Source organism: Simochromis diagramma, unplaced genomic scaffold (assembly GCF_900408965.1).
Source record: "Simochromis diagramma unplaced genomic scaffold, fSimDia1.1 OVJJ01000440.1, whole genome shotgun sequence".
Taxonomy (NCBI): domain Eukaryota; kingdom Metazoa; phylum Chordata; class Actinopteri; order Cichliformes; family Cichlidae; genus Simochromis; species Simochromis diagramma.
In genome coordinates, this window is record NW_024387264.1 from 67153 (window position 1) to 139241 (window position 72089).

At 41.0% G+C, this 72089-nt stretch overlaps 3 protein-coding genes across 4 annotated transcripts; 1 reads left to right on the forward strand and 2 right to left on the reverse strand.

Moving 5' to 3' along the window:
- Nucleotides 1–2958: 2958 nt before the first annotated feature.
- Nucleotides 2959–5634, reverse strand: LOC120715422 (butyrophilin subfamily 1 member A1-like). The gene is made up of 3 exons (XM_040002430.1): nucleotides 5503–5634; nucleotides 4266–4586; nucleotides 2959–3436 (listed from the first exon to the last, which is right to left on the reverse strand). Exons 1-3 carry the CDS (start codon nucleotides 5570–5572, stop codon nucleotides 3288–3290), a joined length of 540 nt encoding a protein of 179 aa, XP_039858364.1. The 5' UTR covers nucleotides 5573–5634; the 3' UTR covers nucleotides 2959–3287.
- Nucleotides 5635–23029: 17395 nt separating this feature from the next.
- Nucleotides 23030–32358, reverse strand: LOC120715421. The gene is made up of 3 exons (XM_040002429.1): nucleotides 32063–32358; nucleotides 31127–31453; nucleotides 23030–23721 (listed from the first exon to the last, which is right to left on the reverse strand). Exons 1-3 carry the CDS (start codon nucleotides 32118–32120, stop codon nucleotides 23396–23398), a joined length of 711 nt encoding a protein of 236 aa, XP_039858363.1. The 5' UTR covers nucleotides 32121–32358; the 3' UTR covers nucleotides 23030–23395.
- A 941-nt stretch (nucleotides 32359–33299) lies between these two features.
- Nucleotides 33300–57053, forward strand: LOC120715420 (obscurin-like). Of its 2 annotated transcripts, XM_040002426.1 has the most exons (7): nucleotides 33301–33587; nucleotides 34198–34530; nucleotides 35066–35404; nucleotides 40999–41334; nucleotides 41870–42208; nucleotides 53399–53731; nucleotides 55650–57053. In XM_040002426.1, exons 1-7 carry the CDS (start codon nucleotides 33527–33529, stop codon nucleotides 55826–55828), a joined length of 1920 nt encoding a protein of 639 aa, XP_039858360.1. In that variant the 5' UTR covers nucleotides 33301–33526; the 3' UTR covers nucleotides 55829–57053. The 2 variants fall into 2 exon arrangements, with proteins under 2 accessions (XP_039858361.1, XP_039858360.1); XM_040002427.1 differs by lacking the exon at nucleotides 34198–34530 and having other exon boundaries at nucleotides 33300–33587.
- The last annotated feature ends 15036 nt before the right edge of the window (nucleotides 57054–72089 follow it).

Here is a 72089-nt window from a genome sequence, read left to right on the forward strand (position 1 = left end):
GCCCGTTTCACTTGAATTGTCCACTTGATGGAGCAGTAGAGCAAATGAATCATCACAATGCTTCGAACCATGAGTCGACCAGTTGGATGGAAAGCTTCAGTTCATCACGAGGCTTCATCTCACCATCACTAATTTCTAGTGATGGGCAGATGAAGCTTCATGAAGCACTGAAGCTTTCCATCCAATTGGTTCACCCCAACGCAAAGCTTCTTGAAGCTTCATTTGCTCTAGCACGACACCTACTGGACGTAAAAATAATAGCTGGCATGAATTTGAAGAGTGTGGCATTTTGCACACAGCCTGTAAATGTCAACAACAAAAGGAGTGTGTAAAACATCTATATTGTAGTGATGGCAGTATACTTTGTATATTTATAGTGGCAGTATGGAAAATGATCATTTGGAAATGCTTGAAATGGAAATGATCATTTACTGTGAGGTGAGGTGTGGTTGGGGTGTGGACAGTAGTTGTGCTTTTGTAACGTTGAGGTATGGACAGCTACACACTGAGGCTTTGAGCCTCAGTCCTGCCTGTTCACATTTTACTCTGTAAAAACTAAATTTTCACTGCTTTTATAACCTTTAGTGGGGAGAACATAGCTAGGATTTAATGATTTAACAAATCTTTTAAATCCTTTGTCCTCCACAATGCTAAATGGCTGTGAGTCCTCAATCACCATGCTAACCAGGTCATCATCTATTTGAGATTGTTCTCCTGAGGAAAGACAATAAAGACAAAGCACAAATATAAATATCACACACGTAACTTATAATAGCTGTATAATATTGTTATATCATTTAGTAACATTACTGCATGCTATATTATCATTGCATTTGATGGCTCACCTGGTCTTGCTCCACAATCGGTGTTCCCCTTATTCCCATGCAAAGCTCTGTAGTGCCTAAGCATGGATGAGGTGTTGTTGTTATATCCCAGCTCCCTGGCACATAGCAAACACTTCACCTTGTACAAAGGTACAGACAGCTTAACATAGGTTTTATTGCACCATCAGTATCATGAAAATACATCTTCTGTAGAAATTTACATACCTTGTTGGGAGGAAGCTTAGCTGGCTCCATTCTCTCCTGACTTTCTCTCCTCACTCTCATAAACCTCCAAACGGTCTCCAAACTCTCACTAACCACAACTCTCCATCAAACACCCACATTTTTGAATGAAGTCTGAGGGGTTTTGTAGGAGCCATATGAGTTGTTTCCGTCTGACTAAGTGGGTTAGTTTAAATAGACTCACTGTATTGGTGCATGGGTGTGGGGCGTGTCTCATGGGTGTGGTATAAGGTAAATGTGGTTGCACTCACTTGTACACAGCACCTGATGTGATGAGCAGAAGGTAGGGTGAGCACGAGGCAAAAACTTTCTGTTGACCGCAACATATCACAACATATCGCAACTTGAGCACAATTTGAATGATTTGATATATTTGACTGTAACTTGATGGTGTTTGTATATTTATGCATTAATTGCTGCCATAGACCAGTTTGTAATTTTGACATAGTAGCTAGTGCATTTATTCGTAAGTTGCAGTTATTTGCTTGTGCAGTCTGTGCGTTTGTTTGATAGTTGTTCCCATGTGCTGATTTGTAGTTTGGACAGTGGCATGTGTAAATAAAGAAGCAAATGATACAGAAGTGTTTTGTGCGTTAATTGTTGCGCGTCATCAGGTGTCCTCATGTTTAGCCTGCCGCGGCCATTGGTTGGAGTAGCCGCAACAGGTTTATATCGCTGTCATATCTCGCGGCAAAGTTCGAACCACTTCATCAACCAGTCACGTGGTACAGCCGGGCAGCGAGGCTTCGGTCGTCATCATTTTCAGCTCCTCCCATAAATGAAGCAAGCCTCGATACGCGCTTCGCGGAATCGCCCCCTCCATTACTCGACACACGCTCCGAAGCCTCGATACAGAACGTCACATCACTACTAATTTCCACACCCAAGTGTTTTCTGTGTGGAGCAGCTTGATGTTTGTATCTTTCCCAAAGACTTCTCAGAGTGCAGACTGGAACATTCGAGTCAAACCACCAACCTTTCAATTAATAATAATAATAACTTTATTTATAAAGCGCTTTCGAACAAAGTGCTGTACAACTATTTGAAACTAAAAAGATTTAAAAAAAAATAAAAGCAATACATAGCAATACAGGTAAAAGACACAATACAAGTCAAAAACAGTAAAAAATTTAAAAACTAAAAGCCATAGAATTAAGACATGTAGGATAGGGTGAACAAATGTGTCTTCAGCTTAGTTTTAAAAACCTCCACAGAGCATGCCTGCCTAATATCTTGAGGGAGGTTGTTCCACAGAAACAGGGCACAAAAAGAAAAAGCACGCTCTCCAATTGTCTTTTTTCTGGCTCTAGGAACCTTTAGAAGGCCAGAGTCCTGAGATCGGAGAGCACGGGATGGAACGTAAAGATGTAAAAGATCGGAGAGTTATGAAGGTGCCAGTCCGTTTAAAGCCTAGGTGAGTAGCAGGACCTTAAAATCTACTCGAACCTGACAAGGTAGCCAATGCAGAGAGCTCAATACAGGGTTAATGTGCTCAAATTTCCCAGTTCTTGTTAAAATGCGAGCAGCTGCATTTTTCACCATCTGTAGACCTCTAAAACTTTTCTTTGGTAGCCCAGCATTACAATAATCAATACGTGAGGACACAAAAGCATGGACAAGAACCTCTGCAGTATCGCTTGACAAAACTTGTCTGATTCTGGCTATGTTCCTCAAATGATAAAAGGCGGTTTTTGTTATCTCTTTTACATGAGACTCAAAAGAGAGCACCATGTCAAACCACACGCCCAAGTTTTTTACCTTGTTCCAGCAATTTATGACACTGTCATCAATTCTCAAGATGAAATTTTGGGACAAGTGCTGAAATTTGTGTGGACAACCAGCTCAACCTCTGAGCCACAGTTAGCCCAAAACATTCAACAGGACACACAGAGTAGAAAAGTCAGGAAGTGTTGTTTAATATAATATTGAAATACAGAGCTGAGGTTCAACAGGATGACTGGTGATGTTAGGATGTTTTCTCATTCATCATGTTGATCAGATTTAATCTTGATAACATCATAAGAATTAAGCATGATTAACTATTATCAAAGGAAACAAAAGTATAACTTTAAACTTTGTCTGTTTATATCATCTGAGTCGCTGTTCTGCTGTCAAGTGTGATGATGATGACATTGATTATCTGCATTTCATCATGTTTGGTGTCAGCACTGAGAGTTTAGAGCACCAGCTGAAGACTCGGTTTAGAGTTTAGCAGACAGTCTAGTCCTGATCATCGGGAGGCTGGAAGGAATCCGGACTCTGTGGCTTTTGTTTTCTGCAGAACGATAAACCAGCAGCAACAGCCACACCTGCAACTATCAGGCCAACTATCACTCCAATAGATCCAGTTCCACCCGGTCCTGATCGATCTGCAGGTGAGAAACAGGTGTGAGGTGTCACGTCTGGGCCAAAAAAACAGAGATACTGTATGTAATTCATACTAAAACACACCAGGGCCGAACAACATGTTGGTCCTGGACCAAGCTCAACACTGGAGATCAACAGAGGTCCCCCCATAAGCCTTTGAGGAAGATTCGGCCGACCGCAATCTGGGTCTACACAGCCTGTTCTCCACTGCATGTGGTGATGACCCCAGTTTTTCTCAACCATCTGTCCCAGTTGCACCTGATCCTGTTCCAGTTGTGCTTGTCCTATTATCCCCTTTGCATGTAGACCCTGGAATGGTGGGGCTGCAGTGGGCAAGCTACACCATGTGGACCAGCAGGCACAACTACTCAGTGTTGAACACTTGTTCTAATGTTTTAGGGAAAAAGGGCAGTGCTTACATTCAATCTTTGGTTTGTATTTCTTTCCTCCTGAAAACTAGGAATCAGTGAGTGGTCTAAGGAGCTTGGAAAGAAAAGCGTCAGGACTTGTTTAAGTTGTTTAAGCTCCTTAGACTACGATGACCTGGATGACTGAGAACCTTCACAGACGAATCAGTGAGTGTTATTCCCGGCCACTATACAGTGATTACCATTATTACATCTTTCCCACTGTAAAGCACTTACAATGTTTGTGTGTCCCCCAACCACTGTTAGGTGACCAAAATAGGAAAGTTTAAATGAAGTGTAACATTTTCACTTTCCAGCATGTTTTCAGTGAGATATAGATTCTCTGCTGGGGGATAGAGGAAGCTGTACCTTACTAAAAACCACTGAATGAAGTTTTACAGAAAAATTAGAGTTACTCACTCACCTGGAGGAATTCTCAGATTGATGGTGATGTTTTTCCATGAACGTGTTTCTGCTATTTTAAAAAGACACTTGTATGTTCCAGAGTCAGCAGTGGTCGCTTTCTTCACAATCAAAGACGCGTCTCCATCCTTCATCCCTCTGAGAGCCACTCGGTTCTTATATGATGGATGCTGGTTGTTTGGAACAAAACGCCCATCCTGGTACAAAAAGACATTTTTCTGTCCCAGGCCAGCTCTGCTCCACTCTACAGCTGTGATCTTATTGGTAACTCGACATGGAAGCGCGACGTCCTGTCCAGACTCGGCTGTGATGTTTATCTGGACTGAAAGAGGAAACAACACAGAGCAGAGAGGTTAAAGGTCAACATGCAATTATAAGCAGAATTATTTACTTTAAATATTTGTTTATGTCTTTTAACATTTGGATTAATTTAATTAATGTTATTGTCTTAAAGCCCAGCAGAGGCCTGAACTATAAAGCAGCTTTGGGTTCGAGGTTTTCTGTGCTAGGAAGTTGGTTCACGTCTTATAACAGTGCATTGCCATGGTAACTAATGCACCTGCTCCAGATCAGATTAAATCCAGATTAGAGATCTTGATGCATAAAAAAAAATCTATGAACCAATAATGTTTTATAAGAGTTAATATCTGGTTGAAAACAAGATGCCTGCACTTCACTTGTGGAGCTCATGTTAAATTTGTACATAAACTAAGTTTAAATCCTGTTTTTGTATTTAGTCTTAAACAGAACAGAATCAATCACCATTTTTTCATTGCCTGACTGATTATCCTGATTTCCATTATCAGAGTAAATAGATGGGACAGACATGTTGTTGATATCACTTCCCAGAACCAGGCGAAGGTCATTTTAGCCTCATGCTAAACATGCAAAGAGTGAGAAACTACAAGATGTTAGCTTCCACAGAACAACAACATGTGCTGATAATAAGTGAACATAATGTGTGAGAGAAAGCAGCCTCTCATTATAAGACACTGTGAGTCTCTGCATGCTGCCTTTATGGAGTTACAGCTGTTTGTGTACACTGAACAAAAAGCTTTGTAGCTGCATACTGACTCCTGACACACGTTACACTTCTTTGTCTCTGTCACAGCTGGATTACAGATGTTAACTCCACACAAACTCCACCCAGCCTTGTGTCTCCTCCACACACAGACAGTCTACTTTACTCCTCCTTTTCTCAGAAAGGCATTATGTTAGTTTCTAACAGTAAATCTCACCTGCAGAGACGAACACGAAGACGCTGAAAAACAGCAAAGTTGAGCCGAGCGAGACACTGACAGCAGACATTTCTTAACTCCACCCTTCAGAGTCAGAGAGAGAGAGACGTTAGACTGCGCACCGCTGGTCTGAAAGGCTCTTAGCACATAAACCGTACGTACTAATTTACTTACTCGGGTTTCATATGTGATAGTTTGTGTGCAGGACTTAGTTTAAGGGCTGAAAATGAATCTGAATAAATCCTGTTTTTCCCTCCCAAAGACTCACAAACTCCTTGCATCCCTGTTAGAAAGAAACATAAATATTTGAGAGTAAATGTTTGAGAAAATTAAATTAAAAAAATCTGCCAACATTTTAAAATTTTGTCCCTGAAATAAAAAAAAAAGGTAAGTGTGGTTGCTGAGAGAGATCTGTCCTTAAATGGACTTTGGCTGATCTGTTTGTTCTGTTAAAGTTTGATATACTTTGATTTTATATGATATAGAAAATTTAAAAAAGAAATGATTTAAAACTCTTGTAAGTCAAAACATGATGGTGGACTAAAAGTTTCAGTATTACAAAATTACTGTTATTTAAAAAAACAACAACGCTTTTAATCTGATCGGTTGAGCTAAATTATGGCATAAATGTGATGATGAAATTACAGAGCTGGCTGGAAAGTCGCCCAGTATTCATGAGAAAGCTCCTTTAACTCCAGGGTGAGAGATGGTTTCACTGTGAGGGATCAGGCCTGCTGTCACACAGAGACTGATGACAGACATGCTGAGGCCGTTAAGTTTGCTTTTCTGATTTATATGTCTAATGAGAATTAGCAGATTTATATCATAAACCATGAGGAGACACGTGAGGAGAAACTCTCATTCTCTTTATTTGGACCTTTGTTCTGAAGATCATCCAGCGACGTCGGTCATCACGTCGAGGTTTTACACTGAATCTGCTGCTCCTCTTTCTCCATGTGTTCCACCACAGAGGTGTTGAAAATACCTGTAGTCAGCAGAGGTATGTCACTCTTGATCCCCTCTGCCAGTGTCTCGGTGTCTCGGGGTGAGCCACTCAATGTGTGGAGCAGGTGAGATATGACGTCGTCTGTGGAACGATTAGTCTGGTATGCAAACTGAAGTGGGTCAATGGTGACAGGAAGTGAAGGAGTGACGTGATCTCTTACCAATCTCTCTAAACACTTCATCACCATTGGAGTCAGTGCTACTGGGCACTGTGGGAATCTGCTGTTGAAAAGATAGCAGATTAAAGCTGACTCAGTTGGCCAAGGACACACGCAAGAAAGAGTGTTTAACTTCCTGTTTAAATAAAAGTTGAATAAATCAATAATCCTTGCAGAAGTATTGTGATGATGACACAGTTATCTCACTGGATTCTGACTCTGTGTCCACAGTTCAAGAGCATAAACAATCATTTAAACCAGAAAAGGAAATAAATCCATAAAGATGCTGCACATAATGATGCCATTGATAATGAGGCATCTGGGCCAGAGCTCCCCTATAACAGTCTCCCCAGCGACTATGTTACAGGTGTACAACACTTTTTCTATGTTTGAACTTAATGTGACCACTAGAGGGAGGTGTGTGCCTGTTAGTGTCGTAAACCAGCTGTGTGCAGCAGGCAGGATTGGACCCAAAGACTGTAGACTGGCAGATGAAACTGAACTTAAATGCAGCTTTATTACTGAATCACCAAACATTTAAGATTAAGGATTAAGTAAGGAAATCTCTGAGAAACACAAAACTAAACACAAGGAGGAACTCACTGCATGAGGGAGGACACAACGCTGGGAAGAGGAAAACAGAGGGTTTAAATACATTAGGAAGGACGAGGAAACAGAAGCTGGGATGAGACAGGGAGGAAAGCAAACTGAAAACACCAACCCAGGACACAGACTGTCAAACTAAAACAGGAAACATTGTGAGATGTAGACTGTGACAACCAGACATGGAACATGCAGACATGAAACATACGAACAACTGGGGAGACTGGGTGGAACATGAGAAGAGGGACACGGGAACAGGCAAGGGACAGAACCCAGAGACCTCTATGAGGACAAAGGAGGGCGAGAGGGAGAGAGACTTGCTGGGGGAACATAGATAAACATGATAGGTGTGGAAAACAGAATGAAACTCAAGGAGGGAAACAAGACGCAAACACACATAAACAGACACACAGATCGACACAGAGGACAAAGACACAAGAGGAACCTACCAAGGAGCTAAACTGATCACAAGTAAACTCAGAGAGGTAATAACAATGAACTCAGAATTAAACAGTAAACTACAAGAACAATAATAATAATAATAATAATAATAATAATAATAAATTAGACACCAAAACACAAGAAAACTCAAAACGCTGGTCAAAAGAACCGTCACAGCTGTATGTAGAACAAGCGTGAACACCTGTGTTCTCATTATGCTACAAACCAAAACCTTATACATGAATGAATAAATCATTTAATTATAAAACAAAGGTATCATTGAAGTGACGTGTGGAGGAGCTCAGCATCTTCACTCAGCCTTCCAGGTAATGTGGTGGAGTTATTTCAGTGTAAAACAGGAAGTGGGTCAAACAGAGAACAGAGTTCTTCCTCTTCGGCTGAAAGCTCTGAATAGAAACTTCAATGACAGACAGCTGCTCTCTGGATTTGTATACTGTGGGTGCGGCCTCAATGCAAACCTGTTTGCTTAGTGTGGGCGGCACACAGCCCACAATGGGGGCTCCTCACTGGGGCACATCTGGAGCCCACAGTATGAGTAACGTATGTGTCCTGCTTTTCACATCACTACTGGGCCCACTGTGTCAGTCTGCATCTATTCACAGTGGCTCCACATGAGGCCCAAAAGTGCAGGAGGCCACACAGCAAGCTGGAACATAAACTGGTCATATAGCATAATCCAACTCAGCAGTAGAGAAATACTTTTATTTTGAAGGATTTTACACTTTTCTTTCAGATATCATCAATCCCACCTTCCAAGATTGGGTACCAAACCCCAAGAACACCTGATGTGTTGAAGGCGTGGAAGATGAGAGCAGCTGACCTGAAAGAGAAGATGATGGCTGAGCTGGAAACCTGGACCCTCTGTATAAAACTACCCAGACTACATGAAGTACCCTCTGAAAGTCTACTAGATGATGTGAATGAAGCATCACTGACAATACATGCTGTGACCATCACTGAAACCAATCAGCTGATGTACACCATGGCAGCAGTGATCAGTGAGATACTTGGCTACAGGATGAACAGCCACAAGGAGCAGTGCCCTCCATGGAGAAGGAGACTAGAGGCCAAGATCAAGGTAGAAGGGGAGTTAGCCAACTATCAGAGCTGCAGAAAGGTGTGAAGAAGTACAGCAAGTTGCCCATTCCCGAGGCCTTGGAAACTGCTACGCACAGCCTTGGCCAGTCGCCAAGAGGTATACCACAGAGACAGAAACCAGGAGAATAAACCAGCTGTTCTCCACATCCACACTGTACTCTCAGTGGCAGGGGAACAACATGGGAACAGCCCCACCAAGCTAGGAGATGGAGCCATACTGGAAGAGAATAGAGGAGGATGCACCCTATAATACTCAGTGGCTGGAGAGTATTGCAGGACATTCCTGATTCTGGACATCCTTAGGCATCAGGAATGTCTGGACAATTAGCAGCAGGGTTATTTGTGCTGCTAGACACTCATGGAGTGCTATCAGTGTGCTGTCAGAGACCAGTCCCATCCAGCTACCAACCAAAACCTGCCTCAACACAACATGGAAACTACTGTCAGGCAGCGGTAAGATGAACAGGCACATGATTCAATTCATGAGCAGGGCCCAGAAAGGATTTGGCAGAGACACAAGAGGAGCAATGGAGCAGCTACTGGTAAACAGAACAGTCACTCGAAACTACAAGACCAGACTGAGCAACCCCCTGTGACACGTGGCTTGATTACAAAAAAAGCTTATGACTCGATGCTCCACACCTGGATCCTCGAATGCCTAAAACTGTACAAGGACAACAAAACAGCCAGTAGTACAAGTCACCATCAAGTGTGGGATTTACCATCTCTGTGCCCCCTGTTGTTCTGCATAAGCCTGAACCCCTTAAGTGAGATTATTAAGAAGACGGACTATGGACACCAGATACAGAATGCAGCAAACATCATCCACCTCCTCAAATCCTAGATGCATGAAGGAGCATTTCCGCAGGTCCGTCCTCCCTGCAGCTGTCAGACAGTACAATCAAAACTACTCCCAACAATCATAGATGTTTACATCTGGGCTGTAAGTGCAATAATTTAATCAACCGATTTGCACTACAACCTGGGTTTGCCTCTTATCTGTAGTTTATTTTATTTTATTTAATAACTGTACAGTATAGTAACAATTGTCCTTGATGTAAATATGTAAGAAAAAATTGTGTATGTTTCTGCTCTGTGTCCTGTGTACTGTTTGTTTGTATATGTGTCTTTCTGGCTGCTGTTAAGACCAAATTTCCCCTTGTGGGACAATTAAATGATTATTCTATTCTATTCTATTCTATTCTAAATGAACAGGAGTCATGTCCACTAAATGGAAATAAATTAGTTCATTATCCAAACTGCAGCTCAATGAGGACGTTTGATATCTCTGATTTTTCCAGAAATGATGTTAAAGCAGCAACAGGGTTTTGATTCATATTATTTTGAGGTCAAGAGGCCTTGCAGGATTTTAAAGGTTTAATTTGAAAAAAACAACCCAACTTCCACCCAAGAGCATAAAAACCACAGACTGAGAGGAAGAGGGCGGGCTTTACTTGGTGTCAGTGAGAGAAAAAAAGCTCAAATGAGTGAGAAGGACGATGAAGGAAACATCTGTGCTGTGTCTGCTCTGTAAGTAGAATCTCTGTGTTTGTTTGAATTCTTGTACTTTGACTGTCTGCTCTCCTGATAACTGATGATGGAGGAGAAGACATGAAAAACAAATCAGGCTGAATTCAAGTTCAAACACCACGAGGACCAACTGCAGGTCTGAACTGACTCTTTATCTTTGCTCAGGAGTCGAGGAAACACAGCAGGCAGTGAAAAGATCAAATCATTCACTCATTATATCAACACAGCTGCACAGTGGACACATGACTTTACTGGGTTATTTAAATGTAGTGGATATTTTTCTGTATGTCCCCAGTTAGTGCACCTAATAGCAATGGTCCCTTTAAGTGCTGGGAATCATTAAGTGTCGTGTAAAATGTGCTTAAATCAAGTTCAGGAGACATTCAAGGTTTTGGGATTTTAAATTGCTGAGTCAAAGTATTTTTTTATTTATCTGTGTTAACTCTGCATTTACTGACGACCTGTGACATTCATACTGTGCCCACTTCCCCTCTACGTTGAGCCAAAGTTTGATGATTGGTTAAGTAGCTGGATGTTGATGTTTTTGTGTTTATTCTTTTTATGTACAAACTTTACTGAGACATGTTGCTGTCATCAAACAGAAAACGAGCAGATATAACAGAGAGATGTTTGTGTGTTTGTCAGCTGTTTGTGTTTGTGTTCTTTATGTTCACCTCAAATCAACCTGAGTGTCATTTCTCTTTAGTTCTGATCTCACTGCTGAGCTGCACAACAAACCAAGGTCAGTAACCTTCTTCTTTCACAGTTTAAACCTGAGAAATGCTCACTGATATGACCTGATTGGGTTCATGTTTCACAATGTAAAGTCTAACAGATCATCAGTTTTTCTTTTTAACCCTCACAGCTCGTCTGACTGTGAGTCCCAGCAGCTCTCAGTTCTTTGAAGGAGACTTTGTGTCTCTGAGCTGTGAGGAGGACGACAGCTCTGCTGGATGGACTCTGAGGAGAAACACAAGCAAAGAACAGAAGAGTCAGTGTGGAATCGGGTGGGGAAAAGGTGCCGGTCCTTCATGTAGCATCAGATACATTTATCCATGGCACAGTGGAGTTTACTGGTGTGAGTCCAGAGAGGGTCCCATCAGTAACATGGTTAACCTGACAGTCACTGGTAAGCTGAGTGTGTGGAGTTAGTGTTGATGAAGCTGTGTGTAAATGGATGAAATGCTGTAGTTTGTCTCTGTGTTGAGGTGGATCAGTGATCCTGCAGAGTCCTGTCCTCCCTGTGATGGAGGGAGATGACGTCACTCTGCTCTGTAAAACAAAGACCACTCCCTCCAACCTCCCAGCTGCTTTCTATAAAGATGGCTCCCTCATCAGGAAGCAGCCTACAGGTCACATGACCATCCAGCATGTTTCCAGGTCTGATGAAGGCCTCTACAAGTGTGACATCAGCGGTCATGGAGAGTCTCCATCCAGCTGGATCACTGTCACAGGTGACACACTCACCTGTCTGTGTTTCTGCAGCTTTCAACATTCACAATGTGACGACAACTTAATGACTGTGTTTGCTTTATTTTAGGGGAACACACCACCACACCTCCACCTACATCCACACCTCCACCTATATCCACACCTCCACCTATATCCAGTTCTCTTCCTGGTTCCACCGCCAACATCCTTCCTCCTGTTCTCTCTGTGTTGTCATTTGTTGGATCAGTCTGTGTTGTGGTTCTACTGGTGTTACTGGTGAGACGATGTGTTCACAGGAAACCTGATGGTGAGACTCAGACTTCCTGATCTTTCATGTTTGAGTTTATTTAGTAGAATAAAGTTCACCTTCATGATGATCACAGTAATAACTTTCTTAAATGTTATCTCTGTTTAGATATTTAATTAATGTTATTTTTTACATTTTTTGCAGATCAAGTTGAAGACAATGACATCATCACTCATGTCATGTACAGTTATGCCAAAAGATCAGATCATCAACACCCAATCAGAGTCAACAGAGGTAGTAGTTTCTGTCTATTCATTGTCATCCAATTCAGCATCAGTGTAGCGAACCCCCCCGAATGAAGGATGACACTTTACTGATGACGTTTTGAAGGTTTAATGGTAGTAAACCATCAATCTCACCGTGGGGATGTATACACAGAAGCAGCGTGTAAGCAAAAAATCCACACTCTTACAATCGTAAACCTTACAACATAAAGTAAGCTTCAACATAAAATGTTACAAATTTAGCCTCTGTCACACAAAACATCTAAACATCTCCTTATTTATGTCATGAACATACCTTGTGCCTCTATCAAGGGCGCTGCTAATGACAAAAGAAATCTCCATGGTCTCAGTTAAACCATCACACTTCAAACTCCCGTGACTGCCACTAAAAACTGCGCCAACAACAGTTTTACAGGAAATTGCCCCATCGAAATAAAAGCATCTAAACTGAAACAGTAAGTTGGTAATAGGGCTTTGGAGCGTGATGTCACGGGGGTGGGCGTGGAAAGGATTTTGGCCCGATCCGCCATTTTGGGGGTCTAAGTAAGGAGCGAAAGCATAGCCATGGTTCGTACTTGCTGTGTTGTCGGCTGCAATGTTCGATCTTACGACCGGCACGGGAATAAGTTTGGATTGTCTTTTTATGCTTTCCCAACCTGGAAGCAACATGAAGGAGCTCATGTATCGGATATTACCAAACGAAGGCGTCTAGCCTGGATAGCAGCCGTGAGACGAGCTGATATCAAGTTCTGTTACGTCTCCAGATATCAGCTGGTGTGCTCACGACATTTTCATTCCGGTAAGTTCTAAATATGTTCACATCACACTTTATAGCTGAATAATATCATCGTTGGTGGTCTCGGAAGTTATAGAAATTGCGATCAAACATAGAATGGAGTGACTTGATTGGTTGATGTAAAGACAATAAATGAAATGAGACAGGAAGGACACAAATTGGCGTTAATAATTTACCCTATTATCAATGTGTTAATTTGCATGTACTTTACAATTATGGGCATATAATATGATAACGATATTTTAGCAGTTAAATGATAAATGTGTAACATTAATTATGGTGGGGGGTGGAAAATGGCTATTTCACTCGATGCACTCCAGCTGACTTACTTTGACGACGTACTCAGAGTTTGGCGGCTTGAAAATAGCCAAATCTTGCACCCAGCCATTTGTAAATTGGATGTGCGCCTCCAGTGACTTGTAATTACGAAACTGGTTCGCTGTGTAAGCGCTTACTCCACAAACAAGATACATGAAGATATCGGGGTAGGACAGTGGCGGTAAGTCGTCTGGGTCTTTACTCCACTGCCGTATTTCAAATGGGTCCAGATTTGCGATGCACTCTACATTTTTTCAAGTACCGCCGCTTCGCCTCTGGACGCAATCGGTCTCTATACCGTCCGTTTTCTTTTGAGCTGCTTTTAAGCATGTTTCTTGTCGTCGTCGTTCCAACACAGTGTGTTTGTTTTGATTCGTAGACCCTGAAAATGGAGCTGCGCTCCCACAATGCATTGCGGCGTGACGTCAACTCCAAAGCCCTATAGAAAACAGTGATAAGTGCCAAAATAAGGTATAAGGAAGTAAATAAAAGCATTTAAGGCTATTTACAGTCAGGGTGGCCTAAAAAGGTGCACTCAAACACAGGCTTCCAATGATCAGCAGTGAATTTATTCACAGTGAATTTAAACAACAGTTCACAAAGGTCCCAAAACATTAGTCACTGTTCTAGTCTCCGGAAGGCCTTTTCTTCGCATCCACATCTGAAGACTGACACTCTTCCACTTCCTCTCGAGGTGGCCACCAGAGATGGGCAGTAATGCGTTAGAAGTAACTGTAATCCGATTACTTTTTCAAGTAACGAGTAAAGTAAGGGATTACTATTGCAATAAAGGTAATTAGATCACCGTTACTTTCCCGTAAGCACGCTGCGTTACTGCGTTACTAAAACCATAATTTTTTTGCAAGATTGTCTCATGACAGTGACGTAAACGAGTGCGACGTTCGTGACAACAGTTGTGTGCAGATCAACAATGGATAATATATCGAGTGCGGGAGAGAGTATGAGCGTGCAGCGTTTAATGCGTGGAAGTACTGACCTTACTTTGAGTTTGATTCCATAAAAAGTGACAAAAACATTAGCGTCCATTGTGCGTGGGAAGAAAACTTCTTTTTACAGCAAAAAGACCCCCTAAACCTCCGAGCAAGCACAGAGTGTGTGAAGATCAGTGTTCTCACTTTTTTCCTTTAAAGTTACCCTTTATATTTTTTTATGCGACTTCAACATTTAAATTCTATCTCGATATTTTTCTCAGATTTTGAATCTGACTTTTGCAAAGTTAATAATATGGTAGTTTAATGTCCTGACATATACACCACACATATTCAACCTGTTCATGAAAATGTGCTTCCTGTTATGGTTAATAACAGTGGTCCTGTTGTGAGAACATGTTTGCTTTGTGTCCTGTGGTTAAGTGTGTCAGTCTGCATTAAATGAAAATGGCAGCTTTGTGGTCTTCCACCCCATTTCTCAGAAACGCCCCCACCCCAGTTTCATGTGCTCAGCTTGTGATAATAATATTAATAAAACTAAAAACTGCTACAGTTTAAAAAATGCATTGCTTAATCTCATCATGATGCAATATTGAAAAATAACAAAAAAAACTTTGGCCATAGCTGTATGTATAATAACCGTGATGTTGTTGTTGTACCTGCATCTGTTTTATTCTGTAGAGACTGATTCAGCTGTGGTCTACTCAGCAGAGAGAACTGAAGACGTCAGTTATGGACAAACAACCATCAGAACAAGGAGGCCCAGGTACAGCTGCTCTTTATCTTTGACTGTGGACAGAGACAAGCTCGCTGCTCACCCTGTTTACAGACATCATGCTAAGCTAACCTAACCACATCATGAGTCATACTCAGTGCTAAGACTTGTGAATTACATGAACCCTAACCCTCTGTCTCTAATTTATTTTAAAGAGATACATAAAGCAGAATATAAGGTTGATTAGGAATATACACACAAATTGTAAGAATACAACTCTGATATAATTTTTTCTATGACTAAGATATATTACATTTTATGTTTATTATTTGTTTTTTATTATTTATTAGTTTTATGTTCATATGTTTATATTTTTGTGCCGGCAATTTTAGGAGTCTTTTTCTAATAAATATAAGTTTTTGTCAGAATAAATGACAAAAATTAAGAAATTAAGAAATATTCAGCCACCTGGTTTTATTCAAATATATGCAAAGAAAAAGCTACAAAATCTACAAATGCTGGTTGGACCTGTTCTGCTTTTCCTTATTTCCTGTCACATATTTTATATTCCAGTGGTGGATGTTCATAGTAAACATGGCCAGAGTTTTCTAATAATTTTATAGTTGTATTATCAATGCATTATAATTTTATCTGCAAGTAATCCAAAATCCAAAAGTAATCTAAAGCGATTCATCCAAACGAAGAACAACCCAAACTGAAACCAGGAACTGAAGCTGAGAGAAAGAAACGCTAAACCCACACTAGAAGAAATCATCTGATCAAAGTTAAAGATCAGCACAGATCTGTGGGCTCCAGGTTTATAGAAGCAGTTAAAGTGTGAGCAGTGTGGAAGCTCTGTAATTTGTATCTGAGCTGGTTCCCAGTGAAGTCTGAACTGGGACTGTGTGTGATGCAGAGAGGTGGAGATTGGAGGTCTTGATTGAACTACAAAGCTTGTAATCATGTTTCCTGTTGTTTGAACTGTGTGTGTTTGTGTTCAGATTTTAAACCAGAGCCAGACGTCGTCTACTCTTCACTGAAGTAGTCCACCAGTCCAACCACTGACGTCGAGCTGCTGGTCTCTAACTGGTCCCCCCAGCACCTCGGACCAGAGGACATCCACATGTTACAGATTTTTATATGTTTTATGTATTTTTATAATTGAATTAGACTCTGATGACCTCTTATGCCTGCACGTTAGTTTAGTAATTTATTGCAGTCGCTTTATGTCCTCAGTGTCATCTGTTTTCCTTGTGGGTTTCACAAAGGTGTTAGTTGAAAGTTTTGACTATTTCTAGTCAAAATTTCCAGTCATTCTAGTTTGGTTGTGGCTAATGGAAACATATCTCAATGCAGTGCAGAAAACACTGAACATTAAACCTCAGCCACAGACTAAAAACAGCAGTGGCGTCATTCAGTGTCTGTAAACTCTACAGAAAAGCTTCAGTACAGGATGTTTGTGTGATTGGGACCAAAAGGTTTTTAATTTGTGAATTCAACCAAGTTAGAAAAAGTTAAAATGTGCTTTAGGGAATAATCAGGGGAATGCCTTGTTACATTTTATGGTTACACTTTCACATGTGAAAATTATAAAGGAAATAAACCTTGACTTTCATAAGGTATGCTGTCTTTTCTCACTCAGTAGTTCCTGATGAGATCTGACATGTTATAGTTCCTGATTAACTCATAAACATGTGACTCAGATACCAGTTTTTGATACTGCATCGTTGTGGGGGGCAGCATCACGGGCATCAGCAAAAAAAATAAAAATAAAAATTGCTCGTACTTATGCTGCCCCGACATCACCCAGCGCATATTGGGAAAGGCACAGGCACCGATCGGTTTTCTATCTCCCATTTCCTGGGAGTAAGGGCGCCCTCCGTTTGCTAGGTGCGCCTGCTGCTCGGGGGATTCTCTGACCGGCTGGAGCAGCATCTAATAACCAATTTGCAAAATAAAAACAAACCAACAAACACAAAAACACCAGACATCATGATACAGACTTATAATTTGCACCGATGTTTTTTCGAAATTCTATACACGAAAAGTGAGCGCGAGAGCCCTCGGTGCGCCTGCTTGCTGCTGAAGTCAAAGTAAACTTTATTGTCAACTCCGCTACATACAGTCCAGTATATAGAGAGACGAGACGACGAGGCTCCAGTTACAACAGTGCAAGTAAACAAACAATATATATAAGAAGAGTAAGAAAATAAATATACACTTTAGGACTCGGGGTAAAGGATCAATAACAATTTAAAATTTATATTTATTTGATGATTTAAAGTCTCACACACAACCCGTCGAAAGGAGAGGACAGCCTGCTGCTTCCAAATAGAGCACATTTCATCCATAATGTTGTAAATTCAAGCCCATTATGTATTCATGATTTGAACCTTGGGTTGTGTGAAATCCCAGAAATAAACCCCAGACAAAGTGAATCAGTAAACTAAGGTGTAGGTGTGTTAGGTTATGTTGTGGCGATCCTCGAGTCCTCGATTATTTGTGTTCATACTGGAGTGCAAAATTAAAACCAATGGAAGATGGACAAGAAACGTTCAAAGCCATCAGGTGCTCATGTGGCAGCACGAGGTGAGAATAAAGTACTAATTAGTACTAAAGTACTAAGTAAAAATACTCTTCACAGTTTAAAAGACAACGCCACTCTGGGAATTTCACCCAGAGAATACTGGAAGTAACACTAATCACCAAGAAGGCAGTTAGGTTTGTTATACTCAGTACAGAGACAAGGTTCAACGATAAAACAAGTTGACAATTTATTAATAATTATTTAAAACACTGTATATGTAACGGAGCGAAGGTGATTTTTTTCCACAGTGCTTTTAAAGGAGAGAAACCTTCCTCCAAACTGACAGAGCAGTGGAGCCGCCAAGAGAAAGCACATGAATTAAAAACGGTAAGGCTAACATATAATTTATTATATTTAAACAATTAAAAATATAAAATGAATTAAAACAACCCTGGCCAGGGGACAACACAATAAAAATCAATAAACCACAACATTAAAAGTCCAGTGGTGTCCGCCACGGTATAAAAGTCACTAAGAATTAAAAATCAGAAGGGAGACTCAGCGGCGTCCTCGCCTTCCTCTCCGCGTTCTGCGCCCCGGTGCGCTAAGGAAAGAAAGGCAGCGGCAGTCACTACTCTTTTAGGGAGCTACCATTCATTAAAGGGGACAAGTCAAAACACTTACCCCGGGTGGGCAGAGCTCTCAACTCTGCCTGCCGTTTCTTTGTAACCGCCAATCGGCACCGGCCCGTCCGCCGCCTCTAATTTCCCGCAGACGCGTAATCTGGCCTCCTGTTGCTGCAGCAGTCGAACCGCTCGCTCCGCGTCGCTGGCGCTGCGTCTTCCTCCCTCTTTAACGCCAAGCTCCACCAGTCTTATGTGTCACTGAGCACTCTCTGTAAATTACCACTCCCTCCTTTCCTCTCAGGTGTGTCAAATTAATAAAATGGGAAAAGGGTTTCTCCAGGACAGATGCAACCAAAACATGCAGTATCAAAAATAAATAAACACACTTCACATTTGAACACAGCAAGGCAAAACCACATCCGTCCTTCCCTGGATGACATATAAAAGCACAATCATAAATATCCATGTACAAATATGCTTAAAAAGGTATTCAGAGTTGAGGCTTACCAGTGGAGGGGCAGGGATGCCACGCACAAACTCAAAAAAAAAAAAAAAAAGAAAACACACCAAGACACAAGTGCAACACAAAATCACACACTCACACTAATCACACTAATAAACTAAACAAGGCAGGTGTGTACACTCAAAGGTTCCCACCACCAAGGCACCCTAGTCTCCTCCACATCGGCACTCCGCATCTGAATAAAAGAAACAAAGAAAATTTTAATATATTACAACAAAACTAATATGTAGCTCTGGGGATGACCCAACTGCAGGACCACACTGGTGATCTGCAGCTAGAAAAAGGTCCTCCCACCAGTGGCGTAACAAAAATCCAAACTACAAATCAAAACAACAGAAAAACAACATACAATCTGGATAAAACTTTAAAATCTGGAGCAACCGGAATCGCCGTATCGCTCAAACTTGCCGCCTGCCAGACTACAAGTTAATCATACGGTCAATCAATATGTACGCCAGCTGACTCCCATAACCGGCATGCATATGGCCGCTGTCCACGCCGACGTCCACTTTAAAAAGCTGGCAGCAGCAGGAAAAGAAACCTCGCAACGGGAACAGACGGTAAAAGCAAAGCAGCAGCACTTCAGTTAGCGTAGCATTGCGTAAAACTAAGGCCCACACTTCCTGCAAAGCATAATAGGTAATTACTATAAAAGAACAATAAAAGGCAAAAAAAAAAAAAAAAGCGATTTTTCCAGTCGGGGTACCAAAATCTATCTCTGCCCTGCCCATCGGCCTATTGTAGGAAGGAAAAATATATGTCAATGCTTTTGCATTCTTTCAGAAATGTAGCTGGGTAATTATGTCATTGGCATCGGTGAGCCACTGTCAATATGTGACATATTGAAATCGCGTTTGAATTTGCGCTTGTTTTTTTGCTTTCACTTTGCAATCGCACGAACTGTGTATAGAGAGCGACAGCACTGATCTGTGAGTGATGATAATTTGTGCACCAATTCCTCTGACATCGTCTTATTAATCGTTAGCTTACTATGCAAACATGACAAGTGAAATCTCCCGCAGCAAGCTTAAACATATGAGAGGTTGATCGTGCAGAGGATCGCTGAGCTTATGTGAGTGCGTGTGTAAAAAGCAGCAGGATATATATATTTCAGTTCTGCTGAGCCAAATAAGACAGGTCAGGGTGAAGAAGTGACAGCCAAAGAAAAGCTTACCACAAAACGGAGAAAAGCTTACCACAATATATATATATATATATATATATATATATATATATATGTCTATATATGTCTATACGTATATGTACCAGGCAGCAATGACATTGGAATGTCGTTCGGACTGGAGAAGTGTAGTCGGATGGTAACAAAGAGAGGGAAGGTAGTCAGAACTGAGGGGATTGAACTACCAGAAGGCAACATTGCAGACATAGAGGACAGTTACAAGTACCTGGGGATCCCGCAGGCAAATGGGAACCATGAAGAGGCCGCTAGAAAGGCTGCAACCACCAAGTACCTGCAGAGGGTCAGGCAAGTCCTGAGGAGTCAGCTGAATGGTAAGAACAAGATCCGGGCCATCAACACGTACGCCCTGCCTGTGATCAGGTACCCTGCTGGGGTAATAGGCTGGCCAAAGGAGGAGATAGAAGCCACTGACATAAACACAAGAAAGCTCCTTACCATGCATGGAGGGTTTCACCCCAAGTCCAGCACCCTGAGGCTGTACGCTAAGCGGAAGGAAGGGGGCCGGGGACTGGTGAGTGTCAGCACCACAGTCCAGGATGAGACAACGAACATCCAAGAATACATTGGGAAGATGGCCCCAACTGACCGAGTGCTCAGTGAATACCTCAGGCAGCAGAAACCCAAGAAAGAGGAGGGAGACGAGGAACCATCATGGAAGGACAGGTCCCTGCACGGTATGTACCACCGGCAGATAGAGGAGGTGGCTGATATCCAGAAATCCTACCAGTGGCTGGACAAAGCTGGACTGAAAGACAGCACAGAGGCACTAATCATGGCAGCACAAGAACAAGCTCTGAGTACAAGATCCATAGAGGCTGGGGTCTATCACACCAGGCAAGACCCCAGGTGCAGGCTGTGTAAAGATGCCCCAGAGACAATCCAGCACATAACAGCAGGGTGCAAGATGCTAGCAGGCAAGGCATACATGGAACGCCATAACCAAGTGGCCGGCATAGTGTACAGGAACATCTGTGCCGAGTATAACCTGGAAGCCCCGAGGTCAAAATGGGAGATGCCCCCAAGGGTGGTGGAAAATGACCGAGCTAAGATCCTGTGGGACTTCCAGATACAGACGGACAAAATGGTGGTGGCTAACCAACCGGACATAGTGGTGGTAGACAAACAGAAGAAGACGGCCGTAGTGATCGATGTAGCGGTTCCGAATGACAGCAATATCAGGAAGAAGGAACACGAGAAGCTGGAGAAATACCAAGGGCTCAGAGAAGAGCTCGAGAGGATGTGGAGGGTGAAGGTAACGGTGGTCCCCGTGGTAATCGGAGCACTAGGTGCGGTGACTCCCAAGCTAGGCGAGTGGCTCCAGCAGATCCCGGGAATAACATCAGAGATCTCTGTCCAGAAGAGCGCAGTCCTGGGAACAGCTAAGATACTGCGCAGGACCCTCAAGCTCCCAGGCCTCTGGTAGAGGACCCGAGCTTGAAGGATAAACCGCCCGCAGGGGCGTGCTGGGTGTTTTTTTTTTTTTCATATATATATATATATATATATATATATATATATATATATATGTGTCACTCATTAATAAATAGCTGGAGAAGAAACATGTGTAGTTGTAGCAGTAACCAGTGTGTTAAGTGGATGCGTTGTACAAAAAGATTTCCTGTGTCGTTCATTGGTGCATTATGGGTAATCTCAGTCTCTCACTGAACGTGTTCCTGTGACTGACCAGCATGTCATGGAGTGGGTGGGAGGTGTTATCCAACATTGTGTTTATTTTGGACAACATCCGCCTCTCCGACACCACCTTGAAGGACTCCATCCCCACAACATTACTGGCCTTACGGATCAGTTTATAGAGTCTGTTGGCATCTGCGACCCTCAAGAATTATGGAGGGAGCAATTAATCGGAAGGACTGTAGATTTTGACCAGTTAATTGAGTAATCTGATATTCTTCCAAAAGAGTTTATCAATGCAATTACTCCAGAGATATTGGTTTGTGGGTTTTGGAGAAAAGGTAACACATCATCTGCATAAAGGCTGATTGCATGTTCCATGCTCTTGCATTTTATGCCCTTAATTACTGTAAATGGTCTGTATTTGTATAGCGCTTTACTTGTTCCTAAGGACCCCAAAGCGCTTTACACTATACACAATCATCCACCCATTCACACACTGGTGATGGCAGCTACAGCGTAGCCACAGCCGCCCTGGGGCGCACTGACAGAGGCGAGGCTGCCGGACACGGGCGCCACCGGGCCCTCTGATCACCACCAGTAGGCAACGGGTGAAGTGTCTTGCCCAAGGACTTCACCCGTCCTTGGGCAAGACCAAGGACACAATGACCGAGACTGTCGGAGCCGGGGCTCGAACCGGCAACCTTCCGATTACAAGACGAACGCCCAACTCTTGAGCCACGATCGCCCCATTTACCATTTACCATAATTACTGAATTCTGTCTAATTGCTGCTGCTAGTGGTTCAATAAAAATTGCAAACAGTGAAGGGGAGAGTGGGCATCCCTGCCTGGTGCCCCTCAAGAGACAGAAGCTGGAGGATGTCTGGTCATTTGTTTTGACACAAGCTGTTGGGGAATTATATAATATTTTTAACCAGTTAATGAAAGAGGATCCAAAACCAAATTTGTGTAAAGTTGCAAACAGAAATTTCCATTTAACTCTGTCAAATACTTTTTCTGCATCTAAAGAAAATATTGTAGTTTCAATGTTTTTACTGTATGAGTAGTCTATCAAATTAAGTAATCTATGTGTATTTGTTGATGAGTGCTTACCTTTTATGAAACCAGTTTGGTCAGGATGAATTAAGAGGGGGGTTATTTTCTCTAGTCTCTTTGAGAGAGCTTTGCAGATTATTTTAAGGTCTACATTTATAAGGGATATTGGACGATAGCTTGAGGGATATACAGGGTCTTTGCCTGGTTTTAGCAGGAGATTAATGTTTGCAGAATTCATATTTGATGGAAGTCGGCCCTTTTCTTTGATTTCTAACAACGTTCTGTAGAAAACTGGTGCTAGAATCGACCAGAATTCTTTGTAGAATTCTGCAGGAAAGCCGTCTGGACCTGGAGCCTTATTATTGTGCATACTTATCAGGGCTTCCTGGAGTTCACCTGGTGTCAGTGGTGACTCCAGTGCCATTGCTTGAGTGTCTAATAATTTTGGAAGAGTTATGTTGTCTAAAAACTGATTAATTTCCTTTTTAGATGGGTTTATTTGTGGTGAATACAACATTTTATAGAAATCCTTGAAAATGCTGTTTATTTTTTTGTGGTCATATATTGTGTTCCCAGATAAATCTTGAACAGCACATATAGTTGTTTTTTCTTAGTTAGTGGAGTGGATACGGAAAGGGTGTAGCGGATTCTTATCTGGTGTGAAGTTAATACAGACATGGAGTGATGCCGGGGTCGCGGTAAAGCTGTCCAAGCATCCACGTAGACCCGGTCAACGGCGATGACAGCGCAGGAGCCCTTCTGGATGAAGCTGCGTCGGATTGGGAAGAGGACCCTGCGTCGTTCCAGGATCTCTTTTGGGAACTGGTTGTTTACGCTGAAGTCCGTTCCTTTCCCTGCCGCGACTTTTCACCTGTTCCTTTTGTTTGAAGTGGCCGAATTTGGCCACAATAGAACGTGGTCTCCTGGCTGCTGTGCGTATGGGGCCGATGCGATGCACTCTATCAAAGGCGATGTTCTTCACCGTGTCCTCCGGCAGCTTCAGGTGGGTTTTGATGAAGCTTTTCACCCTAGTCTCCACGTCTTCTCCAGCAGCTTCTGGAATACCAGAAAATACAAGATTATCACGCATGCCACGATCTTGTAGATCAATGACTGTGTCTTTTATTTATTTTTTTTTATTTTCTCTATTTAGCTGGGTAACATTTTCAATGAGACATTTCACCGACTCTCTTAGCATGGCATTTCCAGCAGCCAGTGTTTCCACCTGCTGCTGGCTGAACTCCAGGGATTCTCGCAAGGACTTAAATTCCCGGTGTAGAATCTCCACCAAGGACAGCCTTGCATCGAAACTGGACAATCATTTGTCGATTGACTCTAGGATGTCTGCAATATCTTTGCCAGCTGGCGATGTTGTGCCAGGGGAATCTGCCGGGCAACATATTTTCGATGACGGCGTCTCAGATTTGGCCGGGGAAGATGCACTCTGAGCCTTCTTCATTACGAGATCCTGGAAGCACTGATTGATGTAATCTTGGAGAGCCTCTAAACTTTCCCCGTTGTTCTCCAGGGTGTTGGAGAGGATTTAGACAAATGTTGTTAGTTATAAGACAATTGATAAGTGTATTTGCTAAAATTGAAGCTTAAAGGAATTTGTTCAATTCTAAGCTACCATTCGCTTTAATTTTCCGCCAAAATCTTCGGCATCTGATGTCAGTTACAACATGAGTCACTTACCTGGTGCTAGTACCTTAGGTTAGGTACTAGCACCAGTACCCATTTCTCGATATATACAGCGTCATAAAGTCTGAAACTGGCAACAAAGCACTGTTGTTAAGACAATGTGACAATGTACATAAAAGGCATTGCAGCACAGACCTGGGGACATGTTTTGGGAAGCCACAAATTCAGCTCAATTAACCCAAGAGATTCTGCTTGTAAAACACTCAATTTGCCATTTCAGGTCAACTGTCTAAAAACAAAGTCTTGCTATAAGGCTTATCCATGTTGTTAGGATAAAACAAAAAGATTCATTCAAACAGCACAGTGTGTCAGGCATTGACAGTACAGATTGAAAGAATACTATTCTGCACATGAACTGGTGATAAATTAAGGCCTTATGTCAGGGGTGTCCAAACTTTTTTCACTGAGGGCCACATACATAAAAATATAGGAGGGGCTGGGCCACTTACTAGAAATTAGATATATAACCTTAACTTTAGTGTATTAAAGTTAGAAAAATCACTTAAAAGTGGTCAAATATGTTATATTGTTGAATATAATTAAAGACAAAACTGCCTTCATCACAGCTTTCCATAAATGGATCTTTATTGATTTATTCAGAAAAACCTTTGGTAGCTCATTCTCAGAACAGCAGCCTCAGATTTCTTCTTAGACAGAAGATTTACAGCACGGAGAAAAAAACAATAAGGGGGAAAATGGGACAGGTACATTTCAAGTTTGTTATTTAAGTTATTAGGCTTAGCAGCACACCTATTAACGTTCGTTTGAAACCGTTATCAACATTAACAGACTGAACTGGACTTAATAACAGGAGTGCATAATTTTAGTAAATTATTCTGGTGAGTATCAGCTGCGCTGGGTATGTAAATCGGGCCATCCAGCCGCGGTGCTGATCGCCACTCGTGCCAAAAATCCGGACAAATGTCACTTGATCAAGGAGTAGATCTGCATCAGATGAGATCAGCTCACTTTGCGTGTGCATGCGCTGTGCACAGCGGTGTGTACTCTGTGTGTTAACAAGAAAAACGCATATAAGAAGGTGGTGCGCAAAAGCAGGGTAGTGACAGAATTGATGCGCATTATTGATATTTGAAGCATGTGTACCTGCACATTAACACACGGGTACTGTGGAATATATTTTTACTCACCTAAAGTGCTCGTGCTCTCGTCCACTCCCTGCAAAAATTAGCAGCTGTGTGGTGTCTGTGGCATCGGTGCTCTCATCGCATGCGATGGAGTAAAAATCAAAAGCACAGCTTTATCAGACAGTTGCAGTTTAATGTTGGCTGACAAGTCTTCAATTCGTCACACAACTGAATTTCTGGACATGCTGACGTTGTTGAAGTCCTGCACTTTTTCCAGGCACATTATTTCGGTGACTTTAACGAGGCCGTGTTTTATGAGTTCTCCATCTGAAAAAGGCTTGCCATGTCTTGCGATGAGTTGGGCGACCTCATAGCGGGGTTAGCTGGCTATTGGAGCCTTTTCCTGGACAATTTGAGCACGAAAAAAATACTGTTGCTGACCCTGCAGGAGAGCTACCCCTTGCTTTAATTTCTGCTCTCGCTCAGCACCAGTGTAGGATGCATAAGCCTGCATGATGTTTGGTTTCATAATGACATCGTACATTATACTCTTTCATAACTGCCATAGTTTCAGTGCAGATCAAACAGACACACTTCCCCTTGAACTCTTTGAAGAAATATTCACTCTCCCACCATGTCTGAAATTTTCTGCACTCACTTTCTACCTTTCGCTTCTTTGGTTCTGCCATGTTTAGTAACTTGAGGTAAATTTCTTCTGTGATTGTCCTTTTTGGTGGAGCAACTGCCTTGATCGACAGCAGCTCCCCCTGGTGTTAAAACTAAGAAGTGCCATACACTCAAGCAAAAGTTGAAGTGCGGCACATATTCTATTCTATTCATGAAATTACTTGTGGGCCAATTAAAAATGGATCAAATCCGGCCAAACTCCGGACCACGGGCCGCAGTTGGCCCGCGGTCCGGAGTTTGGACACCCCTGCCTTATGGTATAGAAAGCAGTGCAGCAGAGGTGTTATAGAACTCTGTTTCTGGTGTAGAGAGGTCTCACAGCCTGAATGGGAGATACTGTTATTCTTTGTGTTGGACTGCCATCTTGTGTTGCATTTAAGAATTGTTTTTAACCTCCTAGAACCCAAACTCTTCCACGGCATGCATTCTTAATTTCTCTTTGTTATTTGGGCTAATTGGGACCTGATGAATGTAAAACAAAGAATTACCAGATTTCTTTTACCTAATTTTTGTTTCTAATAAAAATGAGAGCCACATATGAGGACATTTGTTTAGAATTTCAATACAACAGTAGCAGTATAATGTCCTCGTAAGTGGATATCAGGCCCTTGTAGAACAAAATTAAGTATTTTTGTCTAAATAACCCAAAATGTGATGTCCACATATGTGGACGCCATGGTCCTAGGAGGTTAATCCTTAAATGCACCATGCATTTATTTCATTATTGCATTTATACTCCATAAAAAGAATTTCATGGGGGCATTTGAAACAAGTAATGTTGACTGTATTTTATTTTGCACTGATTCTTTTTCAGAAACCACATCATGTCTACTCCTCATGCACCATCACATAGTACATAAAACAAACTTTCTCTTGCACATAAATCTCTGGATGCTAGCTGTACCTTTTGACTGAGGATAATTGCAGTAACACAATCCAGCATTAACTATTTGTAAATATTTATTAACAACATGAAGTTGAAGATAAGACAGGGTGTAGATAAAGAGCTTTACATTATTCATTCCTTGCATCATGAGTTGAATAAAAGAAGCGTCACAGTTCAGGATCATAGAGAGAGAAATATCTACAGATCAGATACACTACTGGTCAAAAGTTTTAGAACACCCCATTCTTTCCAGTTATTTATTGTAATTTAAGTCATGTAATAAGTCCAACGAATAGCTTGAAATGGTACAAAACTAAGTGGTAAACTGCCAGAGGTTCAAAAAAAGGTAAGGTTACCCAAAACTAAAAAATAATGTATATTTCAGAATTATACAAAAAGGTTTTTATAAAGGGCACAAAATGTGTTAGCAATTTAAAGCTGCTATGGAGCAATGGAGGCTGATCAAGCCTTGAAAGCTGGTGCTACTAATTCCTATACGTGTTCCAACTTTTCTAGATAACTTACCCCCTCTGTCTGCATGAAAGGGAAGACTTTGAGCTGCAGGTTTGAGAGGACGAGTTGCAGCAAGAAAGCCATTGCTAAGACATCAGGATAAGACAAAGAGGCTTGACTGGGCCATGAAACACTGCCAGTGGACTGCTGAAGCCTGGAAAATGAACTGATGAATCAAAATTGGAAATCTTCAGTTCATCACGCAGGATCTTTGTACGCCTTCAAGTAGGTAAAGGATGGTTCCACAGTGTGTGGCATCAATTGTCAAACATGGAGGAAGTGTGATGGTCTGGAGCTGTTTTGCTGGCTCCAGCATCGGTGACTTGTACAGAGTGAGAGGCACCCTGAACCAAAATGGCTACTACAGCATTCTGCAGCATCATCAGTCTCTGGTATGTGCAGAGCTGGTCAGGGGTTCATCCTAAAGCAAGATCGTGACTCAAAACATAAGTCCAAGCTATGCCAGAACTACCTCAGGAAAAAAGAACAAGATGACCCACATAGGCACGGATCTGGCCCACACAATGTGCTTACACATGGCCCACATACCGCAAAGAATGACGGCCCTTTAGTGGCCCAGATCTGGTTTGCCAGATGTGGCTCACACATGGGCCAGCACAAGGCCAGTTGCAGACACACTGGTGGTCCTTTGCTGGCTCATGTGTGAATTACCTCTGACAAACCTGGTCTGGGTCACCAAAGGGCTACAGCCACCCACTGGCAAGGATGAGTAAACTTTCACTAGGTTTTGGACGAAGTTTACATTCACAACCCTGTCAAACCTGCATTTGAAACTTTGGCTACCATAGCAGTATAGTATTGCAACATGGCATTTGGTTCTTCTAACTAAAATAGGACAATAGGAACATAAATAGCGCCTCATTGCCAGACCTGGCCTGCATCCGGTTGACATACACTCTGCCATGACACCAGTCAGTCAGAAGTACCAGCTTGATGCCGGATCCCGGCCAAGACTGTGTTCTATGAGCCTGGGCCACATAAACCAAACCATAATTGGGCCAGATGTGGCAGGCCATCACATAGACAGTGCCATCTATGCCAGGCCTGGATATCTGGATGACATACGTCATTATCATGCCAGAAGTCAGCCAGCAGTGCCGGCTTGATATCAGATCCGGGCCAGACCTGGTTGCTATGTGGGTGCTGTTAGAGAGGCATCTACCCACCCTCACCACCTGAGTTCTGCCAGTGAGGAAGTCCATCACCCATGCACAGAGATGGCTGTTGAGTCCTAGATCCCTCAGCTTTGTGAACAGTCTGCTGGGCACTATTGTGTTAAATGCTGAACTATAATCAACAAACAGCATTCTCACATAGTTACCCTGTTTCTTGTCCACGTGGCTGGGGGTGGTGTGCAGGACGTGGCGATGGTGTCCTCGATAGATCTGTTGGGTCGGCAGGTGAACTGGAGCGGATTTGTGGTGTCTGGGATGTAGGAGGAGATGATGTTCTTCAGCAGCCTCTCGAACACCTTCATTACTACCAAAGCCAGTGCAACTGGCCGGTAATTGTTCAGGGATGAGGGTTTGCTGTTCTTGGGCACAGGGTGCTGTAACGTCGGGTTGCGTTTAGTGGTTGAGAGGAGGCGGCAAAACACTTAGCAGGGTAGCCAAAAGAATACACACTCACACTGGCATTGGGAATTCCACAGCGTGTTCTTTAATATACCTTCTCTTCATCAACCATATAAGCCCGGTTGAACGGCTGCAGCTTAACAAACATAGCGCAGAGTGTTCGTACAACCCATAACGTTGCAAACAAAGGTGTCTGGAGAGGTAAAACATAAAATCCGTCCCTCCTCATGCACTAGCGTGAAAGCACATGTCCACACAATCACAGAGAGAGTCAGTGGCGCATACGGATGACAACATTAACCCTCAACTTGGGTTGTCTTTAAGACAACCCAAGTTGACCCAAACACTATTGTGACTGTTACAGTGCATTCTGCCTTTTCTGTAGCTACAGCTGTTTGTGTACACTGAACAAAAAGCTTTGTTGCTGTATTGTCCCGGTCTGCAGACCGTGTGGAGAGTTTGTTGAGGACCCAGGAGCAGACACCGACGAGAAGCCACAATTAAACTTGAACAAAAACAAGCCTTTATTTTGGAGCTGAAAACTCACGAACTTAAAACACAGCAAGATGAGGGAAACCCTAGACTTAAACTGGGAAACTATGACTGACACCTTACTTATGACTCTCGCTATGATTCGACAAGATAACAACTATGAAACCTATGATGTGAAGTGGGGTAGATAGAACAGACGACACAACAATGAACAAGGGAAACGGGGGACTTAAATACACATATGAGGTGATATGGGGAAGTGGAGACACATGAGGACACAGCTGACACACATGAACCTAATGAGGGGACAGGGGATGTGAAACTAAATACAATGAACAAAGAACACCTCTCAAAATAAAACAGGAAACATGATGAGACAGACATGACAACACGAGCTTGACAACATGAACCACACAGACATAAAACATAACAGGTAAGACACACTATGCAGCACGGAAGGCTTAACACAAGAATTATAACACGGAAACCTAGGAGCTAAGGAAGACTAAAAGAACTAAAACATAAACAATGAATATCAAAAATGCAAGGAAACTCAAAACGGTCACACCACCCAGTCTCACACCCATGAGACTGGGTGGACACTTAACAGCCGGATGAAACAAACTGAATCCAGATGAAAATAATGCTCCTGTACTTCTTGTTATCTCAGAGAGAAACTCTAGTTCAATCTCACCTGCAAAGACGAACAGTTGAGCAGGAATTTCAATGCTCTCCAGATTGATGATTTAACGCTCAGATTGTTATAAATGGGTGACTCTGTTTCTAGTTTCACTGACTAACAGACAGCCTGAGTCTAAACCTGAGTGTAAATGTGATGAGATGAAGTGTGAGGTTGTGAGAAAGTCTCTGACTGCATTCATAGACGTGTCCTTTCAGCTGCTCGCTCTGATCCAACCTTTGGTCTCTAAGAAGAGGCTTCAGGGAGACGTTTGCTACGTTGGACTGTAGGACCATCAGAAATGTGTGCAGTAACAAAACAGGCAGCACTGAAAGCAGCTCTAAGTGTTTGTGTTGTTCAATGATTTGTGCACAACAACAACAATGGGACCTCTCTCATCCATCAGTCATCATGTGGACATTTTTCTGACACACTTTGAAGCTGATGGACGTTTTGTGTCTGCACTAAGTACGTTTCCAGCAGCTATGGCAGCGGCAGGATTCACTTTCACAGACTCACAACCACCAGCTTCACCCCTCCCCTCCCCCTCCAGCTGTAGGCTTTAACATTGAGTTTCCCCACACATGTTTACAGACGAGTTAGAGAGCAAGAGAAGAAGAGACGGATTCATAAATGTCTTTGTTTCTGCTCTAACCAAACAATGCTGCTCTACAACTCTAGACTACCAGCCACAAAGACAACAGCTGGAGAAACATCTGTCTACCTCTGACATCCACCAGCTCATCCATACAACAAACAAACATCAACAACCAGGAAGCAGCTTCACCTCTGATCACACACACACTCAACTCTACTAACTCACCTGGAGGAACAACAACCAGTTTGATGTTGCTGTTGTTCCACAAGCGTTTTTCTTCCATGTAGACAGCACAAACATATGTTCCAGCATCATTAATCGTCACATTCTTCAGAATCAAAGACACATCTCCATCCTTCATCTGTATGTCCTGCAGAACCACCCGGTTCTTAAAAGATGGATGCTGTTTGCCTGAATCAGGTTTATCCTGGTACAAAAAGACATATTTATCTCCCAGGTCATCTCTTCTCCACTTTACAATTGTGTCATTGTTTGGAGCTCGACATGGCAGAGTGACGTCATCTCCAGACTCAGCTGTGATGATTGTCTGCTCTGAAAGAGGAAACAACACAGAGCAGAGAGGTTAAAGGTCAAAGTACAATTATGACCAGAATGATTGACTTTAAATATTTTGTTTATTTCTTTTGACATTTGAGTTTTTAGTCATGTTGGATTTAATGAACCTCTGAACATCCAGCAGGTCACCAGTGACCCACTGAGGGGGAATTTTAGCCTCATGCTAAACATGCAAAGTGTCAGAAACTACAAGATGTTAGCTTCCACAGAACAACAACATGTGCTGATAATAAGTGAACATAATGTGTGAGAGAAAGCAGCCTCTCATTATAAGACACTGTGAGTCTCTGCATGCTGCCTTTATGGAGCTACAGCTGTTTGTATACACTGAACAAGAAGCTTTGTAGCTGCATACTGACTCCTGACACTACAACACATCACACTGACACACACAGATGTTAAGTGTCCACCCAGCCTCGTGTCTCCTCCACACATAGAGACAAACCAAATTAAATAAACTCAGTTTAATTTAACTCATTCACTGCCATTGACGTCTATAGCCGTCAATGGCAGTGAATGAGTCAATGGGTTTAACTCATTCACTGCCAATGGCTGGCAGTGAATGAGTTAACAGTTAAATCTCACCTGCAGAGATAAACACGACAAACAGCAAAGTCAAGCAGAGCGAAGTTCCAGCAGACATGTCCGTTTCACCTTTAGAGGCGATCCAACACTTACATGGTTATAAATGTCTGAGTCTGTTATTTTCAGTGAATAACAGAACCCGACATTCATTCTCGACCGCATGAGATTAAATTAAAGGTTTAAATAGGTTACAGGTGAAAATCACGATGAGAACACGTCTCTTAGCCGCTCACTCAAACTTCAAACCGCAGATGAGTCTGTTAAGGAAGTCACGGTATAGTGACGTGTGGTAGGCTGGACTGTATGACGATAAGAAATGCGTTTGTTATCATAAGAGTTTAATATAAAGCAGTTTAACAGGTTCAGTTCTTTAATGTTCATCATAAATCAGAAATAACATTAGTACCAAATCGGTGCAGACCGCAGCTGCTAGACTGGAGGAGTGCATTCCAGGTTCCTTCTGACCGCACAGCTGTGTGACAGGTTAACTGCTTTTTATTTTAACTAATGAGACACACTCCAAAAACCCCACCCATGCTGGCAGTGTGTTAATTTGCTCCGTAGTCTATTAGCTGGCACACCGCTAAAAGAACATCTGATAAAGTCCCAAACTAAACTTAAAAGCAACATTTAGTCCATTACATATTTGTAGTCCATGTTGCACTCTTGTGTTCATTTTAAAAAAGAAAACTGCAACAGCACACGCCGTCTCATGATAAAAATAAAAATAAAATAGAAAGAAAAAAAAACAAGCAACGAAAATTATTCTGGAGAGGAAGTTTTGTTTGAGGTTGTTTCGTGTTTTCGCAAAACAAAATCAGCTCCTAACACTTTCCTGTTTCACCCTAACCAGTTAATCTGAAAAACCGGCTCTACTCCTGTATAACTCTCTGTCTCTCTGTGTGTGTTTACCCAAGACAATAATTATTAATAAACTTTATAGCAAGCTACTAGAGAGCTCCTTCAGACCAACCCATATATGTGGTGCTGATTACTTAAATATAACAATCATTCGATAGACTGAAACATTAAATGCTGCCTCCTCCATAGTACAATATATATTTTTAATACAGTGACATTTTAAGTGATTTGGCTGATGATGAGATACGGTATGTTTGTGTTGTTCTGTGGAGATCATTCAAGAACGGAACCTGTTAAACACTCAGACCTGCTTTAGATTTCACCGCTATAGTTATGACGCACTTATTTTTGTCCAACCAGTCCAACCTGCTAAACGACACACCAACGTGACTGCTTTAAGAGACGCTGAATCAGAAGTGTAGCGTTTCCGCGAACGTCTGAAAGGCGGACTTGTTATACTAGACAGTGAATTTAATTTTTATTTGAACCTTTGATTTAATCTCAGTTTTTGGAATGAAATTTTAAGCAAGTAACCGAAACTATTTCAGACTTAGACATTAAAAAAAACAAAGAGTCAGATCAGCAGGACTCGGGAACACGAAAATGTCTGATGTAACTGCATCGATTTGCTGGACTTTGCTGTTTGTCGTGTTCGTCTCTGCAGGTGAGATTTAACTTTGTCTCTTAGATAACGAGGAATAAAGAGCATCGGTCTGGTTTATATTTGAATAATAATTACTACTTGTGAGTTCTTTTTATATGGATTCAGTTTGTCTGTGTTTGTGTGAAGGAGACACGAGGCTGGGTGGACACTTAACATCTGTAATCCAGCTGTGACAGAGACAAAGAAGTGTAATGTGTGTGTCAGTGTGATGTGTTGTAGTGTCAGGAGTCAGGATGCAGCTACAAAGCTTTTTGTTCAGTGTAGACAAACAGCTGTAGCTCCATAAAGGCAGCATGCAGAGACTCACAGTGTCTTATAATGAGAGGCTGCTTTCTCTCACACATTATGTTCACTTATTATCAGCACATGTTGTTGTTCTGTGGAAGCTAACATCTTGTAGTTTCTGACACTTTGCATGTTTAGCATGAGGCTAAAATTCCCCCTCAGTGGGTCACTGGTGACCTGCTGGATGTTCAGAGGTTCATTAAATCCAACATGACTAAAAACTCAAATGTCAAAGGAAATAAACAAAATATTTAAAGTCAATCATTCTGATCATAATTGTACTTTGACCTTTAACCTCTCTGCTCTGTGTTGTTTCCTCTTTCAGACCCAAAGATCATCACAGCTGAGTCTGGACAGGACGTCACTCTGCCATGTCGAGCTCCAAACAACAAGATCAGAGTTGTAGAGTGGAGTAGAGCTGACCTGGGAGAGAAAGATGTCTTTTTGTACCAGTATGATCAGTTTTTTCCAGACAACCAGCATCCATCTTTTAAGAACCGGGTGGATCTGCAGGACAGACAGATGAAGGATGGAGACGCATCTTTGATTCTGAAGGACGTGACGGTTAATGACGCTGGAACATACGAGTGTCGTGTTGTCCACGGAAAACATATGAAGCTCATCAGCATCGTCCACCTGAGAATTGTTGATCCTCCAGGTGAGTGAGTAGAGTTGAGTGTGTGTGGGATCAGAGGTGAAGCTGCTTCCTGGTTGTTGATGTTTGTTTATTGTATGAATGACCTGGTGGATATCAGACGTAGACAGATGTTTCTCCAGCTGTTGTATTCATGATGTGTTGTAGTGTCAGGAGTCAGTATGCAGCTACAAAGCTTTTTGTTCAGTGTATACAAACAGCTGTAGCTCCATAAAGGCAGCATGCAGAGACTCACAGTGTCTTATAATGAGAGGCTGCTTTCTCTCACACATTATGTTCACTTATTATCAGCACATGTTGTTGTTCTGTGGAAGCTAACATCTTGTAGTTTCTGACACTTTGCATGTTTAGCATGAGGCTAAAATTCCCCCTCAGTGGGTCACTGGTGACCTGCTGGATGTTCAGAGGTTCATTAAATCCAACATGACTAAAAACTCAAATGTCAAAGGAAATAAACAAAATATTTAAAGTCAATCATTCTGATCATAATTGTACTTTGACCTTTAACCTCTCTGCTCTGTGTTGTTTCCTCTTTCAGAGCAGACAATCATCACAGCTGAGTCTGGAGATGAGGTCACTCTGACATGTAGAGCTCCAAACAACAACAAGATCAGAGTTGTAGACTGGAACAGAGATGACCTGGGAGATAAACATGTGCTTTTTTACCGAGATGGTAGCTTCGATCAAGACAACCAGCATCCATCTTTTAAGAACCGGGTGGTTCTGCAGGACATACAGATGAAGGATGGAGACGTGTCTTTGATTCTGAAGGATGTGACGATTAAAGACGCTGGAAGATACTTGTGCATTGTGCTCATGGAAGGAGAAATCTTCTGGACGCCCATCAGCAGCATCACCATGATTGTTGATCCTCCAGGTGAGTGAGTAGAGTGTGAAATCTAATTAGTTCCCAGAACTCAAAAAAACTGTCCAAATTGCCTCCAAAAAACTAAGTAAAGCTTACTTAAGATGACTGTTAGCACAAATTATTAATTTCAAGTGTGCAATATTAAGAATAACTTGAGAGATAGATAGATAGATAGAATTGTATTTCGAACATGCAAATATAATTGAAATAACAGCAGACAAAACAAAAAAAACAAAACAAAAAAAAAAACCCTTTAAAATCATCAATCTTCATGTGTATATCTATGTCTACAGAATACGTGTGCTCGAAAAGGAGTAGGATGAAGTTTACACTTTTCTTGTTCCTACACCCTTATTTCAAATTTCATTGCTTACAAATCCATATCCAGGATTCAACATTATTTGATCATATATGGTTAACTATGTACAAGTCTAACACATTGAACATACACAAATAAAACCATTTTCAGAACGTAAACCAGAACAACAACAAACTACATTTTACATAAACTAATTTCAGACTGTGCAAAACTAACCAAAGCACACATGAAAGAATAAGTAAAAAAGGGTGATATAAAGCAGTGGTTCCCAAAATTTTTTTGCTAGGCCCCCCTTGTTTTACATCAAAAATGTTTGTACATTGCTATCAATACATTTTATAAAAAACATCTCTCTGTGCGAAATGGGTTTAAAAACATAAACAACTGTGGGACACTGTTTCTTTGTGATTTGAACAGGGGGAAAAAATCATAGCAGGATCATCCTGATATTATTTGTATCCCACTGTAACTTTACTGTATAAAGAGCTAACATCTCCAAAATGTCATTATAAGAAGTGTTTGTGAACTAAAGGGATGCATCAGTGGGAAGAACTGTGAACTAAACACAATCAATAACGTTGAAATACTTACCAAATGGTGCATATTGTCAGGATCCTGGGTCATTAGCGTTACTTCCCAGTGTATTTAAACCCTGTGTTTCTCTGAGTCAGTGTCGCGTCGTCCCTCATGTTGTGTGGGTCTCCCTGTGAGTTTAGGTTGTGATTTTCTAGTTTAGTTTAGTTTGCGTTTGTATACTTTTTTTCCCCTGCCAGCAAATAAAGCTGAGTATTTTGAGTTCATCCCTCGAGTCCGAGTGCCTGCATTTTGGGTCCAACTCCTACCTGCCACACAGCGCTTCCTGACACATATTAAGTGCACTCAACTGATACACTTATGGAGACTTAAGGGAATGGAATTGAACATTGTGAATATTGAAGTATTAAGGTGAACTAAATGTTTGAAAGGAGTTAAATGTTTTTTGGTTCATTAAATGTTTCAAATTTTGAGTCCAAAACAAAATGTCTACAAAACAGACTGGAGCTTAGGAAAAAACAGAGTCCAAAACAATTCAGGTGGCCGACCCGGAGGCCAGCGACAGAGACCAAGCAGTTCAGGTGGCAGACAGCGAAGCCAGTGGCGGTGACGGAGCAGATCAGGAGGTTGGCCAAGTCGAAGGCGGCAAAATAGTTCAGAAGGCCGCCAACATCGTTAGCCAATGGCCTGGAAAGTGGCCAGCGACAGTGTGCTGGGCGTGGACGAGCAGGCTGTGCTGGACATGGACATGACAGCAGCGTGGCAGCTGCAGGACCAAACAAGGCAGGACCAGACGACAGTATGGCAACCACAGGCAATGGAGCAGGTGGTGGTGCTGCAGGTGACAATGTGGATGCTGCAGGCTAGATGGACTCCTCAAACCCTCCACCGGAGATGGATGGCTGAAGTGACCCCTCGGGACCTCCAGTGGAAACGGACAGCTGGACAAAACGGAAGCAGCAGGGGCAGAAATCTTTGGCAGAGACAAAGCAGAACCAGCAGGCACGGAAACCTCTGGCAGAGACGAAGCTGGCTGGAGCTGTGCAGGGCATTGGCTCTGCTCAGGCAGCAACAGCAAGGTGCAGTCTTAAGCTGGTTGAAAGAGTTCATCTGAGCTTCCAGCAGAGAATGGAGGTGGCTTGGTTAACTTGCCCAAGCTCTTAACAGAGACTGATTGCTGAGACAGCCCGGCAGAGTTCCCAGGTGACACAGGTTGCGCCTGCATCTTAGTCTCCAGGGGTCCACAGCCAGCCGAGGGATGAGACCCAGCCTCTGGGGAGGCCCTGGACAGAGTGACAGCATCCAAAAAGGCCAGCTTTCGAGAAACTGCTAAAGTCTGTGTAAGACTAGCTCCCTGCTTAGGATGAGAGGGTGGAAGTGGTGTTTGAATAGGTGGTTGAGCTAACAGCTGAGCTGCTGGCAGAGCTGCAAACTAAGCAGGTTACTGAGTGGCAAACTGAGCAAGGTACAGAGCTGCAGGCTGCGCTAATGGCTGAGGTATGGGTTGCGCTCCAGGCTCGAAGGGAGCAGACTGAACACAGTCCTTCAAACTCAATATAGGCTCAGAGAAGGCAGTCTTGGTGACAATAGTCACAGGGGAAGCAGGGAAACCACCATTATCCTCATTTGCCAAACAAAACACAGCCCCAGAATTAACAGCCCCAATGTTTGAAAAAGCCGGCATCCGGCTATGGGGCAGCCGCTGCTTCCTACTTAGAGGTGGCTCCAACGGCCCAGGCAACATCGCGTCCAGCTGGCTGAGATGCAAAGCTTCCGGCGGGCCAGGCTGGTAAGTGGTTGCAGTCAGGGGGTGAGGGTGCAATTCACTGAGAAGAAAATCCTGAGCCAGTGGGTGCAGTGAACTTAGCAGCCAGGAGAGACCGGAAACTGGTCGCTGTAGCCGGGTCGCTGTAGCCGGGTCTCTACAGCGCAGTTAAACTCCCTCCCTGAATGATTCAGCCACAGGTTGATTTGTTTCTCCACAGAATACATGATATCTTCTCGGAGCTGCACTGGCTTAGATGCAATTAGTAAGCTTTATTTACTTGTCATCGAAATACAGACTGAAACGGGGATGGCAAGGACAGAAACTAAGAAATAACCTAAACTGGGGAAAATCTAACGAATTAATCTGAAACCTAAACTCAGGATGACATGCAGGGAAACACAGAGTGGAACACGGGATGATACGTGAAGGTAATATGGACAGACCAGTGACGAGCACAAGAGAACACACACTGTAGCTGTGTCCAAATTCAGAGGCTGCATCCTTCGGAGGCTGGATTTGTAGACCGATTACGTCACAGCAAGGGGACAAAGGCTGTCCAAATTTGAAGACTCCTCCAAAGGTGGCCAACAAATGCATCCTCCTTTTCCCCAGATTTAAAGGATGGGTTGGGTCTATCCTTTGTGGCCCACCATATCCCAGGATTCATTGTGAATCAAAGCTTGAAGAATTTTTTTTTTTAAAAAGTGGTGGATGGTCGAAGTGCAGCAGTCCAGAAATAAACTTTTAAAAGTAAGTACTGTTTTTTTGTCTAAATAAAAATATCCAGTGGAACAAATATTAGCATAGTGAAAACTCTTAAAAGTTACATTTAGCTAACCTTCGGCTAAGTTAAATGATATTAGTGATATTGCCACTTAAAAAATTATTATATAATTTTATGTATAAAAATGTATTTTCGGTTCTATTCTTTTTGTATATGAGTGTGTGTTTTTTTGCTGCTGATATAACCAAATTTCCCCTTGTGGGGCAATTAAAGGATTATTCTATTCTATTCTATTTTACATAAAGTGTGTCCATGTGATAGAAAACTGTGTTTTCATTTTGCAAGTTAACAGATATTTGATAAACTTCTGCTGCTTCTTTTGTTAACTGCCATGGGTGCTTTCCTTCTGCAAGTGTCCAGAGTCGGGAGACACTGCGAAGGTGAGAGGTGACAGGACAGAGGCTCTCCACCCCTTATGATACACCAGGACAGATTCAGCAGTGTTTGAGAAAGAGGAGGGGGGGGGAAGGGAGCCAGCAGGAGCAGAGAGATGGAAAAGAGAACATAATGGAGCTTATTAAATAAAAAAGTTCAAAGAGCTGTGAAAAGTTGTACATTCATAAAGTGTGTCAGTATTTTATAAGGATGTCATGTTTCTGTATCAGCTCTCTTACCTAAACAGCCTGTTTTATGCTCTGATATCTTCAACATCTTAAACGACTTACATTGTACAGTTCTCTCTCCAATGAAAAAATACTTACTGCATTGGTTTGTCTTCCATTTTAACTGAAATATACAAGGATCAAATCTTTTTAGTTTAATTTTGGGACATTGCCATTAAATATAACTAAAGCTTTCAGACAGTGGATATTGATATATGTCTGTTAGACAGCTGCAGGGGTATAAATGATATGAAATATTTGAGACAACTGATTTAACCTCCTAAGACCCGAACTCTTTCATGGCATGCATTTTTAATTTCTCGTTGCTCTTTGGGCTGATTGAGACCTGTTGAATGTAAAAATGAAGAATTACCAGATTTTCATTTTTTACCTGATTTTTGTAAAAAAAAAAAGGATGGTCAGAGGGCCCGGTGGCACCAGTGTCCGGCAGCCTCGCCTCTGTCAGTGCGCCCCAGGGCGGCTGTGGCTACAATGTAGCTTGCCATCACCAGTGTGTGAATATGTGTGTGAATGGGTGGATGACTGAATGTGTAAAGCGCTATACAAATACAGACCATTTACCTTTTTTATTTTTTGTCAAAAATGAGATCCACATATGAGGACATTTGTTTTAAATTTCGATAGAACAGTGGCAGTATAACATCCTCATAACTGGATATCAGGCCCTTGTAGAGCTAAATTTAGTATTTTGTTCTAGACAACCGAAAATGTGATGTCCATATATGTGGGCGCCAGGTCCTAGGAATTAAATTTAACCACTGAGAATTTTTTTTAATGGTGCATATACAGTAAAATATCGATAAGGTAAATCCTGTTAAATTTGTACCATCAAATGAAATGAGTCTTGTTTCAAGAACTACACTAGAAAACTAGTTTACTAGCTAAACTTGGCGAAAGGGACGGTGCATGGCTGTAATGTTCACCCAGATACATCACATGTAAATGAAACAACACAATTTTCTCCAGTAGAAGTTTATCAATGATATGAAATAAAGATTTTCTCTATTTCTGTTGAACACAACTTTAGCTCCGTATGTCGTAGTTTTTAGGCAAAAGAACTAGCATGTTGTAGGCTTGGCCATCCAATTTCACAGCGGCTCGTTTCTGGTTTTCACAGTCTTTAAAGGATGCAGCTCTTGAATTTGGGCACAGCTTATAAATAAACAATAACATGACAAGACAGGGAGTAGGCAAAACCAGGAAACATGAACATAGAACCAATCACACTAGACATAAGACAAAGGAGGCACAGAGAACACTTAAACACTGGGTATTTTTTTTAAAAAAATAACAAAACCACTGAATGTTAATAAACAAAATATATAGACATGGAGTCCACAGACGAGGAATCAAACATCTTGTAGTTTCTGACACTTTGCATGTTTAGCAAGAGGCTAAAATTCCCCCCTCAGTGGGTCACTGGTGACCTGCTGGATGTTCAGAGGTTCATTAAATCCAACATGACTAAAAACTCAAATGTCAAAGGAAATAAACAAAATATTTAAAGTCAATCATTCTGATCATAATTGTACTTTGACCTTTAACCTCTCTGCTCTGTGTTGTTTCCTCTTTCAGACCAGAAATTTATCAGAACTACATCTGGACAGGACGTCACTCTGACATGCCGAGCTCCAACCAACAAGATCAGACGTGTAGTATGGAGAAGAACTGAGAAGCCAGGATTTGTGCTTTTGTCCCAGGATGGTCAGATTGATCCAGACAACCAGCATCCATCTTTTAAGAACCGGGTGGATCTGCAGGACAGACAGATGAAGGATGGAGACGTGTCTTTGATACTGAAGGATGTGACTATTGATGACACTGGAACATACGAGTGTGGTGTCTACATGGAAGAAACACGCTCATGGAAATCTATCAGCATCATTTATCTGACTGTTGTTGATCCTCCAGGTGAGTGAGTAGAGTTGAGTGTGTGTGTGATCAGAGGTGAAGCTGCTTCCTGGTTGTTGATGTTTGTTTATTGTATGAATGACCTGGTGGATGTCAGACGTAGACAGATGTTTCTCCAGCTGTTGTATTCATGATGTGTTGTAGTGTCAGGAGTCAGGATGCAGCTACAAAGCTGTTTGTTCAGTGTACACAAACAGCTGTAGCTCCATAAAGGCAGCATGCAGAGACTCACAGTGTCTTATAATGAGAGGCTGCTTTCTCTCACACATTATGTTCACTTATTATCAGCACATGTTGTTGTTCTGTGGAAGCTAACATCTTGTAGTTTCTGACACTTTGCATGTTTAGCATGAGGCTAAAATTCCCCCTCAGTGGGTCACTGGTGACCTGCTGGATGTTCAGAGGTTCATTAAATCCAACATGACTAAAAACTCAAATGTCAAAGGAAATAAACAAAATATTTAAAGTCAATCATTCTGATCATAATTGTACTTTGACCTTTAACCTCTCTGCTCTGTGTTGTTTCCTCTTTCAGAGCAGACAATCATCACAGCTGAGTCTGGAGATGAGGTCACTCTGACATGTCGAGCTCCAAACAACAACAAGATCAGAGTTGTAGACTGGAACAGAGATGACCTGGGAGATAAACATGTGCTTTTTTACCGAGATGGTAGCTTCGATCGAGACGACCAGCATCCATCTTTTAAGAACCGGGTGGATCTGCAGGACAGACAGATGAAGGATGGAGACGTGTCTTTGATTCTGAAGGATGTGACAATTAAAGACACTGGAAGATATGTTTGTGCTGTCTACATGGAAGAAAGACACTCATGGAAGGTCATCAGCAGCATCTACCTGAGAGTTCTTCCTCCAGGTGAGTGAATAGAGTTGAGTGTGTGTGTGTGTGATCAGAGGTGAAGCTGCTTCCTGGTTGTTGATGTTTGTTTGTTGTATGGATGAGCTGGTGGATGTCAGAGGTAGACAGATGTTTCTCCAGCTGTTGTCTTTGTGGCTGGTAGTCTAGAGTTGTAGAGCAGCATTGTTTGGTTAGAGCAGAAACAAAGACATTTATGAATCAGTCTCTTCTTCTCTTGCTGTCTAACTCGTTTGTAAATATGTGTGGGGAAACTCAATTCAGTTCAATTCAATTCAATTCCATTCAATTTATTTATATAGCGCCAAATCACAACAAAAGTCTTTATATTGTATTGCTTATGTAAAAAGCTTTATATTGTACAGTAGATACAGAGGAAAACCCAACAATCATATGACCCCCTATGAGCAAGCACTTTGGCGACAGTGGGAAGGAAAAACTCCCTTTTAACAGGAAGAAACCTCCGGCAGAACCAGGCTCAGGGAGGGGCGGGGCCATCTGCTGCAACCGGTTGGGGTGAGAGAAGAAAAACAGGACAAAGACATGCTGTGGAAGAGAGACAGAGGTTAATAACAGATATGATTCAATGCAGAGAGGTCTGTTAACACATAGTGAGTGAGAAAGGTGACTGGAAAGGAAAAACTCAATGCATCATGGGAATCCCCCGGTGGACTACGTCTATTGCAGCATAACTAAGGGAGGATTCAGGGTCACCTGGTCCAGCCCTAACTATATGCTTTAGCAAAAAGGAAAGTTTTAAGCCTAATCTTAAAAGTAGAGATGGTGTCTGTCTCCCGAATCCAAACTGGAAGCTGGTTCCACAGAAGAGGGGCCTGAAAACTGAAGGCTCTCCCTCCCATTCTACTTTTAAATACTCTAGGAACAACAAGTAGGCCTGTAGAGCGAGAGCGAAGTGCTCTAATAGGGTGATATGGTACTACAAGGTCATAAAGATAAGATGGGGCCTGATTATTTAAGACCTTGTATGTGAGGAGCAGGATTTTGAATTCAATTCTGGATTTAACAGGAAGCCAATGAAGGGAAGCCAAAACAGGAGAAATCTGCTCTCTCTTTCTAGTCCCAGTCAGTACTCTTGCTGCAGCATTTTGGATTAGCTGAAGGCTTTTCAGCGAGTTTTTTGGACATCCTGATAATAATGAATTACAGTAGTCCAGCCTGGAAGTAATAAATGCATGAACTAGTTTTTCAGCATCACTCTGAGACAGGATATTTCTCATTTTAGAGATGTTGCGCAAATGGAAGAAAGCAGTCTTACATATTTGTTTAATATGTGCATTGAAGGACATGTCCTGGTCAAAAATGACTCCAAGGTTCCTCACAGCATTACTTGATGCCAAGGTAATGCCATCCAGAGTAAGAATCTGGTTAGATACCATATTTCTAGGCTTTTCAGGGCTGAGTACAATAACCTCAGTTTGATCTGAATTAAGAAGCAGAAAGTTAGCGGCCATCCAGGTCTTTATGTCTTTAAGACATTCCTGCAGTTTAACTAATTGGTGTGTGTTATCTGGCTTCATGGACAGATAGAGCTGGGTGTCATCTGCATAGCAGTGAAAATTTATGCTGGGCCTTCTAATGATACTGCCTAAGGGAAGCATGTATAATGTAAACAGAATTGGTCCTAGCACTGAACCCTGTGGAACACCATAATTAACCTCAGTGTGTGAAGAGGACTCTCCATTTACATGTACAAGTTGGAGTCTATTAGATAGATATGATACAAACCACTGCAGTGCAGTACCTGTAATACCTACAGCATGTTCTAATCGCTCTAATAGGATATTATGGTCGACAGTATCGAACGCTGCACTAAGGTCTAGCAGGACAAGCACAGAGATGAGTCCACTGTCAGAGGCCATAAGAAGATCATTTGTAACCTTCACTAAAGCTGTTTCTGTGCTGTGATGAGCTCTGAAACCTGACTGAAACTCTTCAAATAAGCCATTCCTCTGCAGATGATCTGTTAGCTGTTTGACAACTACTCTTTCAAGGATTTTTGATATGAAAGGAAGGTTGGAGATTGGCCTATAATTAGCTAAGACTGCTGGGTCTAGAGATGGCTTTTTGAGTAAAGGTTTAACTACAGCCAGCTTGAAGGCCTGTGGTACATAGCCGATTATTAGAGATAGGTTGATCATATTTAAGATCGAAGAATTAATTAATGGCAGGACTTCTTTGAGCAGTTTTGTAGGAATGGGGTCTAAAAGACACATTGATGGTTTGGAGGAAGTAATTATTGAAGTTAACTCAGAAAGATCAATTGGAGAAAAAGAGTCTAACTTAACATCAGTGGTACTAAGAGTAGCTGTAGATAATATTACATCTGTGGGATGATTATTGGTAATTTTTTCTCTAATGATAAAAATTTTATTTGTGAAGAAGTTCATGAAGTCATTACTAGTTAACGTTAAAGGGATGCTTGGCTCAACAGAGCTCTGACTTTTTGTCAGCCTGGCTACAGTGCTAAAGAGAAACCTGGGGTTGTTCTTATTTTCTTCAATCAGTGACGAATAGTAAGATGTTCTGGCTTTGCGGAGGGCTTTCTTATAAAGCAACAAACTATTTCTCCAGGCTAAATGATGATCCTCTAAATTTGTGACACGCCATTTCCTCTCCAGCTTACGAGTCATCTGCTTTAGGCTACGTGTTTGAGAATTATACCACGGAGTCAGGTACTTCTGATTAGAGACCTTAGTTTTCACAGGAGCTACAGTATCCAGAGTCGTACGTAGTGAGGAGGTGAAATTATTAACAAGATAATCGACTTCTGTTGGGGTAGCGTTCAGATAGCTGCTCTGCTCTATGTTGGTACAGGGCATTGAAGATGATAACAGTGGGTGGATTATATTCTTAAACTTTCAGAAAGACATCTACTTTGATAAAGTCTACTCTCCACCGCTGTGTAATCAATTATTGTAAATGTAAATGTTATCAGGAAATGATCAGACAGGAGAGGGTTTTCAGGAAACACTGTTAAATGTTCAGTTTCTATCCCAGATGTTAAAACAAGATCTAGAGTGTGATTAAAGTGGTGGGTGGGTTCTTTTACATTTTGAGAGAAACCAATTGAGTCTAATAACAGATTAAATGCCATGTTGAGGCTGTCATTTTTAGCATCTACATGGATGTTAAAATCACCCACAATAATTATTTTATCTGAGCTGAGCACTAAATCAGATAAAAAGTCTGAGAAATCAGAGAGAAACTTTGTGTAAGGCCCAGGTGGACGATAGATGATAACAAGTAAGACTGGTTTCTGAGTTATACAGCTGGGGTGAACAAAGCATCAGGCTTTCAAATGAATTAAAAGTCTGTCTTGGTCTTTCATTAATTAATAGGCTGGTGTGAAAAATTGCTGCCACACCGCCCCATCGGCCTGTGCAGCTGGAGGGGGGAGGGGAAGGGTGAAGCTGGTGGTTGTGAGTCTGTGAAAGTGAATCCTGCCGCTGCCATAGCTGGTGAAAACGTACTTAGTGCAGACACAAAACGTCCATCAGCTTCAAAGTGTTTCAGAAAAATGTCCACATGATGACTGATGGATGAGAGAGGTCCCATTTTTGTTGTTGTGCACAAATCATTGAACAACACAAACACTTAGAGCTGCTTTCAGTGCTGCCTGTTTTGTTACTGCACACATTTCTGATGGTCCTACAGTCCAATGTAGCAAACATCTCCCTGAAGCCTCTTCTTAGAGACCAAAGGTTGGATCAGAGCGAGCAGCTGAAAGGACACATCTATGAATGCAGTCAGACACTTTCTCACAACCTCACACTTCATCTCATCACATTTACACTCAGGTTTAACTCAGATTCTCTGTTAGTCACTGAAAATACAAACACACTCACAACATGTATAACAACCTAGGTGTTGGATCATTATTGACAATAGAACAGAAATGTCTGCTCTAACTGTGTCAATTAATATCAGTTATACAGTATTCAGATAGCCCAAAATCACAACAAAAGTTTCCCTATGGCATTTTATATTGTTTGGTAGAACCCTAGAAAAATAACAGGTCTGATCTACCTTCTTTTGTGATAACAGTGATGTGTTTGTCCCATTCAGCTGTTAGAAACCAGCGTGGTATGCCCACCCAAGATGGTAGCTTAAGTAAGAGCTGTCCATGCCTTCCCCCTAAACCTCATTAAAAACTAAGTTACAGCCTTTAGTTTGATTCATTGTTGTTCTGGCCCTGGCAAATTCTGGGGAATGAGTCAGAAGAGTCATTATTTCATGCGCAACCCCCTAGCTACCTTGCGAGGAAAGAATTTGAGAATACAGAACCAGCAGCTACAAGAAAAAGTAACGGTGCTCGAGGGATTTTCCCGACGCCAGAACATCAAAATCTCAGGTGTCAAAGACGGAGCTGAAGGTCCTAATCTTGAGGATTGTGTGAAGAATCTGCTCTCCGAGGGTTCTGGACATTGAGACGGGAGAGTGGTACAAAATAGACAGAGTTCATTGGGTGGGGCCAGCACCTCTGATGCTAGCTGCGGATTCAAGATGAGACGCATCATTGTTCACTTTCTGGGGGATAAAGTCAAAATGTCTGTGCTTGTGGCTGCAAGAAAAAAGAAGCAGATCATCTGGAAAGCCATGAGAGTCAATTTTTTCCAGGACCATGTGCAGGAGGTACAAGAAAAATGGAGGAAGAAAAAATGCGGGGGTTGGTCTGTATTAGAGATGGCACGATACCACTTTTTTAGGTCCGATACCGATATCATGAATTTAGATATCTGCCGATACCGATATGAATCCGATATAATGTGTTTTTTAATCAATAAAACAGTTTTTTAATATCTTTCTGCATTTTGTATAAGTTCATACTCAAGTTTAACTAAACAACAACACTAAAGCTATTCTGTTATACCTGTATGTAAAAAATACACTGCACCCAAAATATTTCATAGTTCAGCAATACTGATCAATCTAATAAAGTTAAACCTGCTCCATCCTTCCTATTCTGGTATTTTAAAGAGTGCTTAGCAGAAATATTAAGCAGCCCAACTAATAAGGTTGCAAACTCCCAGCAAAAAAAAAAAATAGGGAACCACCCCCCACCCTCCACCTCATGATGCTTAATCGACGTAATCAACCTTAATTTGATGCAGTGTGGGAAAAAAAATGCACAGAAATAAATTATTTTTCAAGAATAATTAAATAGATTCAACATCTTTCTTCAACAGAACTGCAGACTGCACAGATGGTATCTTCCTAAAGGAAAAAGTACTATAGCTTACTAGGGTATATTAGACTTAACAGTTACTATATGCAGTAATGGACTTCTATATATTTTACATCAAATTAAAACTTTGGGTGTAAGATTCAGATAATTATTTATTAAAAGCTAGACATTTTAAATGAGAATAAGAAAGAAATGTATGTCTTTGTGCCCCCTTTTCCCTGTTAATGCCCTATCGGCCCCCCTGGCTAAACCTTGCTAGATCCGCCCCTGCACAGTTACCAGCCGTCAGCTACGTAGAAAAGGATCCTGGTGTAGAAAGTAATATTAAATAAATTCTAACAACAGCTTATCAAGCTTAAACGTGCTGCTGTTGTTCAGCCGCTGGTTTCCTCTTTCTGCTGCAAAGTGGGCCAAAAACAAACATGAGAGACTCGCGACAGAAAAGCCGATCAGCTGATCATTAAGCAGTTTCATGATTGAAGTAGCAGCAGGAGAGAGAGGGGGAGAGAAGAGGCAGTCGCTCCATATATGTCACGGCGAGTGAGGTGAGCCGTGTGGAGGAAATGAAGGAGGATCCAAGTGCAGGCAGTCGTGAAGGTGTAAAGGTGGTTTATTGAACATGAAAGTAAATACAAACGGCAAATGGAGCTGGAACTAAACTATACTGGGATCAACTAAACTACAGAGCACAAACCTTAACGAGAACGACCAGAAGAGACTAACGGCGGACAGCAGGGAGAACACGCAGATGAGGCAGGGTGGAATACACAGACGGACCAGCAACTACAATGACGGAGGACATGACTTAAATACACCCAGAGAAACACAGGGGAATTACACACAGGTGGTGGACACAGCTGGGAATGATCAACAAGACAAGACAGAGGTAAAACTGAACGCACTCACATGAGACCCAGACCTTCACAATAGAACAGGAAATGAGAACACCACACCAAGACGCAGACCTGACACTGAGAGACAGACAGAATGACACATGGAACCTGAACTAAACTAAACGTGAGACACAACCGAGAACAAATCCTTAAACATGAAACTCAAATAATAAACATCATCATCATCATCATCATCAACACAACAAGAGAACAAGAAAACAATCCCTGATGCAAACTAAAACCAAAACATAATAACCTCAAACATGGAATAACAAAAACATGAAACTCCACATACTGGGTCCAACGGACCCAGACCCGTGACAATATATCGGTTGTTAAGCTTAATGTGGGAATGCTTTACAAACATTCAGAGATGAACTTACACACTTGCTTTACTTCTCTCTGGGATAACTTCCTTGGAGATGAAATGCCGGTTTGGTAGTGAGGCTACAAACACACAGCCGCTCTATCACGTGAGCACACTGCTCCAACGTGCTACGGTTATGAGCCAAGTTACGCCGTGTCGCAAGTTTTGTGAGGTGCTTTTTTAATATTTAATGGATCGGATTACATTTTTTATTTCTCTCCGATATCCTATCCAGTAATTTACGTCAGTATCGGACCGATACCGATACGTAATATCGGATCCGTCCATCTCTAGTCTGTATTGAATGCTACAGACCAATGGATTTCTGGTTCTTTCGCGTTTGGTTTTGTGATGTTTAGGGATGGGTATCGAAACCCGGTTCTTGTTGAGAACCGGTTCCCACTGTTTCAATTCCTTGGAATTGTTTGCCATTTTTGCAAACGATTCCCTTATCGATTCCAGTCGCCCCGAATGTCGTCACCACGTTGCGGAGCGTCATTTACCTGGCAGGAAACATGGTGGCTCAAACGCTCAAAAGTTTGGTTATGCTTTACGAGAACAGATGACAACAGGGCAACTTGCAATACTTGCAAAGTAGATATTTCATTTAAGGGAGGAAACACTACGAATATGCAAAAGCATTTGCTCACAAAACATGCGATAACCTTAAATGAATGTCGTGTTTTTAATTCCGCTCCGGACTCGCGAATCTCAACCCAGCAGCAGCGGTAATGTTTGCATGTCCTCTCCCGTTAATGCGGCAGGTAAATAATCAACTAACAGTGCATATTATGTTAGTGCGATCTGCCTTATTACAAACCTGCCATTACTGTGCATTTAGGTGACCATGATGAGAGAGACAGACAGAGTCTGGCTCAGATGCTGGCAGTTCTCGCTGCAGTCTACCGGTAGCGTCTCCTTTCAGGCCAGGATAGACAAATGTCACCGAGCAGTGACTAAGTTTGTGGTAAAAGGCTTGCACCCATTTGCCACAGCAGATGCCCCCGATTTTCGGTAAGTGAATGAGTTTAATTGTAGGCAGGGACATTACTGGATATTCTTGTGTAATTGCTACAGAATAATTTATGTTATACTTTGTTATTGCTACAGAAGAATATTTATTATTTTACATTTACAATTTTTTTCCTGGGGACCCTGTGACACCCCATTGAAGAGCCGTAGGTTGTGGATCTCTTAAGATCTCACTGTTGGGTTTGTAAGGCCATGTTACTCCTAAATTTCTATCTTGTTCAAAGAGAAGACATAAAACAAAGTTCTAAGGTAATCAACCTTAGTGTTAAAAAAAGAATTGATAAGAGAATCGATAAAGAATCGAATCGTTAAACAGAATCGAAAATGGAATCGGAATCGTGAAAATCTTATCAATACCCATCCCTAGTGATGTTGTTGTTTGTTTTCATGTTGCATTGTTTTGTACAGACTTATTATTACTGACCACTGTGATGTTTCATCTTACTGGCCTTAAGGATAGCCGTATGGATCAACTGGAATTTCTTTTGGAAGACTCTTTAAAATAATTTGGCTCATGTGGCTTAATGAAGTTATGTAAAATAGTGTCATGGATTATAGCGGGTTGTCATAATGCTATTAAAAAGAAGAAAGTCCTCACATATTAGAAACAGAAAAATGCAGACATATCTTTAATTCAAGAGACCCCTGATGAGGTGGATTCATTAAAGTTTAAAAAAGACTGAGTGGCCCAAGTATACCTTAGTGCATTTTTCAGTAGGAAAAGTTGGGTAGTCATATTGATGAGAAGAAATTTTGATTTTCAGGTACTCAAGCATTATGCCGATCAGGAGGGTAGATGAGTGGTCTTAGATGCATGTCTACAGGGGCAGAAAGTGATGTTGGTCAACATATATGCCCCCAATTCTCCTCAACCACGATTTTTTCACATAGTGTGTAGCACAGTGCGGAATATTGGAAATGCAAATATTGTAATTGGGGGGGGGGGGTTTAACAAGATCAGGGATGTGTTTTTGGATAAATCCTCCCGACCTAGACCAAGTAAGGACCATGTAAGTATTGCCGTGGACGCTGTGTCAGAGGAACTAAGCGTGGTGGATATATGGAGACTTCTCCATCCTCAAGAAAGAGACTATACTTTCTTTTCCCATCATCACTCTACCTACTCCAGGATAGGCTACTTTCTCGTATCTCACTCTCAGGTGAGTCAAATTGTCGGGTCCTCCACTGGTAATATTGCAGTAACTGATCATGCTCCCATTGACCTTATTCTTTTTAGTAATTATAATGTCAAACCCTCACCTAGGTGGCGTCTAATAGTGGTGTGCGACAGAGGCGGAGGCAGACGTTTGATACACCCGAGGCTTAGCCTTAAATGGTAGTATGCATGTGTGATTTGGGGGGTGGATTAATGAAAAGAAAAGAAAGATTAATAGGCTCTGTTTTGACTTTTGTTCAAAAAAGAATGACTTCATATAGGGAAAAATATATATCACATATGCGGGACACCTTAAACTAGTTTTTTAATTAAGAAGTTCGTGACTGCTGTGCTTGAATCATCACAGAAACCTGGCTTCACCCGGGAATACCTGATGCTAGTGTTCAGCTAGCAGGCCGCACTCTGTTCCGCTGGGACAGGACAAAAGACTCCGATAAGAGCAGAGGAGGGGGGTCTCTGTATTTAGGTGTATGAAAGCTGGTGCAACAACGAGACAATTGTAAAAAGTCACTGCTCCCCGAACCTTGAGTACATGTCAGTAAGATGCTGGCCTTTTTATCTACTGAGAGAGCTAACAGTAGTGATCGTCACGGCTGTGTACGTTCCACCCGATGCCAACGTAAACAAGGCACTCTCTATCCAGCTGAACAACATTAATGAACACCAGCGGGCCCACCCGGACAGTGTTCACATAATTGCAGGTGACGTTAATAAGGCTGACATGAAGACTGTACTCCCAAAGTTCTATCAGCATGTCAAATGTCCCACCAGAGGAGAAAACACTCTAGATCATGTTTACTCCAACATCAAGCATGCATATAGAGCCATACCCCTCCCCCACCTCGGTCAGTCCGACCACCTCTCTCTCCTGCTCTCCCCAGCCTACACCCCCCTCAGACACAGTGCCAGGCCCACCACAAAGACTGTTACAACCTGGCCTGAAAATGCGCTCACCAAACTGCAGGACTGCTTCACACAGACAGACTGGGGCATATTTGAGCACCAGGACCTAGAAACTTTCACAGGATCAGTATTGGACTCTATCAAGTTCTGTATTGTGAATGTGACTGTGGAAAAAAGCATTCAGGTTTTCCCACACCAAAAACCCTGGATGACCAGCGAGGTCCGCTCACTCCTCAGAGCCTGTGATGCCACCTTCAGGTCAGGTGACAGAGCTCTGTACAGGGCTGCTCGAGCTGACCTGAAAAGGGGAATTAAAAAAACCAAGTCAGACCATAAAGGAAGCATAGAGTCCCACCTGTCCAGCAACAACACACAAGAGGTTTGGCAGGGCATACAAGACGTCACAAACCACAGAGGTTGCACTGTGAAAGCAGAAAACCTGAGTGTGCAACTAGCAGAGGAAATAAACAGCTTCTTCCCCCGCTGTCAAACAACACAACAGCAGCACTTATGTGCTTCAGCCCTGCTCCCATCCTCATCCTCACATGGCTCCTGCACCGCTCCACTCACTGTAACAGAGCACGAGGTCAGATGTGCTCCTAGCAGTGAACCCAGGAAGGCGGCCGGTCCAGACGGAATACCAGCCAAGGTGCTAAGAGCATGTGCCCACCAGTACACCCTCATCTTCACCAGACTCTTCAACATCTCACTGGATCAGACAGCCATCTCATCCTGTCTAAAATCATGGTAAATGGTAAATGGACTGGTTCTTATATAACGCTTTTCTACTCTGTCTGAGCACTCAAAGCGCTTGAATCAGCCACAATCATCCCAGTGCCGAAGAAGTCTCCCATCTCCAGCCTGAATGATTACCGCCCTGTGGCCCTCACACCGGTAATCATGAAATGATTTGAGAGACTAGTCCTTCAGCACATCAAGGATTACCTCCCCCCAGAATTCGAACCCCTACCAGTTGGCATACCGCAAAAACAGATCCACAGAAGACGCCATCGCCACAGCCCTCCACTCTGTGCCGAGTCACCTAAAACAGCAGCAAAGCTACGTCCGAATGCTATTTATGGACTACAGCTTAGCCTTCAACACAATCATCCCGGACATTCTCATCACCAAACTGGTAACTGTTGGTCTCCCTCCTCTCACATGCGCCTTGGACTTTCTCACAAACCAGACTGTAAGACTCGGCCCTCATCTCCACCCCACTCCCGCACTGAGCACCGGCTCCACACAGGGCTGTGTGCTGAGCCCCCTCCTGTATTCTCTCTACATCCACGACTGCAGTTTGACCCACAACAACAATCTCATAATCAAGTTTGCTGATGACACCACAATAGTCACACTCATCTCAAAGAGAGACGAGGAAGACTACAGAGAGGAAGTCATCTTGTAGTTTCTGACACTTTGCATGTTTAGCATGAGGCTAAAATCCCCCCTCAGTGGGTCACTGGTGACCTGCTGGATGTTCAGAGGTTCATTAAATCCAACAGGACTAAAAACTCAAATGGAAATAAACAAAATATTTAAAGTCAATCATTCTGATCATAATTGTACTTTGACCTTTAACCTCTCTGCTCTGTGTTGTTTCCTCTTTCAGATCCAAAAATCCTCAAGTCTGAGCCTGGAGCTGAGGTCACTCTGACATGTCGAGCTGCAAACAACAACATCAGAGTTTTAAAGTGGAGCAGAGACCTTATGCCAGAATATGTGCTTTTGTACCAACATGGGCGTCTTGATTCAACCAACCAGCATCCATCTTTTAAGAACCGGGTGGATCTGCAGTACAGACAGATGAAGGATGGAGACGTGTCTTTGATTCTGAGGAATGTGACGACTGATGACACTGGAACATACAAGTGTCGTGTCTTCATGAGTGAAACTCGCTCATGGAAGGTCATCAGCAGCATCTACCTTATTGTTGATCCTCCAGGTGAGTGAGTAGAGTTGAGTGTGTGTGTGATCAGAGGTGAAGCTGCTTCCTGGTTGTTGATGTTTGTTTGTTGTATGGATGAGCTGGTGGATGTCAGAGGTAGACAGATGTTTCTCCAGCTGTTGTCTTTGTGGCTGGTAGTCTAGAGTTGTAGAGCAGCATTGTTTGGTTAGAGCAGAAACAAAGACATTTATGAATCTGTCTCTTCTTCTCTTGCTCTCTAACTCGTCTGTAAACATGTGTGGGGAAACTCAATGTTAAAGCCTACAGCTGGAGGGGGAGGGGAGGGGTGAAGCTGGTGGTTGTGAGTCTGTGAAAGTGAATCCTGCCGCTGCCATAGCTGCTGAAAACGTACTTAGTGCAGACACAAAACGTCCATCAGCTTCAAAGTGTGTCAGAAAAATGTCCACATGGTGACTGATGGATGAGAGAGGTCCCATTGTTGTTGTTGTTGTGCACAAATCATTGAACAACACAAACACTTAGAGCTGCTTTCAGTGCTGCCTGTTTTGTTACTGCACACATTTCTGATGGTCCTACAGTCCAACGTAGCAAACGTCTCCCTGAAGCCTCTTCTTAGAGACCAAAGGTTGGATCAGAGCGAGCAGCTGAAAGGACACATCTATGAATGCAGTCAGAGACTTTCTCACAACCTCACACTTCATCTGATCACATTTACACTCAGGTTTAATCTGAAAGTTGGATCAGATGAACACACAGAAGATAACAAAATCAAATGTGGTACTCTGCTTTAGAATTCAAACAGTGATTTTCGCCCCCCCCCGCGCGCGGACACATACGCACTAACACATCCTCCAACCACATTTAGTAAACAATTAAGCAAATGCAAGTAATCTGCAGGTAGTAAGAAAAAAAAAACTACTAACTCTTTTACGCTACGTCCGCACCTACATGGATATTTTTGAAAACGCAGCTGTTTCGTCCACACGTAAACGGCATTTCGAATCACTGAAAACTGAGATTTTTTAAAACTCCTTTTTTGCGTTTACGTGTGGACGAGGAATACAGAGTTCGTCACGCAAAGTCAAAGGTATGTGGCTATTTTCACGTAACGCTGTGCGCCACGTTATTGTTTACATGAGATGAATTGCAGAATGGCAGACAAAATACTGTTAATCTGACTGTCTGCAGGTTTTACACGCAGTTACTGTCCCTCCATTTTGAAAGGCAGAGGTGTCACGATGTGATTATTTTATGTGTAGGTTTTTTTTGTTTTTGTTTTAGTGTCAGGGTTACAATTAGGTTATGGTTAGGTTTAGGGTAAGGGGCCAGGGAGAGCATTATGTCAATGAAGGTCCTCACTAAGATAGCTGAACGTGTGTGTGTGTGTGTGTGTGTGTGTGGGTGTGTGTGTGTGTGAAAAAGATTTACACAAGTTACACAGCAAAATAAAAATAAAAAAACTGTGTGTAAACCTCTGCGCTCAAGTTCCCTAGCTGTGTGTGAGCTCCTTTCAGCTCACTAGTCAGTGTCATGTCATTCACAAATTTAATCAGAGAACAGTTTGGCTGTCGGAGGGGCGCTTTACTGAGCTTTAGGTCTCACAGATCTGCAGTCAAACAGGTCAAATTACATAGAACATGAACCCAACATGACCTCTGACCCTGAAGGAGCTGTCAGACCTGTTAAGTTGTATTTTTTTTTTTTTTTTTTTTCATTTTTATACATTTTAATTTTTTTATGGCAAAAACAAGATGGAGACTCCAGTCTTGGTCAGATCCTGTGTTTCTTGTTTTATAATTAAACGCACAGTAAAATCCATATATATAAATACAGTAATTATACATATTGTTAATTTTTTTTTAACCTAATCTCCTGAACTAGAAGAGGAAATGGATTCTGTTCTGTTCTTCACTCATCACCTACCTGAAACCTCACATCTGTTTCTCACCTGCAGGTACACTAGGAGGATATGAGGCACAAATGGTTGATCTAATAGTTTGTCTAGGAATTTTTCTTCTTCTTCTTCTTCTTTTTCTGACCTTAAAAAAAATACAAAACCACTGGATAATACAGAGGAGAAAACGTCGCAAGCAGTGTCGAAAGCTGAAATCTAAGTCTCCACTACACCACTAGTCTCCATTCTACAACTGTTAATGATCCAGAGGTTGGACAGCCTCTTTCCACAACACCACCAAACAGTGACTTAGATGATTTGAAGATGAATTAGAACTTTCCTGAACATCCATCCTTCAGACAACTGTAGACGTCGAACTTATCAAGATTTACAAACTGTTATAGTCTCAGGTATTTCTCTCTCTCTGATCCTGCACTGAAACGTTTTACAACCTCTTCAACTTTTCTTCAACCTGACACACTGTTCAGGTCAGATTTAAACTGCTTTGACCTTTGACACCACTAAAAATACCCTGATCTACTTTGTTAGGCTGAAACCTGATGACCTTTCCTAAACTGACCTATAACACACATTAAAATGTTTTAATACTCAAAAATGAAAATATTTAAATATTTTATACTGTTGAACAGGTGATACTTATTTTTGTACACTGATGATGTTTTGGGACAGTTTTAATCGTATCTGTTCAGTTTCAGATCCACCAGTTTGGCTCAAATTAAGGAACACTGTGATTTTAGGAAAATTTGACACTGTGAATATCATCTTTGTGTGTGTTTTTAATGAGACAGTAGCATCAGAGGTCAAAGAGCACCTTGATTCAGCCATGACTGTGATGTGTGTGTTCACAGCACATTCGTCCTGCTGCCCACAGAAACTCCTGCAGTGAATTAGTAAAATAAAACATGGAGCACATGGTGAACAGAGGTCATACATGTCTGACTCCACAGTTGCTGAAGTGGATTCTGGGTCTCTGACTTCCTCCCACAGTTCAAAGACATTAACGGGTATTTCTTATTTATCCGTGTATGCTGTGTGTGAATGTGTGGTTCATACAGAACTATATGGTCAGTAACACTAACATATGAGCATGAGTACATCACATTAGCACATGAAAGAACAACAGTGTGGCATGAATCATTACAGCAGTGAGGACAGTGTGATGAACTGATGCTCTGTTCTCTGGTCTGACCAAAGCTTTAACTCCAAACATCTCTCCACTGTTAGAGCTTCTGCACTGTTTCAGGTTCGGTTCAAATCATGGTTCTTATTTTTATGGCCTGACTGTGTGAAGCCTCCACCTACATCACTGAACTGCTCCATCCTGCTCGACTTGTGTACTCTGAACTCAGTGGCCTTCTTTAAACAGCTTCTTGGTGTTTGAGTTGTTTTGCTCAATTCATGTGTATCCACTGTAACATTATAAACACTATTTTTATGTCTCTGTAAATAAATGTTTCTTTTTTTTTTTCATTTTAACAGTTATTCATTATCAGCAAAAGCATAAAAAAATAACAAAGCAGACAAACAAAAGAGAAAAAAAAAACCCCAAAGGAAATACATTAAAGTCATTATATACCTGTGCAAATGCACATATGGGGGGAATAACATTAAACAATTCCCTGTACCAAAAAAGTCACAGGGAGGTTTTTTGCTTAACCCAGTTAATGAGAATACATTTCCTAGCTTACAGAAATAGTTTATCACAGTTTAATGTTAATTCTTTTGAGGGTAGGCCGAGAAGAAAATATCCGTGGTCCCTTTGGATCCAATTCTTAAAAATATTACTTAGTTCTTGAGATATGGAACTCTTTTGATTAGTTTGCATTCCCAAAAGTACGGAGCCCCGCAAGGGACATGGGAGGAAAAAAAATTAAGATGAACTTTTGCGAGATCTCGCAAAACCAACTCAGAATCTCGCAAAAGTTTTTTTACCTAGTTTTTTTTTTTTTCTTTTACTTTAGCTGCAGTAGAGTCCTGACAGGGACTCCACTGCAGGGAGGAGTGAGCAGCTGTAGGGAGGAGAGAGCAGCTTTCTCCTATACTGGCTTCTCCTCATTGGCTAACTGTTAGAGTCACAATTTAAAATCCTGCTCCTCACCAGTGTTGGTCAAGTTACTTGAAAAAAGTAATCAGTAACTAATTACTGATTACTTCCCCCAAAAAGTATTCCAGTTACTTTACTGATTACGTATTTTCAAAAGTAATTAATTACTTAGTTACTTAGTTACTTTTTTGAAACACGATTTACAACCTGAATCGGTGATAAAGCGATAGATCTTTCAGCCCAATTCTACTTTTTCTGCATAATCCATCATACAAAATGTAATCAAATCAAATGAAAAGTCTCTTTTTTTAAAACTTGTTTTATTAGTTTTAATCTTTTAACTTTATGCATTAAGCAAAAATTTAATTATATGCAACATTCTCTGACTGGAAGAAATTTGTTTAACATTTAAACCTATTTTCTGCACATTCCAGCACATAAAATATATTTTTTTGTGAGTTTACACTCACTCTTTCAAATAGATGCAAGTAAAACACAGCAGAAAATAAATAAAGTCAAAGACTCAGCGGTCCTTTTGCTCTATTTTCACCTGTAAAGCAGGAGTAGGGTAGGCGGAGGTTTACCCTGGTGCAGGTGTGCCGCAGCGGTCAGTGGAAGAATCCGCAAGTTTCTCTGTGAATTTCCCATTACGTCATAGCGCACTCGGTGCTTGCTTGGAAATTTAGGGGTTTTTTTCGGTGTAAAAAGAAGTTTTCTTCCCACGCACGATGGACGCTAATGTTTTTGTCACTTTTTATGGAATCAAACTCAAAGTAAGGTCAGTACTTCCACGCTTTAAACGCTGCACGCTCATACTCTCTCCCGCACTCGATATATGATCCATTGTTGATCTGCACACAGCTGTTGTCACGAACGTCGCACTCGCTTACGTCACTGTCATGAGACATTCTCACAAAAAGATCACGGTTTTAGTAACACAGTAACGCAGCGTTACTACGGGAAAGTAACGGTAATCTTAATACCGTTTTTGCAATAGTAATCCCTTACTTTACTTGTTACTTGAAAAAAGTAATCGGATTACAGTAACGCGTCACTGCCTTTAATAATCAGGCCCATCTTATCTCAATGACATCAGAGTACCATATCTCCATATCATGGGTCAACAGCAGGTGGATGTTAGCAGGTTACATGGTGGAGATAAGTACAGGGTTTGGGTTTGTGTAGGGTTATAAACTCAGTTTTAGAGCCTTTCAACACGATTACTGACAGATAACACACTCAGTGTACTAAACTCACTGTGTACAGGTCTGTTTGGTTTTTGCGTAGATGAAAATGATGCAAACTGCTGATCTGTTGAACCGGCTGACCCAGCCTTTAGTCTAAGATGGAGTCAGCCACACAAACAGGTTGAACAGGGTGTGTTCTGTGCAGCGCCTGCATGTAAAACAGAAGCAAAGCTGTTCCTGTGAAATGAAAGTGAAAGCCTCTCTGAGCGTCTCCCTGTAGAAAATGGAGGCTGAGCTCAGTCAGATCACTCAGCCTGCAGACAAATGGAGGAGTGTTTGAGACGTGCAGATAAACAGTCACAGCTTTGTGTCGGCCTCTGAGGGCTCAGAGCCGTCCTGTTGTCATGGTATCAAGTGCATGACGACTCTCTGCACACACTCTGAGTCCTTATTCACATTTTCTATAAGTCCTCATCTCTGTGGACCTGAGGGATTACCCACAGTTCATAGTGCTGTGATGTTCAAAGCATTAAGAACAAGGATGGAAATAAATAAGTAACCCAACCAAACGTTCAGAGGAATGTAGCTCATCATAAAAATATTTTTTAAAGTTTTTGTTAATGCACAGAAATTGAATTTTTGTGAAAAAAAAAAAACAGGAATTTTCATTCATTTAGTTTAGTATGAGTGGTCATGGCAGAGGAAGAGTTTCTCCTTCACATTCTCCAAAAACTTCCATTCGTCCAAAATGGACTCTTTTGCTGGGCCGATCCTGGGCCCCGGGCCTCATGTTTGACACCCCTCTACTCGACTGTTTAAAGCGTTGAAAACTAATTTAAGAAAAGGAAAAGGAATCAAACTCTGAAAATGAAGTAAATTACATATATTTTAAATGTGAGCATAATTCCACCAAAGAGGCTTTTTATTTTCAGGCTCTGGTTGTTTGAGGCTGTCAGACGCTCAGTTATTGACGATGATGCTTGAATTCAAACAGACAGACAACATGAAAGATGAGGAAATCCCTGAGCACTGTGCAGAGGACTCTGAGGATCCTCAGCGTCACTGTGACACGTGCCTGTATGTGCACATCTTTACTTTCAATAAGACGTTTCAACATGCAGACGTTAATCTAACACAGTAACAGCTGCCTTTGTTTCAGATCCAGCTCATTCCAGTTCACTGACAGAGACAAAGTTTTGGTGCTGCGATAACGACTCTGAGCTGATGAAGCTCTGATAACTCTGATAACATCTCCCTCCAAGTAATAACTGCTCCCATCAGCAACTGCCACAGGCACAACAGGCATAAAGCAGGAATGTTTCACAGTTCAACTTCCTGCAGTTACAGTGAAACAGTCTTTGTAATTCACATCTGTGTGACTCGTTTAAGTTTTCTTGTCCTGACAGTGAAACTCTTACATATACAGATGTGTTGCTGCTGCACGTTAGTAAATCTGACCCTAAATCTTCCTGTTTTTTTAAAATTCCAGCCTTTGTAGTGAGAACACGTTTTTGAAACAGCAGGGTCAGAACACACTGTGGAAAAGTAAGATGCATGTTTTGTAGTCCATCTTTTGGTCATTGTAGTTTTTACCCTTTGGACATCCAACATCACGTTGTTAAGGAGAAATGAGAGTAAGGTCATTCTCGGCACACGGCTCTGTTATTTCCTAACTCCTTATCAGTTCTCCTAGTGACCTTTCCTTCATCCCAGTGGTGTTTTCACTGAGGTCAGAGAAAGGAGGTTAGGAAAGGAGACAGGAGAGACTTTTAGAGCACACAGATAAAGGCTGCACTGAGCATGAAGGTGTGTCTGAAACATGCTGAAGCACGTCTAGTGCAATGATTACAGTCTGCTGCGGGGCAGCTGGAGAGTCATGTTTGTTGTTTTCTCTGTGACAATCTTCACCTTAAAAAATGTAATAACAGCCAGAAACTTCTTAACAGAAAATAGTCTTTGAATTATTTTTATTTTATATTCTTATATGTTGTTTGTTTGAAACTCATGATCAGTATTTTAAAGCTCTTAAACTGCTCAAACATTAGAAATGAATTTGTGTGTATTTGAACCTGCTGTTGTGTTGCTTTTGTGTGCTGATGTCACTGATGGCTGCTGCTGTGACAACAAACACAAACAGTTTGATGTCATCAGAAATCACTCTGGAAATACTCAGAAAAAAGATTTATGGTTTAAAGCTGGTTTACTTTAACACTCCAACACTGTTATTATATATTGCAGGGTTTAGGTTTGTTTAGAGTTATAAACTCAGTTTTTAGAGCCTTTTAACATGATTACTGTGTACAGTACACTCTGTGTTATCTGTGTGTACAGGACTTTGTTTGATATTTGCGTAGAGGAAAATCATACAAGCTGCTGACCTGTTGAACCAGCTGATCCAGCCTTTAGTCTTAGTTGGAGTCAGCCACACCCAAACATACTGAGTGTCTGAACGTGCTTAGGCAAGTCTAGTGCAACGATTACAGTCTGGTCTGGGTGGGGCAGCTGGAGAGTCACAGGTATTTGTATGTTTGGCTACATTCACACTGCACTGTCTTAATGCTCAGTTCCAATTTTTTGATCAAATCCGATTTTTTTGTCTGCTTGTTCACACTACAAATAAAATGTGACAGCAAACGGGGTGGCTGTAGCCTAGGCGGTAGAGCAGGTCATCTACTGATCGGAAGGTTGGTGGTTCGATTCCTGGCTTAGTCTGCATGCCAAATATCCTTGGGCAAATTGCTCTCCGATGCATCCATCGGAGTATGAATGTGTGTGAATGCTATAGAACAATGTGCTTGTACGAATGGGTGAATGCACAAGTTGTGTAAAGCGCTTTGAGTGCTCAGAAGAGTAGAAAAGTGCTATATAAGAACCAGTCCATTTACCGAATGCGCTGTAGTGTGAACCCTCAAGTTAATATGAAGACTTGTTTTGGACTTTACGTTTCCCAATTTTGCTTCAAGTTATAAAGTTCTTTTGTTATTTACATATAACCTAATAATGATTCTTATTGCTGTTTTAGAGGAGCAGTGCTTCAAAGGATAGTTGCAGATTTCTGTCAAAATCTGCAGATTATACAGTACAAATAAAATCTTCACGTTTCTCCAACGTTGTCTTCCCAACAGTTTCACTGACATCTACACGGGATGGCCAGGAAGTGCTCACGATGTCTTCTCCGGTGCTGATAATTAGCATCTGTCTTGTGTCAGTGATGTAAAAGCCGGATTTAATACGACATGACCGTTCAAACAGCAGTCGCTTTCTAAAACATCGGATATGTATTGGATTCAGTACCACATATGAAAGTGACCCAGCAGATCAGATTTGAAAATATCGGATTTGTGCCGTTCACACTGTCATACCATGATTGGATATGGGTCGCATAGGGTTAAAAAAATCAGATTTGATGCGCTTTCGCCTGCAGTGTGAACGTAGCCTTTGTCATATTTAAATGTTTCAGATCAGGACCATTTAGGTTTGGATTTGTTCTCTTAATAACAAAAAACTCCATTTAGAAACTGCATTCTGTGATTTCTTGATCTAATATTTAAATATGTTTGATCTGAAACATTTAAGTGTGACAAACATACAAAAAATAGCAAACCAGGAAGAAAACAAACACTGTTTCACTCTGTATGTGTTTGTTTCCATCTTGTGTTCTTATATGTTGTATGTTTGAAACTTTATTTTTAGTATTTTGAAGTTCCTAAACTGAACTCAGACTCTGTGTGCTGGTGTCATTGATGGCACAAATACACAAACAGTTTGATGTTATCAGAAAATCACTCTGGAAATACTCAAAAAAAGATGGTTTATGGTTTAAAGCTGATTTACCTTAACACTCCAACACTGTTATTGTCCTGCAGTCTGAGCGTATAACAGCATTGCCCCCATGAGGTCAAACTGGGGCATTGCACATGACATTTCTCATCCAGCAAACTCCAATAAACCTCCACTATGGCTTCAAATTTTGGTCACAAATATTTTTGCATAGCCGTGAACTGAGTTTTGTGACCTTGTAAACAAAATATATGAAAATCTTATGTTTGTGACTCTACAGATGACAATGTGTGTAATGAAAAACAATTTACACAAGCTACAATCTTTTTTTTGTTAAGGTCTGGTTACAAATACAAAGCCAAAAAAATCTTTTTAAAACTTAAGTTCCCTATTTGTGTGTGAGTTTCAACTTGCGAGGACGAATTTGGACCCAATTTTTCTTCCTTTCAGCTGATTGGTCAATGTCATGGCAATCACAAAATTGAAACAAATCAAATCACTATCCAATCAGAGAGGAGATGGGTTTGGCTGTCTGAGGGATGCTTTGTACAAGGAGAGGAGAAGGTCGTTAAGAGAAAGCTCTAGGAAACCAAAAGGAATTACTAGGCGAGCGAGAGCTACACTGACGGTAGTTAGCACAACGATCCAGTTAAGAAGCACTCTCCTGCAGTCTTAAGTAGTGTGAGAGGGACATCACTCATGATGAGATGAGGTAGACGGCCACAGGTGAGCATTGTAGGCGAGGCCAGAGGCGGGGAGCAAGGTCCAGCTCTGCCCTGGTGAGAGAGATTCAACAGAACCAGATACAATGCATTAAAACGTGAAAAACACAACAGCCTTTCATAATTATTTTTTTTAAACAAAGCAGACCCCCAAGAAATCCTAAAGGAAATCACATACATTTAAAGTCATTACATACACATATGGGGGGGAAAGAAGAAGGAAAAAAACGGAAGAAGAAATAAAGAAACAAACAAAGAAGAAACAAAAAAAAGAAGAAGGAAAAAAAGTAAATAAATATTCTCCATCCATTTACCCACAGATTTACCCCCCCCCCAGGTGTAGATGCCGTCCTTTACACTCACTTCCTATTTACCTGAGGACATCTTAAAAGCAACCCCCCCCCCCCCCCTCCCCCAACAGTTGGGACAGATCATTTGGCAAATAAAAAAGCAGAGGGGACCAAACATTGAGAAACAGATCCTCATTTCCTCCTAAAGCAGCAGCAGTTCTTTCATCAGGAGTAACATTAAATAATTCTCTGTACCAAAAAAGTCACAGAGGGAGGTTTGTTCCTTAACCCAGTTAATGAGAATACATTTCCTAGCTTACAGCAATAATTTATCACAGTTTGCGCTGCAAGTAATTTAATGTTAATTCTTTTGAGGGTAGGCCGAGAAGAAAATATCCGATTCTTAAAAATATTACTTAGTTCTTGAGATATGGAACTCCAAAATCTTTTGATTAGTTTGCATCCCCAAAAGTAATGAAAAAAGGTAGCAATTGCTTTTGGACATTTGCTACAGAAGGGGGAAACATGAGGTGTGATCTTATGCAAAACATTGGGAGCTATATATAAGTGGTGTAGGATTTTGTACTGGGTTTCTCGCAAGCGGCTGCAAGTAAAAGTAAGTCTAGCTACAGTGGGATGCAAAAGTTTGGGCAACCTTGTTAATAGTCATTATTTTCCTGTATAAATTGTTGGTTGTTACAATAAAAAATGTCAGTTAAATATATCATATAGGAGACACACACAGTGATATTTGAGAAGTGAAATGAAGTGTGAGATTATTCTGTTATCATATGTTATCTTATATCTGTAGTTAAAGTAGTTGAATTATGTTAACTGCTGTAGGTCATATATTATCCTTTAGTTTAGATGGTGTGATCTGTATGTAGTTTAGTTCTCATTATACTTTTGAGTTAAAAGAACATATTGACTTATTAGTTCATTAGATAAGTGCACATCACTCTGTATCCTTGATCTGCTGTGAATGTCTTACACTGTTTTCTTGACATGCTTTATTGCTGAATCATGAAGAGAAAGGAGACTCTGTGTCTAGGATAGATGAGACAGACCACATTCCATACCCCCACCCTTTCAGAGGGTAGAAAAACAGGGAGCCGAGGTCATAACTTAGGCGCCGTAACAGAGAAAGAACGTGAATGTTTAGGCTTTTACGACTAGGTGGGGGCCACTAGAGGCTATAAGAGGCTGTGAGATCTGTCACCATTTCGAGACTTGCGGTGACCCTCTTCAGGCATGTCTCCCCATCATGATGGTCCTTATGCTCTTGAGTGTTGAATTGTATGGAAATAAATGATTGTTGATTGAGCATAAATACACCGAGTACTGTCCTTCCTTCAGCCCAAAGATTCAAAGGATTGGGAGATTTCAACAGAAGTAACTAGGGGTGCAACGATACACAAAATTCACGGTTCGGTTCGGTTCGATACTTTGGTGTCACGGTTCGATATTTTTTCGATACAAAATAAAATGTTCATGCCTTTTTAATTTGTCATTTATTAAAATTATAAATATATATTTTAACTCAAAAGTACAGTTTTTAAATTTAACCCTAACCCTTGTGCGTGTTTTTAATTTTGACAGCGAATGCGCACCTGTGGACCACTTATGTGCAGCCCTGGTTATTTAGCTCGTCATATTGCAGCCACAGAAATTCTTTTGTCCATGAAACCATAAAGCTGCACTTTCTTTTTGCCTTATAGTCTGATTTGTCATAACTTCTCCGTTTTGTGGTAAGCTTTTCTTTGGCTGTCACTTCTTCACCCTGACCTGTCTTATTTGGCTCAGCAGAACTGAAATATATATCCTGCTGCTTTTACACACGCACTCACATAAGCTCAGCGATTCTCTGTGCGATCAACCTCTCACATGTTTAAGCTTGCTGCGGGAGATTTCACTTGTCATTCAAACTTGAGCCACACTTATGGGGCTCCACAGTTCTTTTCCTGGTGTTTTGGTTGACATCTCTTGATTTTCCCATGTCAAAGAAACAGGCTCTGTGTTTTGCCTTATATGCATCCACAGCTGTGCCACCAATTTACTCACATGGACTCTACTAACCTATCAGAAGCTTCTTCAGCTCAGAATGGAATCGTCTGGAGTTTTCTTATTAATTAACAATAAACTTACTGTACATGTACTCCTAAATTTGATGAAAGTGATAAAAATAGCTTTGTCTCACTTTATCTGACATTTAACTAATTCAAAAGATATTTCAATATTTATTTAACCAAAACAAAACAAGTTTACTCTAAATTGATGTTTAACAGTAAAAAAATGTTCTTGTGTTTTCCATAAAGTGTATGTAAATATCTGGTTTCAACTGTGAATATACTGCTGTGTATTGAAGTTCCTCTTGTTTTGCATAGAAACATACTGAACAACATACAAAGCATAATATATAAAATAACATCTACCAGAGTTTTTTCTTTGAAAGAAGCTCCTTATGTCCATTCATGTGTATCAGTGCATTACTGAAACCGATTTATTTAGCCGTGGAGGGAAACAACTGAAAATATGAAATAAACACATGTAAGCTAAGACTCTCTAAAGAAACAGCATTGTTGTTGTTCGGCTTTTCATTTGTTGATTCACTTGAAGAGCAAGTAATGTAATATGGGTCAAGTGATCAGTTTGATATCAATCTTTCGTGATGCACCGTCATATTTACATTATTTGTACGGTACGAATGATTTGCTTTGGTACCTGGTCAAACTTAAGCTCTCCTTAGTATGGCTGGCTCCGTTTCTCCAACAGCGCACTCACAGGCAGCAGCTGCCCCGCCCCCTCGCTCGCTCAGTCGCTTAGTGTCTGAGCTCGGATCATACCAATATCAGGGGGGGATTCACGCACAGTCGTAAATTCCCACAGTGTGCACTATGTGCTTCGAATATTGTGTGTACTTTTTGTTTTATACAGTTGTCAGCCAGACATCTAACTATGAAAAAATTGCACTCCAAAATACCCCGGGCTTCTGACAAAACAACCCGGGCTTAAGCCCAGTAAGCCACCCCCACGCTCCGCCCCTGGCATAGACACAGACTTTAGTAATCCCACACTGGGGAAATTCACATGTTACAGAAGCACAAGGGTCAGCAAGAAAACGTGAAACAGAGATTTATTAGAAAAATACACAAATAAATAAGTAGTGAAAAAAATTAAAACAAGGAAAAAACCTATGCAAGAGTAATTACTACTGATCTGCAAACTGCTAACTGGTTGTTAGAGACAGCAAATACACTCAGAGAATATCAGCATGTCAGTATAAAGCTGACTGTAGGTCCTGGTCAGGCTGGCTGCACTTCAGTTAACTTCAGTTTTTTTTTATAATTTAAAATTTCATATCAGGTTTAAGTTTCAAGTTTTATTGTCATGTACAGATAAAAAGCGTAGTCACATTTACCCATTATGAAATCCTTTGGCTCGTGCTCCTAATAAATGTGTCTATTTATTAGATCTACTGATACAGCCAAAACATATAGTCACAGCGTGAGGAGATTCTGGACCCAAATGCAGGCACAGCAGCAAGAGCACATCAATAACAAATGGAGAGCCTTTATTTTAGAGGCTTAACAAAACATAAATAGAAGGCAAGGAACAGGAAGGAACTAACAAAACATAGACTGGGAAAGCTAAACTAAAGAACATGAGGAATATGTAAAACAATTCAAAGTCAAATCAAATTCAGATTTTATTTGTTACATACACAGTCATACACAGTATGATATGCAGTGAAATGCTTACACGACTGTTCGTGACCTAAAGAAAAAAAAGGCTATGAATAAGATAGGAAATAAATACGAAAATTTAAAAGGGTAAATTTAACTGGGAAAGAATAAGATAAAATATAAAAATTAAAGTTGAAAATAAAATAACTGTACAACAAATTACACAATACACAAATACACAATATAGAAATATATAAGAATGTATGAAGAAATATAAATATATATGTACAATAACAGCAGCTGTACAGTATTAAGTGGAAATGAAGAAATATAATGTCCAGTGTTGTGGGGTCATTACACACAGGCTAGAAGTGCAAGTCACTCTTTACTGACACATTGTAAATACGTTTAATGCTGGATGGTTGAAGTTTTTTTTTACAATGGTTTAACCACAAGCATAATTTCCACTTCTGGATAAAGATCACTCTATCTTCATGCTTCTTAACAAATTAAGAGTGTAATGTCTTTATTAAGTTGTTATTTATTAATGCATACATAATAATGTGCTCAGTGACATAAAGGTCCCCTTTCAAGAGTTTGTGTGCTGCGTAGTTTTTTTCTTTGTTTTAGTTGTTTTGTTTTTCCATCTTCTATTCACAACCCAGTGTTTAAAATGTTTAAAAGGTTAAATAATATGCTTACTTAATAATGTTCTACAAAGAGGTCAGTGTGTTTGGGATCTAATTAGATCTCAGAAAAGCTGTCAGAGAAAAACTTTTTTTCTTTCATAATAACAGCTTAATGTTAAACCACTGAGTCCATCTAAAACATGTTTGTGCATCAGGACCAACCTGATACATAGAGTTCTGCTGGAGGATGTTGCTTAGTGGCAAAACATTGGTCTGATTGAGCTTTTTGGTTGTTCAGAACTCACTCAGCCTTTGGAGTTCGTTTTTAGGACATCCTGATAATAATGAATTACATTAGTCCAGCCTAGAAGCAATAATAATATTACTTAAAGATAATAAAAATAACAATATGTTGCTGTTCCCTCTTCCCAGGAGGAACGGCAACATACCGGCTATTATAATAAGGTTTGTAAATCGAAAGCACAAGATTACGCTGCTGAAACAAGGAAGAAAATTAAAAGGATAGATCCAGACAACAACTTCTTCTCATCTAACAATAACAATTGCTGCCACTATACAAATAAAGACTACAATCAGAGGATTAAAACTGAGAATAAATGATCAATTATCCACTTTAACTGTAGAAGTCTCTATGCTAATTTTAATCATATCAAAGAATATCTTAACCAGTTTTAACATCCATTTAGTGTCATTGCCTTATCAGAAACTTGGATCAATATGGAAAAAGGAACAGACTTTGAACTGGAGGGTTAAAAATTCACATTTATAACTAGGCGAAACAAAGGAGGAGGAGGAGTGGCCTTGTATGTGGACAAATCATTGAAATTTAATGTGGTGGAAAAGATGACGATGGTGATTGATAATGTACTAGAATGTATTACAGTTGAAATTTGTAAAGAAAAAAGTAAAAATGTAATCATTAGCTGTATATACAGAGCTCCAGGTAGTAGTATTGAGACATTTAAAGACTGGATAGAAGAAACATTTATTGAAATAGCTCGCAAAAAAGTTTTCATTTGTGGAGACTTCAATATTGATTTGCTAAACCCAAATAAACATATAACCACTGAGGAATTTATAAACACAATGCACTGTATGGACCTATTCCCTAAAATTACTAGACCTACCAGAATTACATCACATTGTGCAACTCTCATAGACAACATTTTTACAAATAACATTGAAAATAAGACTGTAAGTGGACTCCTGATTAACGACATAAGTGACCATCTTCCAATTTTTACAATCTATGATAGGAATTACAAGATCAATAAAATGGACAGTAAAAAAGAGTACAGACGAGTAAGAACAGAAGAAAGAATGAATGCATTTAAAAAAGATTTATTGAAAGAGAACTGGGGTGAAGTATATCAGGAACAGGACGTTAATAGTGCTTATAATGAATTCCTTAGAATATTTACATTACTGTACAATACTAACTGTCCAATAAAGCAATATAGTAGGAAACAGAAATATATGGACTGTCCATGGATAACAAAAGGTCTGCAAAATGCATGTATAAAGAAAAATGCTCTATACAGAGAGTTCTTAAGAACGAGAACTAAAGATGCTGAAATCAGATACAAAATATATAAAAATAGGTTAACTAATATACTTAGATTCAGTAAAAATACTATATGAAGCAATTAGATATAAATAGAAATAATAATAAAAGATTATGGGAAATCCTGAACAAAGAAAGAACTATCCCAAGTATTTCATTTGTAATGACCATGAAGAATATAATATGGATGTTGTGGCAAATAGTCTCAATGAATTCTTTGTAACTGCTGGACCAAATGTAGCAACAACAATCACTGATCCTGGGGAAGCACAGGAAAAACCAGATACACTGATAGACAGAAATCCATATTCTATGTTTCTCACAGCCGTTGATGAAAATGAAGTTTTTGAAATTGTCAAAAAATGTAAAAATCAGAAATCTTTGGATTGTAATGATATTGATATGATAGTGGTCAAAAGAGTCATTGAGGCTATTATAAAACTATTTACATACATCTGTAATTTATCATTTCAAACTGGTCCATTCCAGACAGAATGAAAATAGCAAAAGTTATACCTCTATACAAATCTGGAAACAAACATCATTTCACAAACTACAGGCCTGTCTCTTCACTACCTCAATTCTCAAAAGTTCTTGAAAAACTGTTTAAAAACCGACTGGAAAAATTTATAGATAAACATAAACTACTCGCTGAGAGTCAGTACGGATTCAGATCAAGCAGATCTTTGGAACGCCAGGACTGCCATCATGAATTAATTAAATACACCATTAAATAATTAATTAAATGTGGCAATAATTAATTAAAATTGGAATTAATTAATTAAATAAATAGTTATGACACATGCAATTAATTAACTATTGACGCATTTAATTAATTATTTATGTATTTCACATTTTAATTAATTATTGACACATTTAATTAATTATTGACACATTTAATTAATTTTTTAATGATATATTTATTTATTTCATTTTGGCAGTCATGGCGCCTGGCTCTCATCATGAAATAATTTTATCTGTCAGCCTCACCCATCAAACTCAGGGGGCGGGGTTAACGATGCCCATGCAGCTTCTCTAACATTTGATTGGTTGCCGTGCAAAGTAAGTCAAAACAGGTCGATCCTAGATAATCGATTGCTTGTGTAGACTTGGGGCAGCCAGGTATCCCAGAATGCAGATCAAATCACAGGCAGCAATGGTGGTGGTGTAGTTTTAAAATACCCCGTTTTTCTGTCACCAGCTACACTTTTAACAGTGTTTTCGCCGCGAATGTCGCGACGTATGTCTGGTCAGGTTGTCAACATAGAACATGTTTGCAAAAGTGCTCAGATGTTTTCAGAGATTTCACTAGCTCTGCTAACAATTAGCATGCAGAGTGCACCCAGGGGGTTACGTTAACCGGTTTGTTTACATATTCCACACTCCGTGTTCCACATGTTGCATTTGCAGATTCTCATTTTCACCGAACGATCGTCTCTTTCCACCTGGTCTTGTGTCTCTGTGCTTCTGTAACATAAAGAATGAGCTGACATTTTTCTCACGAAACCAGCGATCAGCTCAACAGACCCTCAGTTTACCTGCATGCATCCTCCTCCTCATCTGTCAGCTGTTTAACACCTGCTGCTAATTCAAGAAACACGCCTACGTTACCTGGTGATAGTCACAGTTTAACTGGGCAGCCGGTACTCGATATAAAGCAATGTCAGCGCATTTTTCTGCACAAGATAAGTAAATATAGTGTTTTCCCCGAGCGCAGAGCTGCTGGAGCTTGTTTCCTTACAGAGCACTTTATAGGCGAACCAGCTTCATCAGCGGCTGATGTCCAATCACCGGCACACAGCTTTGAAACCTCAGCTGAGTTTTAGCTCTCAGTGGTTAAACGCTGGACTTCGTTCACTCAGGTTCTGTCTGTCGGGTCACGTTTACTTCGCTGTTTTATTTACAACTGAGCAAATCGGTTTGGCTGAGGTTAAAGTTACGTTTCATAACTGCATAGTTTCACAGATGTTTAATGGTTCACTGGCACATGTGTTAGACTGAACTATTCGCTTTTCTTTATCTGGTGTGTTTTGGATTTAACAGTGAATTTTGAGATTAAACTGACTTTTAAATGTTTTTATACAAAGAGGAAAGAGAAGGCGCATTTCCACCGAGAGGAGCAGGGTTTGCAACAGCATGTTCATCATGAAGTCTGCAACCTGGACAGAAATATTATATCATCTGTTTTTTTTTTTTGTTTGTTTTTTTCAAACTTTTTATTTTCATTTTTTTTAAATTGAAAACGAACAACAAACAAACAAAAACAAACAATAAAAGACATTCACAGTTATGGGATAGAGTAGGTATCATAAACTAGCCAAAGCTTGACTGGCCATTATGACCAAAAAGAAAATATTCTCAGGATCACACTCTAGTATCTTTATCTTTCAAACATAGCCTCAACCATCTGAGGACCGAACACAGAAAATACGGGCGTATTAATAATAATAATAAATAATAATAATTATAATAGTAACAGTATTAGTAATTAAAGAAAATTAATTTTAAAAAAAAATTTAAAAAAAGAGAACTTTCAACTAAATTCAGTTGAAAAGGATA

Coding starts and splice junctions, on each gene's coding strand:
- LOC120715422 (XM_040002430.1), bottom strand. CDS start 5,572: ATGTCTGCTGTCAGTGTCTCGCTCGGCTCAACTTTGCTGTTTTTCAGC. Junction 4,587..5,502: donor CTTCGTGTTCGTCTCTGCAG/GTGAGATTTACT, acceptor TTCCTCTTTCAG/TCCAGATAAACATCACAGCC. Junction 3,437..4,265: donor CAATCTGAGAATTCCTCCAG/GTGAGTGAGTAA, acceptor TCTCACCTGCAG/ATCGATCAGGACCGGGTGGA.
- LOC120715421 (XM_040002429.1), bottom strand. CDS start 32,120: ATGTCTGCTGGAACTTCGCTCTGCTTGACTTTGCTGTTTGTCGTGTTT. Junction 31,454..32,062: donor TGTCGTGTTTATCTCTGCAG/GTGAGATTTAAC, acceptor TTCCTCTTTCAG/AGCAGACAATCATCACAGCT. Junction 23,722..31,126: donor ACTGGTTGTTGTTCCTCCAG/GTGAGTTAGTAG, acceptor CTGGTATTCCAG/AAGCTGCTGGAGAAGACGTG.
- LOC120715420 (XM_040002426.1), top strand. CDS start 33,527: ATGTCTGATGTAACTGCATCGATTTGCTGGACTTTGCTGTTTGTCGTG. Junction 33,588..34,197: donor TGTCGTGTTCGTCTCTGCAG/GTGAGATTTAAC, acceptor TTCCTCTTTCAG/ACCCAAAGATCATCACAGCT. Junction 35,405..40,998: donor CATGATTGTTGATCCTCCAG/GTGAGTGAGTAG, acceptor TTCCTCTTTCAG/ACCAGAAATTTATCAGAACT.